The sequence below is a fragment of the Neoarius graeffei genome, chromosome 2, assembly GCF_027579695.1.
Source record: "Neoarius graeffei isolate fNeoGra1 chromosome 2, fNeoGra1.pri, whole genome shotgun sequence".
NCBI classification, from domain to species: domain Eukaryota; kingdom Metazoa; phylum Chordata; class Actinopteri; order Siluriformes; family Ariidae; genus Neoarius; species Neoarius graeffei.
In genome coordinates, this window is record NC_083570.1 from 19897278 (window position 1) to 19969366 (window position 72089).

The following is a 72089-nucleotide window of genomic DNA, read 5'->3' on the forward strand; positions in this document are numbered from 1 at the left end:
CAAGTCCAGGACTTGGACTCGAGCCTGACTCATGCCCTAATTTTAAGGACTAATGACTTGACTTGGACTTGAGCACTGATAACTTGGACTTGGACTCGTGCATTAACTGCATTAGGACTCGTAAACTGGAGACAAGGACTCAGATTTTTTTCTTTATTTTTTGTAACATGCTATAATAATTTGGCATAAGATATTTATATCTATATTAATTTTTATATTAATTTCATGCAAGAGTGTCACACCTGTGTGCCTTGGTGTGTGCACCAGATAGACTCTCGAGCGCGCTCTGGACAGCGCGCACGCCAAGCAGACTCTCGCGTGTGTGCTGTAAATGATTCACACCTGCACAGGATTAAGGCACAATCAGCGTACCTATATAAAAACTTTGAAAGCACATTTACATTGCGAACTATTGAGTTGCATTGCTGATGCATTACCAGGCCTTATTTCTTTGCTTGGTTTCCTGATCCCTGATTTCCTGTTTCTCGTCTTTGATTCTGCCGAGTCTACGATAACCTGTTTGTGCCTCGCTCGACCTATTGCCTGTTTCACCGTTTTCCGATTTTGCCTGCTGTTCTGGATTGTTTACTTGTCTTCACTTGCATTGATAAACACACCTTCTGCACTTACCATACATCTGTCTCCCAACTATCTCTGACAGAATACTTCGCACTCCCTGACAAAGAGAATGCACATTCACCTGTTCAGGAACAAACTAATGTTAATGGCGCTAAAACCGGCACCGTCAAATAGTGTGGTTGGAGTCTTGTTCTCGGACTCGACTCAATTTTTTTTTAATCACTTGAACTTGACTCAGACTTGAACACTGGGGACTCGAGACTGGACTCATCCAGGATGTGATTCTTCCGGATTTTTCCGGAATTCCAGATTTTCAGGCATAAAAATGCGACCCTCGTGAATCATGCAAATTGTTTTTTTTTTTTTTTTTTGGGGGGGGGGGGGGGGGGGGGGGGGTGTAGGACCACATTATCCATAGGCAACTCCAATGAGCCACGCGTGCGCATAATAACCTACCCTAGGTTAAGCGGTCCCAATAATAATAAAAACTAGAGACAATTCCCCTGTGGGAAATTGTGAGAGTGATGCAGTGCGCAGAGCAGTTACAGCTGCAGGAGCTGAGCTGTACTGTGTGAATGAGGCTTCAGGCATGTCTCTGTCTGAGAGGGAGCAGCCCCGCCCTCCTGTGTGTGTGTGTGTGAGAGAGAGCGAGCATCCCCTCCCCCACCCCCATGCTGCGCACACAGAAAGGGCAGTATTTGCTCAGAGTGCACCCTCCAAACAATGGGGATTTACACGAATACGGAAGGAGATATTCATAAAATTCTTTGACAATGAGCACCACAAGGGTCTCCTGAACACACTGATGTAATTTTTTTGTTTGTAGTGTAACAAATGAGGACACTAGAGCGAGTTAAAAACGAGTGACTTTTCTGATTTTGCAGTCAGAGCGCTGTCAGGATTTGAATGGGAGTCTATGGGGCAGCGCACCTGTCCTCTCCTTACTTTCAGGCTTCTCATTCAAAAACTGTAAATCCTATCGGTTAGGTAGACACATTATGTGAATCAGGACAAGTGTGGCTACTACTTTTGAGAAAATTATGTGTAGAGTGAAAATTGTGGCTGAAAACAGTTTAAAGGAGAAAGTTTGAGCCTTTTTTTCAGGCTGCCTACACTCCAAATTCCTGAGTCCCACTGGTGTGTAACGCAATAGACACCCATTATAAAGCCTGATTTTCTCCAGGTACCCACATGGTGTTTGAGCTGGGACTGATCCAAAAGTATAGAACCTAGCAAAAAAGTTGAATGGCAGATCCGCACAGGAGAAGTTTCTCTACGTTTTAAAGCTTGAATCATGTCTCTCGGTGAAAGCATGCCAGAGCAGCGGAGGTTTGAAAAAGTGCCATGTTTTTCAATTAATTCCATAGAAATGAATGGGAAATTTTGGACGATTTTTTTGCGACTACGTCGCGAAAAAATCGTAGAATAACGAACAAAGTAATAGCATAGCGAGTCAGATCAAGCCGCACGTTTTGATATATTGCTTGTCTGTGTGCGATGTACGGTTATTGGGTTATTCAATGACCAAAATGTGTACAGAAGATGAATAAGTATAAGAAGAAGAAGAAACGCACAGAAGAACAATAGTGATGCTGTGCCTAGGCACTGCATCACTAAAAAGCCCATTATGCATAATGCGAGAGTAACCTTTATGTGACCCGAGTCAAGTAATGTAAGATGCATGCGCGTTAGTAGTCAGTTTGTTGTTGGAATGGATGCAGCTGTCACCCTACTCTTGTGTGTGACGTAGCATACCAGTGTCTTCGATGTCTTCAGTTGTCAGTCTCTCTCTCTCTCTCTCTCTCTCTCTCACACTTACACACACATGCACACTGTTCTATTATCTGCACCTGGGTGTCTGATAGATTGTTTAGTGTTTTTTCACTTGTATGTCCATGTTACACTTCCTGACTTTGTACTACACTTACTGACATTGTTATTGTGCATATTTTGAAAAAAATGATGACACTGTGAGTGTATGCTCATCACCTGTTCTAATATCTGCACCTATTGTTTGATGTTTGAGGTTGTTTGCCCTCAAAATAATTGTTTTCCAATGATGAAAATTGGCACTAAATGTTTGCGTATTGCACTTTTCATTAAAAGTGTCAAAATGAGGTTACTGTGTGTAGTGGCTGCACTGTTGCCGCACCGCGTCGTTGCCGCGCCATACCACACCACACTGCTGCCGTGTCGCATTATGGGTCTATATACTGTATTTTCCTGCTTTTTTGTCCTTGGCCAATCACATCCCTGCTCATACTCGAGGTTTAGTGATTCGACTGCAACATTGACTACAACCAATTGTGTTATTATCCTGTCAGTTTACATGTAGATCATGACAGATAATGGCAAATGGATTTGGTTTTAAACTTTATTGTTTGAGCTTAGTGTTTGATATGTCACTTCATTAAATGGAGCAACATATATAGAGTGCATGTGCGAGGTTTTTTTTTGTTGTTGTTGTTGTTTTAAGAATATATACTGTTAACCATGCAGCTGGAACTACAGTGATAGAAAACCATTCAATAACTTCTGACCAATCAGATTTGAGAATTCAACAGCACCTGAATGAAAGTATGAAGTGTAATTCTTCAACTGTGTGGACTTGCAGTGAAGGTGTAGATAAGAGATCACGACAAAATAAATTACATAATAGTATCTATATTTAAGTTCTATCATAAAAATGTTCACATATACCCCACAGACTGACTATGCTGTAAATTGTTCAGAAAAAAAAACATTACATAAAGCATACACTCCTCAGTCCTCATCTCCAAAGTGAAGTTTCTCTGCAGCTAGTTGCTGCGAGCGGGTGGCACATGTTCCCACAGCGTCAGATGGCCAGTGAAGGGGATCTCGCAGCAGAAAGGCCTGTGCCTGTCAGTCACAAGCTGGGATATCGCCACGATGCCACCTTTACACCCACTCTGATGCGCACAAAACATGAAGGCAGCTCTTGTTCTTGATAAATTGCCTCTAAAAAGAAGAAAAAGAAGAAGAAGCTGATGAGACTTTTGAGCATCGGTGGAAACATACATGTATATATTGTGAAGAAAAAAACGTCATATGCACCTGCTCTTTGTTCCTGGCAGAAAAGCATGACAGATGTCTTCCAGGAGCAATTTATGGGGCTAAGTGCCTTGTTCCAGGCCACGATGGAAGAATCTGTCAGGCCGGAAACCTCCCTGACCAGTGATCAGCTGTCATGTTGGAAGGGCACAAACATCTGAGTCTACAACCAAGAAAGAAAAAAAAAGTGTTATTAATATTTTTTTTGCAAGAAATTAAATAATATTGCAAACACACACTCACTGGCCACTTTAATAGGAACTTGTTCTTGATTCTAAGATTCCGATTCTTGGCTGGCAGGAGTGGAACCCTGGTGTTGCATGCGGAGATGCTTTTCTGCTCACCACGGTTGTAAAGAGTGATTATATGAGTTACAGTATCCTTCCTGGCAGCTCGAACTGCTCAATCTGGCCATTTTCCTCTGACCTCTCTTATCAACAAGGCGTTTGTTTCCACCCACAGAAATGTCGCTCACTTGTTCAATGTTTTTTTTCCCACCATTCTGTGTAAACTCTAGAGACTGTTGTTTTGCGAAAACCCCAGGAGATCAGCAGTTTCTGAAATACTCAAACCAGCCCATCTGACTCAAACCAACACCCATGCCACAGTGAAAGAAAGTCACACTTTGAGATCACAATTTGAATAATGCACACAACCAAGAGTTCATTGGTTATCAAAAATAATTAATAATAATAATAATAATAATAATAAAATAACTGGTTCAAGCCATCAGGAAGACTGTAGTAACTCTTTACAACCGTGGTGAGCAGAAAAGCTTCCACACAACACGTCACACATTGATATTAATCAGCTACAACTGTGAAAGTCCACATTGGGTTCCACTCTTGTCAACCGAGAACAGAAACCTGAGGTTACAGTGGGCATCGAAACTGGACAGGATAATATTTTTTGAATATTAAAAAAAAAAACTTTCGCCTAATGAAATAAGCATGAAGGTTTAAATAAGATGGGTTCCACCTGCACCTCCACCTGCAGGAGGTTCTTTTATGGATTTGAAAGTGTGATAAATGCAAGGGTGTACTTACTTTTTCCAGGGTGTCCTTCCTTTTTTTATGAAAATGACTACAAAATGTCCATTTTATATGTCATTTTTTGGGAGTACATCACCTTTTATCTGTAGGCACTGTATCAAAAAGAGTGACATGTTTGCTTGTTTAAACACGTTGAGAAAAGTCTACAATTTCAATGAGACATATTTATTTTTTCACATGACTTTAAATCATCCATAATCTCAAAACAGTCCTATGCATCTCTTCAGCCAAAGAAAGACAGTGTTTCATTCCAGCACCAGTCATCAAGAACCAGGGACAGCGGGGTATCGTTGCCATGGCAACCACTTTTGAGCAAATATGTTATTTGCATAAGCACCATTAAAAGAAAACCTCAGACATAAACTAGACATCAACGCCCACGTTTTAGTTTAATTTGATTCTGGTTTGGCTCTTTAATCTGAATCCTGAAACATGTCACTTCTCTCTAAAACAGCAACACGAATGTGTGAGTGATATTATATCACAGCGCTGCTGAATTCTTCATTCTGATAGTCAGAAGGTGTCGAGGCAAGCACAAGCCAAATCACAGGTGTATATTAAATATTATTTTCATACAGGCCACTTTTTCCATGGAATAAAAACATGTATTCCATTCCCTTCTAGTGGGTTTATTGATGGCATGCAATATTGTTATCATATCGCTTATCCTTTATGCATTACGCCACTCTCTCCAATGGAGAATGAGCATGCAATATTGTTAAAATACTGCATGTTGTCAAGACAACACGTCAAACATCGGAGCTCATGTGAATATCCAATGAGAAAACTTTTCTGCTGCGGATGCACACAATCATTTCTTTGTCTGCCGGGAAAGAGGGAAGACGAGGCTAATCCAGTGCTAATGCAAGGATTAAGCTCTAAATAAATAAATGGAAACTGAAGACGTGCTGAACACCTGAAAGGCTACGAAAACTTCATTATATAGTCTTCACGCATATTTACAAGAGAAAAACATACCAACGAACATCGAAAAACTGGAAAAGAGACACGTCGGAGATGTAAAACTTCCGCACTAGTGAGGGTTGCGAGGTTTGCGTCATTAAAAGTGGAAGATTTTGAGAGAATTTTGGCTGCCAGGACACTCTTGTGTGTAGCTGTCGATGTTGATTTTAAAAGTAACAAAGTAAATTACACAGGGATAATAATAATAATAATAACAGTAATAATAATAATAATCAGCTTGACTGCACTAGCATTGGCCTTCACTAACACTACACCGGCTAGAAGGTAACTGGACTGCCGCGCTAACAGCACCGAGTCGTGGGTAAGTTCACATTGGCCTTCGCTAATGCTACTGCTGAATGCTACATTGACTAGAAGGTAACTGGACTGCTGCGCTAACAGCACCAAGTCATGAATAAGCTCACGTTGGCCTTCACTAATGCTACTGCTGAATGCTACACTGGCTAGAAGGTAACTGGACTGCTGCACTAACAGCATTGAGTCACGGGTAAGCACACATTGGCTTTCACTAATGCTACTGCTGAATGCCACACTGGCTAGAAGGTAACTAGACTGCTGCACTAACAGCACCCAGTTGCGGGTAAGCTCGCATTGGCCTTCGCTAATGCTACACTGGCTAGAAGGCAACTGGACTACCGCGCTATCCACACCGAGTCACGGGTAAGCTCGCGTTGGCCTTCGCTAACCTGACTGCTGAATGCTACACTGGCTAGAAGGTAACTGGGCTGCCGCACTAACAGCACTGAGTCACGGGGAAGCTCATGTTGGCCTTCGCTAATGCTACTGCTGAATGCTACACTGGCTAGAAGGTAACTGGACTTCCATGTTAACAGCACCGAGTCATGGGTAAGCTCGCGTTGGCCTTTGAGAATGCTGATATGAAGAGAGTGTATAATAATAATAATGATAATAATAATATTGGCTGGCTTTTTTCATGGTCTATCAGATATATTCCATTCAGCTAGAATGATATTGAACTCATCTTTAATTCAAAATATATATGCTGCTGTGGTGTAAGAGGAACAGACCATTTCAGAATGCAATCTTACATGAAAAGAATCAACTAAAGGATCAATAGTACCCTATGCCCTGTGTATTGGTTTTGATTATTTTCCTATAACAGAAGCACGCCCCAGAATGTCTTTTTTTTATGAACAAAAAGGATCAAGAAATGATAACATACTGGAGGAGAGTGTGGTGTACATGTGCACAAATGGCTCATTCTTCCCCAAGTGTCCTCTGCTGTAGCGAATGGACAGATAAGCAACATGCACATATGTGCAATTCCTGCTGTGGATTCGGTCTTCCCGACATGCTCACCACTGCATGTGTGAGTCTGAAAGAAAGAGATAGCAACCAAGAAAGGTGACGTGAAATGTATTTTAAAAAAGGCAGTATCTTTTCTGACCAGATACTATGTCGGTTCCCAGGAAGACAAGAGGCTTGGATTAAGTTGGGAATTGCAAGAAACTCTGGGAAAACAGCTCAACTCAGATACCTGAGTGTCTTCTGCATAGGGAATGTGAATTTTCCCAGAGCACAACGTTAATTGTTTGTTGCTATTTTCTTGGAAAATCACTGAGTAACTTACTCCAGATAAGCAGTGTTTTGGAAGTATTTGTTCTTTCATTTAGGCTTTATTTTTAGCTGTTCAATAATACTAAGATGCTGCTGAATTCTCTATTCTAATTGGTCAGAAGGAGTTGATTTCTTTTCATGGATTTCCCATTTGTGATGATGCAACCCATGAGCGCACCATCACGGCGTCTGCTATGGCAGTCGCCATTGAAAGTATGTACTGTTATTTCCCCCATTCAAACTTTCCTCGTATTGTTATGATGGTTCATGGACTTTATAAACTGCAGTACGTGAGTTTTAACCCTTTTATTGTGCATTGTGGTTTTGTTAGTTAACATGGGTCGACACATGTTTAGCGTAACAACCATTCACGCACATAGTATTAAAATGCATTACATTCCACACATCAATGCAAACACAAACAACTCAGAAACAACGCTTTGTCAACATGTTTTGTTTCTTTATTTATTGTGCCTAGTCATAACATGCAGCCTTAATGAGTACAAACGAGTGGTTTATAAGTGTTTAAGAACACCAATCAATGTTCATTTGGCATTTAAAAAGCTCCATGTCTTACCGGTGGCAGTGCTTCCTGGTTGTGACAAAGGGTTGCGTGATGGTGCTGAGGATGTTTTTATTATGGGGCACGTTCACGTGTGCGCATCCTCGCGCCCTTGCGGTGACGGTTAAACGTGTAATATATCTGAATAGTTGGTATTGGTATTGGTGTACCTATATGTATATGTATTTGTGTATTATTTTTTGTAAGGCCTGAGAATATGTATTTCTTTATAGCGCTATTTTAAAATGTTTAAATTGGTTATTATTGAGTTCCTAACTAAAAACTCTTTGCTTTTTGGTTTAGGCAAGTGTATTGGCCAACTATAGGGAGGAGACAGGTATCATTTATAATGGAGATGTGTTCAGTTGTTGGGAGAGCCAGGTAGAGACAAGACCTGTGTTTATATTGCTCTGTCCTACACTCAGCTGTGTGAGTACATTGATTTGAATTGTGCTTTCTTGAGCCTTAGGCTAGCTTATCTTTTGTTTGTTTATTTTGGCTCCACGTAGCCGGTTTATTTTCTGTATGTTTGTAAATATTGTATAGTTATATTTTTCTGTATTTTTGTTTTGGTTTATTTTAGTTAGTTATTGGCCTCTGGCTCATTATCTTATCTGTGGTGTGCAAAAATAAAAGGCAAAAACGTCATCTTTTGCCTCCTGCCGTATCTGTGTGTTAACTTCTAAGGCCCCCGACACCCTGCTCCATAACAATTTGGTGTCAGAAGTGGGACGCAGTGCCGGTAAGGGTCGGCATACAGTAGGCAGTGATGATGCAGCCACAGAAGAAGCAGGACCAGGTGACTAGAAGCAAGACCACCCTTGGCGTGTCTGTAGTGCCCCCTGCTGAGTCGGAGGGGGATGCCATCAAGAGCAGGCCACAGTCCGCGCCACCCGAAGACCGCATGAGCAGACTGGAGGCAACGCTTGCGTCCTTCATCCAGGCCCAGCAGACGAGGGAGGAGCAATGGGAAAAAGCAGCACAGCGACAGGACCTGAGGTGGACGGCAATGCAGCACCAGTTTCAGCAGCTCCAGGCACTGGTAGGCGCGGATGAACAGCACCGCTTGACCCCAGCGGACGACGCGGAACACCAGGACCCATCAGCTGAACTGGATGCCCAGCCAGACCACCAGGACAACCAGGAGTCGCCGAGGCCTGTGAGCCATGGTCTTGAGAGCAGACTAGTATCCCGCCCAGGCAGCCCTTTGACGGTGACGTCATGGCCGTTGCCCCTCTATCCAGCGCAGTACGGCTACCGGCCTCCCAAGATGGCGCCCTACAATGAAGAGGAAGACATCGAACATTATCTCACGATGTTTGAGAGGATTGCTACCGTGAATAGGTGGCCAGTGGACAGTTGGGCTGTTTTTCTTGTCCCCCTGTTGTCAGGGAAAGCCCGTGCTGCTTATGTAGCAATGGATATCGTTGACGCCCTGGACTATATCAAGGTGAAGCAAGCCATTCTGACCAAATACGAAATTGACCCTGAAGCATACAGACACAGATTCCGTGCCACGACTGTCCAGGACGGACAGACTGCGAAAGAACTCCAGTCAAGGCTCACCGACCTCTACGTGAAGTGGATGTGTCCTAGCACAATGACCAAGGAGCAGATTGGAGACACCGTTGTTCTTGAGCAGTTCATCCGCATGCTCAACCCAGAGCTGAAAGTGTGGGTCATGGAACGGAACCCACAGACTTCCAAAGAGGCGGCGGAGTTGGTGGAGGCCTTCGTCGCTGCACGACGTCATCGCCGAGGCTACCAGATTGGGAACCAGGACCAGTCCAACCGTCGGACCCATGGTGCCCAGCGACAGCCCGACCATCGACATCAAGCCAAGTCTGTTAGTGGTAGCCGTGAGTTCCATCATTACAATGCCCTTCACTCCAAGTCTAGCCCCCACACTACACATAGCGCCCACCACAAGCCTAATCAGCCCCTTATGTCCAAGCCCCATGTAGTTTGTCACGGCTGTGGACAGCCTGGCCATATCAAGCCTGAATGCCCTTTAGCCTCTGCTAGTGTTAGCAGGTTGTGTTACACCCCTACTAATGATCCTGTAGCACTCCCTAGCTGTATCGATGTTTTAGTACCTGTTAAAATTAATGGCAAGGTGTGGCAAGCCTTGGTGGACTCTGGTAGTAGTCAGTCCTTTATTCAGAGTGTTTGTCTCGATGCTGCTGCTATGTTGTTCACTGGCAGTGTTAAAGTGCATTGCATTCATGGTGACGAGAGTGAGCATAAAACTGCTGATGTTCTTGTTGAAATTGAAGGCCAGACTTACCTTTTGAATGTTGCTGTGATGGATAATTGTCCTTACCCTGTAGTCTTAGGACAAGACGTACCCGTCTTAGCTGAGTTATTGCAGCGTGCTACTCCTGTAGTTACAGGGATGGTTGTGACTAGGGCCCGAGCGAAGGCCAATCCTGCTGACATGTGGCAGGAGTTGCCCTTTGCTGATGGCCCTACAGAAGTCAAAGGCAGGAAATCAAGGTCAGTTAAAAGGAGAGATAAAGTTCTGGGCACTCTGGTACAGGAGTCTGTGTCTCTTCCACCTGTAGAGGGAGATGTTTTGGATGTGCCTGACTTTGGGTGTTTACAAAAAGATGATTCAACCTTGACTAAGTGTTTTGAGAAGGTGGTGTCAGATGATGAGGAGTTGGCTAGAGCTGCTGTTTGTGGGAAAGATTGCTTTGTGCTCAGAGATGGCAAGCTTATGCGTGTCAGTGAAGAAGGAGAGCAGCTAGTGGTCCCCAAATCTCTTAGGCTTAAGGTTTTGGAGGTTGCCCATAGCATTCCCTGGTCAGGTCATCTTGGCCAGCAGAAAACCCTTGATAGGATTGCTAGACGTTTTTATTGGCCTGGAGTGTACCAGGAAGTTGTTTCTTTTTGTAAATCCTGTCCGACCTGCCAATTCACTACACGCGCACATAAATGTTCTAAGGCTCCCCTAGTCAATCTGCCCATCATCGACACCCCCTTTTCACGCATTGCCATGGACATAGTAGGCCCCCTTGATAAGAGTAGGGCTGGCCATCGCTATATTCTTGTCATTAGTGATTACGCTACACGCTACCCCGAGGCTTTTCCCCTCAGAAATGTCAAGTCTAGGCAGGTAGCGAATTGCCTCATCCAACTGTTCTCCCGGGTGGGAGTGCCCAGAGAGATCCTCACCGACCAAGGTACCAACTTCAACTCACGCTTCATGAAGCAGGTGTACTCTCTCTTGGGGATCAAGGGTATACAAACTACTCCCTACCACCCGCAGACAGATGGTATGGTCGAAAGGTTCAACCAGACACTGAAGGCAATGCTCCGGAAGTTTGTGAGTGACACAGGAGCTGACTGGGACCAGTGGCTGCCTTTTCTCCTCTTCGCCTATAGGGAGGTCCCGCAAGCGTCCACAGGATACTCACCATTTGAACTTCTCTACGGTCGCCAGGTGAGGGGTCCCCTGGATGTCCTCCGAGAAGCATGGATGGGAGGGGGTCCTGCGGCGCCAGTCAACATTGTCAGTTATGTCCTTAAGATGCGGGATAAGCTGGAGGAGCTGAGCAGTCTTGCCCATGACAACAAAGAGCAAGCCCAGTCTAGCCAGAAGTCCTGGTATGACCAGACTGCCCGTAGTCGTACTTTCAACCCAGGGCAGAAAGTCCTTCTCCTGCTCCCATCATCAGAGAGCAGTCTTCTCGCCAAGTGGCAAGGCCCCTACGAGGTCTTTAGGAAAATGGGCCCCGTGACTTATGAGGTCGCCATGCCGGACCGCCGCAAGCCGAAGCAAGTGTTCCATGTGAACCTGCTGAAGGAGTGGGTGTCTCGGCCTCAACCAGTCAGCGACATTATGTGGGCTTGTGCTGTGCCTGAGGAGGAGGAGCTGCGGGAGCAGTATTTTCCCACCAGCGGAGGTGGAGCTACTCATCCACCGATCGACCACCTCTCCAGCTGTCATCAGGCGGAGCTTCAGGGCGTTATCCCAGAGGGTCTCTTCAGGGAGGAGCCAGGCCGGACGTCAGTCATCAGCCACGACATCCAGCTGACAGCCCCAGGTCCCATTCGCCAGACCTCCTTCCGGGTGCCTGCACGCCTGATCCCCGCCTTGAAGGACGAGGTCCAGTCCATGCTGGAGATGGGAGTCATCGTACCGTCCCGCAGCCAATGGTGCAGTCCCGTGGTTCTAGTCCCAAAGAAAGACGGAGGGCTGCGGTTCTGTGTGGACTTTGCAAAGCTTAACGCCATCTCCGCCTTCGACCCCTATCCGATGCCGCGTGTGGACGAGCTGGTGGAGCGGCTTGGGAAGGCCATTTATCTGAGCACCCTCGATCTGTGTAAGGGTTATTGGCAGGTACCCTTGACACCCCAAGCTCAGGAGTTGACTGCTTTCCGCGCACCCACTGGCTTGTTCCAATTCACCACCATGCCGTTCGGCCTGCATGGAGCTGCGGCCACCTTTCAGCGGCTGATGGATCAGGTGCTGAGGGGGGCGGAGTCCTATGCCGCCGCCTACATCGACGATGTCGTGATCTACAGCACGTCATGGGCAGAGCACCTGCAACATCTGGCCGACGTCTTCCAGTGCATCCAGGCTGCCGGGTTGGTGGTTAACGCCAGCAAGTGCCAGCTCGCCAAGCCTGAGGTGTGCTACTTGGGTTACATCCTAGGTGGTGGTACCATCAAACCCCAGGTCTCCAAGGTGGAGGCCGTACGCAGCTGTTTGCCACCCACAACAAAAAAGGGGGTGCGTTCCTTCTTGGGGTTAGTGGGGTGGTACAGGAGATTTATCCCGGATTTCTCCACCAGAGCCTCCCCACTAACCGATCTCACAAGAAAGTCCAGCCCTAACAAGCTTGTCTGGACGGAGGCGTGTGACAAGGCCTTTCAGGACCTAAAAGACAGTTTGTGTAACAGTCCCGTCCTGCAGAGCCCTGACTTTGACCTGCCCTTCACGGTCCAGACTGACGCCTCTGGATTGGGGCTGGGGGCCGTGTTGCTGCAGGGAGAGGGGGAAGATCGGCGGCCTGTCATTTACATTAGCCGTAAGCTTTTTCCACGGGAGACCAGGTATTCTACCGTGGAGAAAGAGTGTCTTGCCGTCAAGTGGGCACTGGACACTCTTAAGTATTATTTGATGGGCAAGGAATTTGTTCTGGAGACAGACCACCGGGCATTGCAACGGCTGGACAGGATGCGGGACAGTAATGCCCGCATAACCCGGTGGTACCTGTCTCTTCAACCCTACAAGTTCTCTGTGCTTTACAAACCTGGGAAATGTAACGTGACTGCAGACTTTTTGTCCCGCCTCTACGAGGAGGGCCAAACATAAGTTGGGGTGTGTGTGATGATGCAACCCATGAGCGCACCATCACGGCGTCTGCTATGGCAGTCGCCATTGAAAGTATGTACTGTTATTTCCCCCATTCAAACTTTCCTCGTATTGTTATGATGGTTCATGGACTTTATAAACTGCAGTACGTGAGTTTTAACCCTTTTATTGTGCATTGTGGTTTTGTTAGTTAACATGGGTCGACACATGTTTAGCGTAACAACCATTCACGCACATAGTATTAAAATGCATTACATTCCACACATCAATGCAAACACAAACAACTCAGAAACAACGCTTTGTCAACATGTTTTGTTTCTTTATTTATTGTGCCTAGTCATAACATGCAGCCTTAATGAGTACAAACGAGTGGTTTATAAGTGTTTAAGAACACCAATCAATGTTCATTTGGCATTTAAAAAGCTCCATGTCTTACCGGTGGCAGTGCTTTCCTGGTTGTGATGAAGGGTTGCGTGATGGTGCTGAGGATGTTTTTATTATGGGGCACGTTCACGTGTGCGCGTCCTCGCGCCCTTGCGGTGACGGTTAAACGTGTAAGATATCTGAATAGTTGGTATTGGTGTACCTATATGTATATGTATTTGTGTATTATTTTTTGTAAGGCCTGAGAATATGTATTTCTTTATAGCGCTATTTTAAAATGTTTAAATTGGTTATTATTGAGTTCCTAACTAAAAACTCTTTGCTTTTTGGTTTAGGCAAGTGTATTGGCCAACTATAGGGAGGAGACAGGTATCATTTATAATGGAGATGTGTTCAGTTGTTGGGAGAGCCAGGTAGAGACAAGACCTGTGTTTATATTGCTCTGTCCTACACTCAGCTGTGTGAGTACATTGATTTGAATTGTGCTTTCTTGAGCCTTAGGCTAGCTTATCTTTTGTTTGTTTATTTTGGCTCCACGTAGCCGGTTTATTTTCTGTATGTTTGTAAATATTGTATAGTTATATTTTTCTGTATTTTTGTTTTGGTTTATTTTAGTTAGTTATTGGCCTCTGGCTCATTATCTTATCTGTGGTGTGCAAAAATAAAAGGCAAAAACGTCATCTTTTGCCTCCTGCCGTATCTGTGTGTTAACTTCTAAGGCCCCCGACACCCTGCTCCATAACACCATTCCATGTAAACATTAAATGGATAAAGTAAAAGTACATCATTCTTGAATCAATTAAATTGTGGTGCAGTATCAGAGGAATAAAACACTTCCTTCCAGATGTGCTGTCATGGACAAATAATCAGCTTTGGGATAGCTTCACATTGGGCTGCATCACAACACATTGTCGTTGATTATTTTCCTATAACAGTATGGAAATGGGGGCGGCACGGTGGTGTAGTGGTTAGCGCTGTCGCCTCACAGCAAGAAGATCCGGGTTCGAGCCCCGTGGCCGGCGAGGGCCTTTCTGTGTGGAGTTTGCATGTTCTCCCCGTGTCCGCGTGGGTTTCCTCCAGGTGCTCCGGTTTCCCCCACAGTCCAAAGACATGCAGGTTAGGTTAACTGGTGACTCTAAGGCCCTGTCCACACAGCAACGGATTCAGGTGACTCTGATACAATTGCTTATCGTTTAGGCCTGGCGTCCACACGGCACCGGCGTTTTGGGTGCCCAAAACGCAATCTTTTTGAGAACGGGTTCCAGAGTGGAAAGATCTGGCAACGTTGCCGTTGTGAAGTCGTCTGGATGAGTAGAACGGATTTGTTTATGATGACGTCACAACCACATGACTGTGAGTGCTTCACGCCGGGTAGAAGCGTAACGAACTCGATGCGAGTTGTCAACAAATCCTATAACTTGGTTCATGAAACGCGCTTACAAAATATTTTCACTGTGAATATTTATTGTGTAATGGTGCAAAGTGAGAGAGAGAGAGAGAGAGAGAGAGAGAGAGAGAGAGAGAGACTCTGCCCTTAGGGCAGAGTCAATCCCGCCAGCAAAAATAGGGAAAAAAAGGAGCGATCTCACCTCTTCAGATGTTGGTTTAAGTCCTATACAATACATTCCTCAAAAAAGGCGTAGAAGAGCAAATTAATCCATCAACGTGTAGCATTCAATTTATTCTGGACCATTAAAGACGCCGCCTTCCGCGTAGAATCATACGTCATCCTCGCTGCCATATTGGATAGGTCAAAGCGGAGAATAAAGATTAGCTGCGTTTAACTGTACCAATAGGTTTACCGTCCAAACGAGATCACATGGGATTACCTTTCACAGGTGAGAAACAACAAATTAATCCATCAACGTGTAGCATTCAATTTATTCCGGACCATTAAAGACGCCGCCTTCCGCGTAGAATCATACGACATCCTCGCTGCCATATTGGATAGGTCAAAGCGGAGAATAAAGATTAGCTGTGTTTAACTGTACCAACAGGTTTACCATCCAAACGAGATCACATGGGATTACCTTTCACAGGTGAGAAACAACAAATTAATCCATCAATGTGTAGCATTCAATTTATTCCGGACCATTAAAGACGCCGCCTTCCGCGTAGAATCATACGTCATCCTCGCCGCCATATTGGATAGGTCAAAGCGGAGAATAAAGATTAGCTGCGTTTAACTGTACCAACAGGTTTACCATCCAAACGAGATCACATGGGATTACCTTTCACAGGTGAGAAACAACAAATTAATCCATCAACGTGTAGCATTCAATTTATTCCGGACCATTAAAGACGCCGCCTTCCACGTAGAATCATACGACATCCTCGCCGCCATATTGGATAGGTCAAAGCGGAGAATAAAGATTAGCTGCGTTTAACTGTACCAACAGGTTTACCGTCCAAACGAGATCACATGGGATTACCTTTCACAGGTGAGAAACAACAAATTAATCCATCAATGTGTAGCATTCAATTTATTCCGGACCATTAAAGACGCCGCCTTCCGCGTAGAATCATACGACATCCCCGCCGCCATATTGGATAGGTCAAAGCGGAGAATAAAGATTAGCTGCGTTTAACTGTACCAACAGGTTTGCTGTCCAAACGAGATCACATGGGATTACCTTTCACAGGTGAGACTGGAAAAATACTTTTCATTTTATTTGGTCATTATAATGTAATTTTACGAACAGATTTTCCTGACTTTGTGGCTAATATGAAGTCTCGCGCATAATAGTTTATGCGCATGCGTCCTTACTTCTTCTATTGTTCTGGTGTCTCCGAAGGGACCGTCTTACAGCGCCCCTAGAGGTGTGGCATGTGTATTGCATCGTTTTCAGCAAGCGTTGCGTTGCCATATGGACCTGATATTTTACTGATCGTTGCCCATTTGGACGCGATATATTTTTAAATAACATTTCGTTGCCGTTGTCGTGTGGATGTAGCCTAAATTGACCGTAGGTGTGAATGTGAGTGTGAATGGTTGTCTGTGTCTATGTGTCAGCCCTGTGATGACCTGGTGACTTGTTCAGGGTGTACCCCGCCTTTCGCCTGTAGTCAGCTGGGATAGGCTCCAGCTTGCCTGTGACCCTGTAGAACAGGATAAAGTGGCTAGAGATAATGAGATGAGTATGGAAATGGTTCAAATGGTAACTCTAATATTATAAACAAATAAGATCTGATATGACCTCATTTAACATAGTTCTTTTAAACTTAAATTGGCAAAGAATTATGTAATATTGTTTCAGGATTATTGGATGTTTTGACTCTGGACAGCGAGACAGGACGTGGAGGTGAATGCTCACTTTTTGCTCTTTGATGTTTCCCATCTAGTGTTTTCTTTGTTTCTGACTAGGCAGTTCATGGACCATTAAAATGAAGGTGTTGAGGCAACTCATCATAACAGCTAAAGGATAATTCAGTCAAAGTTCACATACAGTGACCCTAAGGCTTTATGTTGCATCATAACTTGCAAAGTGAATAGCTTTTTTTTTTTACATTTTAAATGCAAGCATCATGCTGATTTCCAGAGCAGGACTAATGAGAGACATTTGCGTTTACGAGGAAGGCATCTGGGAACGTTCAGAGTTGCTGTGACACTGACTGCATGTGTCTTGCACAGTAGGAATGCTCTAGTGCTCCTGACCCCAATTTCATCTCCTTGTCACCATTTTCTTTGTAGGCGGCCTGAATAACTTATCTGCCTCTTACATCTTCCTATGCAGCAGCCAAAGATAGAGTCAAAGACAGAGAGACAGAGGACAGCACTGTCTACAATGTTCAATTTTTCCATATTATAATTTAACCACCTGTCTCAAGATACTGTGCCAATGAAGGATAATGCATTCATCCATTCATTCATCTCCTGATCAGGGTTGAAATGGACCCAGAACCTATCCCAGGAAAAACTAAGCAGGAATACACCATGAGAATGGCCTCTAATTGAGAGTGGTCCTAGAATACAGACCTGAGGAACCTCTGCAGGGTCAAGTGTTTTCAATGCTTTCTCAGATACCTGCTTCAACTCTCCATCTAATTAGTGAGCCATGTAAGGTAAATCAGGTGGATAAGGACTTTTTATACTTAGCTTGAATAACTTGAGTATTTTTGAGCTCATCAGGGGCATAACGGAAAAGCTTTCGCTTGATCATCTAAAGATCATGAATTAGAATCCTGATGGTGCCTCAGCCATGCATGGTTTGGAGTCCGAGAGAGCAAAATTGGCCACGCTGTCTGGGTAGGAGTGATGGCATACTCTATCTAGGCATCTGTTCACCCATGTATGTGGAAGAGGGTAGATAGTTCTGGCACAAGCAACATTTGGAAAAGATGTAGTCGTCTGGTTTAACAAGTCTCGAAGGAAGCACGTGTTTACATTACATTACATGGTTTTTAGCAGATTATCTTATCCAGAGTGATGTACAATGAGTGCAAAAGTCAGGTACATGAAGTGCTGAAAATCTCGACAAGAAAGTTCTACTGCAAACTGCACAAGTGACAGTAATACTTGTAATACCGCCTTTTCCCCGTAGTCAGCTGGGGTAGGCTCCAGCTTGCCTGCGACCCTGTAGAATAGGATAAAGCGGCTAGAGATAATGAGATGAGATGAGATATTCTGTTGAAGTATCAATAGTCAAACAGCCAAGGAAACAAACCAACCATACAAAGTACAACTAAATAGAGAAATCAAATGGCTATCCCCAGGATAGACAGTACACAGTCTGGGTTGGTCTAGACTGAAACACAGTTACACAGTGGGCAGGGAAGCAGGGGAGAGGTGCAGCCTGAAGAGGTGAGTCTTCAATCTGCACTTGAAGATGATCAGAGAGTCAGCAGTTCTGACCTCAGTGGGAAGGTCATTCCACCAATGGGGAAACAGGACAGACAGCAGTCTTGAGTAGGCTGAGCAGGAGCAGAGAGGAGGAGGGGCCAGGCAACCAGTAGTAGCAGAGTTTAGGGATCAAGTTTACCCTTCAGCCTCCCTGGTTGGTAGTTGTTGGAGGACAGGGGAGAGCTGGCTAATGAGTGGGAGTTGGCAGGTAGCCAAATGAGTTGTGTCCATTTGTGGTTGAATGCCTTCTTTGCATCACATATCCTTAAGGCCTTCCCCTGTACTGACCACAACCCTTTCCCTGCCATCCCAGAACTAGAAACAGGAAGTAACATGATTGAACCAGTCTTGACACACAACCAGGGTTTGGTTGACGTGACCGCCTTCCACCACCAAGAGGACCAGGGATCAACTCAACAACAGCTTTCACGTTCCACCAAACATACCAGACTCTCTTGGGGGTGGAAGGTGCAAACAGCCCCAGGTTTGGAAATAACTAAGTGTGAAAACAACCTAAGAATAATCTCTAAATTCTATTAGGAATAAAAACACAAAAGGTTCCTAAGAGAGAGAGAGCGATACAGGCTGAACCCACATCTCTTACAAAGAAGGAAAGTGCTGGAGGTAAAGTCTCATGAGAAAAGAGAAGGTTCTTTATGTTACAGTACTATGTCTGGCTTGAGCATCATGATTTCACAAACAACATGAATACACTTCAGAATGTATATGTGTGATTGAGCGTGAAGAAGAGTTGCTGGCTGTAACGACTTCATCTTTATGTAGGCGCTCGAGTAATTTTCCCTCTCGCTGATGTCTCATGAGGAAGTGATCTGCTTTCACTTACGCTTCAGTTTGTGTTAATGAACACTTTGTTTTAGAGATCATATTCTGAAAGGCAAAAATAGACAAGCTTATGTGAGCAGGAAGTATGAGTGACCTCATACCGTACCGCATATCCCAAAGATTTTTTTTTTTCCGAAAAAGGCAAATCCATATTTTGGATTTAGATAAACGGATGGTGCTCTCTTGCAGATATACTGGGTTCTAATGATCAAGTATTTACCTTGGATGTTTTTCAGCTCCCTTAATGAGTTTGATAGCTGATTAAAAAAAAAGTCCTTGTTTCATGCCGTGTTATGATTAAAGAGGTCAATGCTGCAATTCAAGGACTGTATATAAAACCGCAGCTAGTTTGCAAGTGCAGGATTACGGAAGCGAGGCTGACCCCCTGTGTGTTGCACTTCACACAAGCACCGTTTGGCAAGTTTAGAAATAAGTCTTAGTTTGTTATTCAGGTTTGAAACCCAGCTCGGTCATGTTCCATCTGTCGCTGAGGGTCCTTGAGGATGCAATTGGCGGTATGTGTCGGGAAAAAAAGGGAAGCAAAATCCTGTATTTTGAGCAGGTGCAAAAATGGATTAATTAGAATTCTGTGCATGGCAAAAGTGGGCAGTTGTTGATCGTTTAATTCACTTCAGCACAAGTCACAAAGACTGTGAGGCAAGAGTACAGAATATGAGCTAAACATTGATACTTTTGGACCATTCTGCTATTTGGCTTGGTTTCACATGTGCAAACAAATCTTCATTCGAAACACAGTGACTATCCATAACCACTTATCCTGTGCAAGGTCATGGGCAAGCTGGAGCTTATCCCAGCTGACTATGGGCAAGAGGCAGGATACACCCTGGACAAGTCGCCAGATCATTGCAGGGCTGACACATAGAGACAAACAACCATTCACACCTACAATTTAGAGCCACCAATTAACCTAACCTGCAAGTCTTTGGACTGTGGGAGGAAACCCACACAGACACAGGGAGAACATGCAAACTCCACACAGAAAGGCCCCCGTCAGCCGCTGGGCTCGAACCCAGAACATTCTTGCTGTGAGGTGCCAGTGCTAACCACTACACCACCGTGCCACCCACACAGTGACTAATACAAGGTAAAATAAACCTCTACCAAGTGCATGTATTCACAATTACAGCAATCCAGGTCCCGACGTTCAGTAAATCGCAAGATAATTATATATAAAACACAGTTTTATGCATTAATCCAGTGTTTATTTTCTCTTTTTTCTGTAGTGCTCCAGCTCAGTTTTGCAGCTCTAAAAAAAAGTTTGACTCAACCCAAAATGCAAGGCATGTTGGCTTCACTTGCTGTTGGGGTCAAATCACTTTCTCATTGCAATCAAACCTTAGGAAAGTTTTGTTGAACTTTTCTGCTGCTGAATTTCTGACCAATGAATGAAAGAGCTTTAAATGTGTGTGTGTGTGTGTGTGTGTGTGTGTGTGTGTGTGTGTGTGTGTGTGTGTGTGTGTGTTTAGCCCTTGATGAGTGTGAGAAAACTAAGTCAAATAGCAAACGAACCAAAGTTATCACATTTCGCTCTGATTCAAACTTGGCAACAGGAGTAAAAAGTGTGAAAGCATTCATAGTTACAAATAAAATGCTTTGACTTTTACTTCAAACCTGTTACCCACCAGCATCACTAGATTCAAGCAGTGCTGTAATCAAGAGCACCTTTGTTCAGTCCAGGACAAGTCCAAGACCAGGACTAGTCAAGACCAAGTCAAGACCGAGTCCAAAGAGGTTCGAGTCCAAGTCAAGACCGACTCCAAGAAGGTTTGAGTCCACATCAAGACACAATCCAAAGAGGTTCCAGTCCAAGTCAAGACCAAGTCCAAAGAAGTTAGAGTCCATGTCAAGACTGAGTCCAAAGAGGTTCCAGTCCAAGTCAAGAGTGTATCCAAAGAGGTTCAAATCCACATCAAGACCAGGTCCAAAGAGGTTCCAGTCTACTTCCAGTCCAAGTCAAAACCGAGTCCAAATGAGAGAGACAATCAGTTTTGGCAGTTACCAGGTGGCAAATGTCAATACCTGTTTTAGATGTATATTGAATTTATTAAGCCAGTGTCTGTTTTTTGAACAAGCTTGCTTCATCCATAATTTTGTTTGAAGGAGTTACTTGAGAAAGAAAACAACCTATATTTTTAGAGGCACTTTAAACTCGGTTGAGACCAACTGAAGTATTTGGTGAGACCAACGGGCAACACTGAGATAATCCCAAGTGCAAAGACCAACAAGTCCAAGACAAGTCAAAGATGACAGAAAAAAATGTCTCAAGACTGGACTCGAGTACAACAGCCCTGGATTCAGGGTATCTTACCCAAACCATTTCCCTTCCTTGCTTGTTTCAGAAGCTTCTCACCTACTTCTTTGTCTTTCACTGAATGAAATCTGGGGTTCAGATCATGTGGTTGATGTGGTTAATCATAATATTTTCCAGTTTGGCCTGTGTGAACTATTGCAGTCACCTGTAATAGAAGGTTCTGGAACATCTACAGTGTTTTAAGGTACAGTGGTGCTTGAAAGTTTATGAACCCTTTAGAATTTTCTATATGTCTGCATAAATATGACCTAAAGCATCATCAGAGTTTCACACAAGTCCTAAAAGTAGATAAAGAGAGCCCAGTTAAACAAATGAGACAAAAATATTATACTTGGTCATTTATTTATTGAGGAAAAGGATCCAATATTACATATCGGTGAGTGGCAAAAATATGTGAACCTCTAGGACTAGCAGTTAATTTGAAGGTAAAAATAGAGTCAGGTGTTTTCAATCAATGGGATGACAATCAGGTGTGAGTGGGCACCCTGTTTTATTTCAAGAACAGGGATCTATCAAAGTCTGATCTTCACAACACATGTTTGTGGAAGTGTATCATGGCACGAACAAAGGACATTTCTGAGGACCTCAGAAGAAGCGTTGTTGATGCTTATCAGGCTGGAAAAGGTTACAAAACCATCTCTAAAGAGTTTAGACTCCACCAATCCACAGTCAGACAGATTGTGTACAAATGGAGGAAATTCAAGGCCATTATTACCCTCTCCAGGAGTGGTCAACCAACAAAGATCACTCCAAGAGCAATGCATGTAATGGTCAGCAAGGTCACAAAGGACCACAGGGTAACTTCTAAGCAACCGAAGGCCTCTCTCACATTGGCTAATGTTAATGTTCATGAGTCCACCATTAGGAGGACACTGAACAACAATGGTGTGCATGGCAGGGTTGCAAGGAGAAAGCCATTGCTCTCCAAAAAGAACATTGCTGTTCGTCTGCAGTTTGCTAAAGATCACATGGACCAGCCAGAGAGCTATTGTAAAAATGTTTTGTGGATGGATGATACCAAAATAGAACTTTTTGGTTTAAATGAGAAGCGTTATGTTTGGAGAAAGGAAAACACTGCATTCCAGAATAAGAACCTTATCCCATCTGTGAAACATAGTGGTGGTAGTGTCATGGTTTGGGCCTGTTTTGCTGCATCTGGGCCAGGACAGCTTGCTATCATTGATGGAACAATGAATTCTGAATTATACCAGCGAATTCTAAAGGAAAATGTCAGGACATCTGTCCATGAACTGAATCTCAAGAGAAGGTGGGTCATGCAGCAAGACAACGACCCTAAGCACACAAGTCATTCTACCAAAGAATGGTTAAAGAAGAATAAAGTTAATGTTTTGGAATGGCCAAGTCAAAGTCCTGACCTTAATCCAATTGAAATGTTGTGGAAGGACCTAAAGCGAGCAGTTCATGTGAGGAAACCCACCAACATTGCAAAGTTGAAGCTGTTCTGTACAGAGGAATGGACTAAAATTCCTCCAAGCTGGCGTGCAGAACTGATCAGCAGTTACCGGAAATGTTTACAGTAGTTGCAGTTATTGCTGCACAAGGGGGTCACACCAGATATTGAAAGCAAAGGTTCACATACTTTTGCCATTCACAGATATGTAATACTGGATCATTTTCCTCAATAAATAAAATGGCTAAGTCTAACATTTTTGTCTCATTTGTTTAACTGGATTCTCTTTATCTACTTTTAGGACTTGTGTGAAAATCTGATGAAGTTTTAGGTCATATTTATGCAGAAATATAGAAAATTCTAAAGGGTTCACAAACTTTCAAGCACCACTGTAGCTGTTTATAAGAGATGTAACTGAATACGAGTGTTTCGTTTAGATTGAGCATGTAGTTGTGTTCCAAATGCATACAAATACTGATACAAACAGGAGGTGGATGTTAGCTATTAGCTTTTTTTTTTTTTGCACTAATCAACTGTTTCAGATGCAAACCTGAGCAACAGGTTTCTTCCTGGGTTCGGCCTTGATTGTATTTATGATAATCAACTCCTTTTCTGTATCATCACTTTTTGATGCCAGATTCCAGATGCGAAAATCGCATTCACATCAATCCTAGTACTTACTGTATGTGCATCAACTTATAATGAAATTCCATTCAGCTAACCAAAATAAGAACCAACACCTGATTCGAAAATAAGACAAATATGTACAGTATATTAAAAGGTCAGCCATTCTTACATCCTCACCAAATATGGATAATCGGCTTTAAACTCATAGTGGTGTTTATTTATTTATTTATTTATTTATTTATTTCCTTCCTTCGGCTCCACACTTTCAATTTAAGCACACAATCCTATCTGGCTTTAAAACAAAGTACAGAAGCATTGCACTTGGAGACCCTTGGAGTAGACAGCAGGTATGTGAAACAGTATAATTATCTCCTGAGGCTTATACAGAAACATAGTATATTTATAGCAGCATAGCCAGGTCATAGTGAGACTTCACAGAGGTTGCATTCATATTCATACATATATATACACGGTATACACATACTGTATATGTGTACAAGCACGCATGGAAGCACACACAAACATGATTAAAAATAACTCTGAGAGTTAACAGTAATTAACTGTACTAGTGCATCTCAAAAAATTAGAATACCATGAAAAAGTTCCTTTTTTTCATAATTTAATTCAAAAAGTTAAACTTTATATATACATTCCATGTAAAGTGAAATATTTAAAGCCTTTTTTGTTTTAATTTTGATGATTATGGCTTATAGCTCATGAAAATCAGAAATCCAGTATCTCAAATTATTAGAATATTCCCTAAGATCAATCAAAAAAAGGATTTACAATACAGAAATTTCCAACTTCTGAAAAGTATATTCATTTATACACTCAATACTTGGTTGGGGCTCCTTTACCATGAATTACTGTATCAGTGCAGTGTTGCATGGTGGTGATCAGTCTGTGGCACTGCTGAGGTGTTACTGAAGCCCAGGTTGCTTTGATAGTGGCCTTCAGCGTATCTGTATTTTTGGGTCGGGTGTTTCTCATCTTCCTCTAGACAATACCCCATAGATTCTCTATGGGGTTCAGGTCAGGCAAGTTGGCTGGCCAATCAAACACAGTAATATCATGGTCAGCAAACCATTTGGTAGTAGTTTTGGCACTGTGGGTAGGTGCTAAGTCCTGCTGGAAAAGGAAATCAGCATCTCCAAAAAGCTCGTCAGCAGATGGAAGCATGAAATGCTCTAAAATCTCCTGGTAGATGGCTGTGTTGACTTTGGACTTGATAAAATACAGTGGACCAACACCAGCAGATGACATGGCACCCCACATCATCACAGACTGTGGAAACTTCACACTGGGCTTCAAACACCTTGGATTCTGTGCCTCTCCACTCTTCCTCCAGACTCTAGAACCGTGATTTCCAAATTAAATGCAAAATGTACTTTCATCTGAAAAGAGGACTTTGGACCACTGAGCAACAGTCCATTTCTTTCTCTCCTTAGCCCAGATAAGACACTTCTGACATTGTCTCTGGCTCAGGAGTAGCTTGATATTAGGAATGCGAAAGTTGTATCCCCTTTCTTGAAGATGTCTGTTTGTGATGGGTCTTGATACACTGACACCAGCCTCAGTCCACTCCTTGTGAAGCTCTCCCAAGTTCTTGAATCAACTTTTCTTGACAATCCTTTCAAGACTGCGGCCATCCCTGTTGCTTGTGCACCTTTTCCAGCCACCCTTTTCAGCAATGACCTTTTGTGGCTTACCCTCCTTGTGGAGGGCATCAGTGATCATCTTCTGGAGAACAGTCAAGTCAGCAGTCTTCCCCATGATTGTGGTTGTGTGTACTGAACTAGACCGAGAGATACACTGTGTTCATACTGTTTTACTCAAACTCGAAATGAAATATTCTAATATTTTGAGATTTTTTTGTACTGTATGCCATACTGATTAAAATAGAAAAATGCTTGAAACATTTTAGTTTATGTGTAATGAGTCTATAATATATAACATTTTCACTTTCTTAAATAACTGATGGAAAATATTGAACTTTTTCACAATATTCTAATTTTTTGAGATGCATTAGTATGTGAGAGATATGGATGGATAGCTTTTTTGAAAAATAGCAGAAAGATCATTGTTTGGCTGAACAGGTTTGGATGGATGGATGGATGGATGGATGGATGGATGGATGGATGGATATACAGTACAGTGTCCTGGCTTTATGTATTAATAGCTCACTGTGTATCTCAAAACTATCAATTCACAGTGCCACTCAAAAGTCTGTACACCCCTACTCATTCATAGGTTTTTCTATATTGTGACTAAAGTGTCTTGCAAAAGTATTCATCCCCCTTTGTCCTGTTTTGTTGCATTACAAGCTGGAATTAAAATGGATTTTTGGAGGATTAGCACCATTTGATTTACACAACATACCTACTACTTTAAAGGTGCAAGTTGTTGTTTTCTTGTGACACAAACAATAATTAAGATGAAAAAAAAGCAGAAATTTGGAGTGTGCATAGGTATTCATCCCCTTTCATATGAAACCCCAAAATAAGAGCTGGTCAAACCAGTTAATTTCATAAGTCACATACAGTAATTATTTGATTAAGATCCACTTGTGTGCAATCAAAGTGTCACATAATCTGTCACATGAGGTCTGTATAAATCAACCTGTTCTGGAAGGACCCTGACTCTGCAACACTACTAAGCAAGCAACATGAGAACCAAGGAGCACTCCAAACAGGTCAGAGACAAAGCTGTGAAGAAGTACCGTATAGATTAGAGCTGGGTTATATAAACCTTTGAATATCCCATGGAGCACCATTAAATCCATTATAGTAAAATGTAAAGAATATGTCACCACTACAAACCTGGACAAGAGAAGGCCACCCACCAAAACTCACAGACTGGGCAAGGAGAGCATTAATCAAATATGCAACCAAGACACCAAAGATAACACTGAAGGAAATGCAAAGATCCACAGTGGAGATGGGATCTGTCCATCGGACTGCTTTAAGCCATACACTCCACAGAGTAGGGTTTTATGGAAGAGTGGGCAGAAAGAAGCCATTGCTTTAGAAAACACATTTGGAGTTTGCCCAACAGCATGTGGCAGACTCCCCAAACACATGGAAAAAGATTCTCTGGTCAAATGAGACTAAAATTGATATTTTGGCCATCATGGGAAATGCCATGTGTGGCGCAAGCCCTGAGAACACCATTCCTACAGTGAAGCATGGTGGTGGCAGCATCATGCTGTGGGGATATTTTTCATCTGCAGGGACAGGAAAGCTGGTCATGACTGAAGGAAAAACAGATGGCACTAAATACAGGGCAATTCTGGGGGGGGATACCTATGCACACTCCAGATTTCTGTGTTTTTTTTTTCATCTTAATTATTGTTTGAATCACAATAAAACAACAATTTTCACCTTTAAAGTGGTAGGCATGTTGTGTAAATCAAATGGTGCTAACCCCCCAGAAATCATTTTTAATTTTATCTTGTAATGTGACAAAACAGGATAAACACAAAGGGGGAAGAATACTTTTGCAAGACACTGTATGTAACAAAAAAAAAAGTTATAAGGAAAATAATCAATGACATGGTGATATGATGAAGCCCAAAAAGAAAGTTATAGCTACCACCACAAAGTGGATTATTTTCCAATAACAGCACATCCTGATGTGTTTTATTCATCCTACTAATTGTATTTCCTGGAAGATAGTTCTGTGTTGCTTATGAGACTAAGGCTGGGTTCACATTGACCAGAGGCAGTACTGGTAGAAGTGACAGATTTTCTGTTGTTTGCTATGGTTCGGAAGTGGAACAGTTAACACCCCTAGTGCTCCAATGTCACTAGTGTTGGTTCAAATTTAACTTGATTCAACTGTCTGATCATAACACAGTGCTCATCAGTATCACTTGAATGTATCCTAAGAATGTTTTAATCATTTTGACCAATCAAAACGCTAAGATTCTACTAATGAAAGCAGTGTCTCCTGGACCTAAAATAAACAAGCTTTTACTTTCCTCACCCTACAGTACCAAAACTAAGACCAAAACTTTATTCCCGGTATCCATATTTCCAAGTTGTTTTTTCACTATTGCATGGAACAAACTATAACTTTCTTTGAGTCATAGAAATATTATGGTCTAAGCGTTACTGCTTTTTTTTTTGTATCTAATTTGCAAATGTGAACAATAGCCCAGCAGAGCAACAAAAAGGTTCCCCACTGGGCCAATCAAATGATTAAACATAAGAAACATAAGAAAAGAAAATAAGAAACTGATATGTTAAAATAAACAACATTGACTCAGGAGAAATCCATGTGCACGTCCTTTGAAGGAGTTAAGGCCAGATATAGATATGTTGCCAACAATATGATCAGGAAGACTGTTCCAGAGACGCACAGTTAAGTGGATGAAGCCTCTATCCAGTGAGTTGGTTCTGGCTTCCGGTATGGTGAGTGCATGATCTGGCATTGAAGTGCTCGACCTTGTCACATGTCTTCTCTTCAGTGGAGGAGGGCGTAGCATGTGAAGGTCTGTTGGACAGTGCCTGGTATGCATTTTGTAGAATGCTGATAATGCAGTAACTTGGCATCTGAGGGACAGGCTAGGAATGTAAAATTGGGTGCGGACAGTGGCTTCATCTATACCTATGATCTTGAGTGCCTTTCTCTGGATGTTGTCTAGTTGAGTTAGATTAGTTGAGGAAGCACTTATACAGCTCAAACATGCGTATTTCATTATACTGTGGACCTGTACTTTGTATACTGTTGCTCTGCCTTGTGTCAAGTTTGTTGGCAACTTTTCTCAGGGCACCAAGCTTCTGTCCAGCTCTGGTGGCAATGGATGATATGTGCTTTGATCACCATGAAAGTTTACTGTCAATAATAATGCCAAGGATTTCAAGTTCTTCTTGGACTGCTGAGTGGCAGTCATCAAAGTACAGTTTTATGGTAGATGGAGTTCTCCTTCTTGACACTGTCATTGACTTGCACTTTGCTGGCTCAAATGTGACCTTCCACTTGTCAGCCTGATCATGAGTTGGCCTAGTGGTTAGCGTGTCCTCCTCTCAACTGGGAGATCATACCAAAGACCATTATAAAAATGGTACCTACTACCATCTGGCAATGTATGCTGCAATGCAGATGTGAGTGGGGAAGTCAAACTCTCGTGGTTACCAGAGGACTAGCACCCCACTGTAATCCTAGCTGTATAAGCGAGAGGCCAAAGGCTATCAAATCAGAGATTGGTGCCGCACCCATATGCCTTAAGGAGTTGGTTAATACTGAGACAGGAGACTACCTGGGAAGACCAGATTCTGGTGTGAGAGGGACTTTGACTTTTTGACTTGTCAGCCCAGGCCTTCATCCTTTCAAGGTCTCTGTTGAGGCTGGCTGCTACATAGTTGCTGTCCTCAGGTGAAGGTATTGGAGCATACAAGAAGATGTTGTTCTCACAAACACCTACAAGGTCATCAATGAAGACAGAGAACAGAAGTGGCCCAAGAATGGACCCCTGGGGCACAGAAGCATTCATGAGAGATGCTTCAGATCTCTGGCCTGATAACACGACTGTCATTGACCTTTCACTCAGATAGCTCTTCAGCCATGTCAGCAGCATTCCTGATACTCCATTTGCTTCATATTTTCAATGTGATCCCCACCCAAGAATCACATAATTGATCCATCCTGACTGTCACATTTTCAGAAAACTGGAACATTAGTCCAAAGCATTGACACTGAAGACTCCTTTCAAAAACGTCTCCATTTTCCCTCACTGAAAACTTCACACACATGTATGTGGAGCTTCTACCAAATAACTTGGTCTATAAGATGATATTGTAACGAATGGATTAATATAAGTCTGTGATTTGCGTTCGAGACATAACGATGGTCTTGTTGGAGACGAATCAACACCTTCGGATGAACCAGAATGAAGAATTGAATAGTGCTGTGCTGTAGGAAAAAAAAGAAAGCAGGAAAGACAGAAATATACCTCAAGACAGCTCTCGAGTCTGTTCCGAATCCAGCCTGGACTTCGCAAGACTCCTACTCACACCTGTTCCTAATTACATTCATTACAAGTATGTCTAAAAATATATCGCCCCACTCACACTTCTATGTGTGCTTTTGTCAGAAAAGTATTGTTCATCTATTTTCAGTTTATTGCTTCTATGGTTTTCATTTTCGACTTTCCTGTTGACTTTCGCCTGTCTAACTATGTACTTTTCTCATTTGGATTGTTTCATGGCTGGAAGTGTATCCAACTGACTCTGCGTCATCAGGACAAGAGGAATGGATACACAAAAGTACAAAAAAGTGTGGATGAACATATGGGATGATGGATAGATGGATAGATGCAAGGAAAGAAAGCTAGTTCTTGTTCTCAATGAAGTCATAAACAGCTATAAACATACAGTACATCATCCCCTCACCAGCCTCTTGTTTTTTTTCTTTCTACTGAAGTTAATATGTTCATACAACATCTTGTCACGTTACAGAGAAACTAGAAGGCTGAATGTCTTCCATCAGTCTGCTATAGGAAATGAATCAACACCTTCTGACCAATCAGATGCAAAAGTTCAGTGGTGCTGTGGTTTAAGGACATATAGATGAAGCCATGAATAAATTGGGCATTTATAAAACCAATAGATGAACCTTGAATAGAAATAAAGAGGGATGGCTGAATGAACAGATAGATGGATAAATTAATTCATGGTTGGATGGATGGATGTTTTGATGCAGCATGTAATTTATGTTCATATTTGCTTTGTATCAGTTTACAGAGTAATGCTATATAATATTCCACCCACTCTAAATATAACCACTTTTTTTTTTAGAACGAAACAAAAGCCGATAAAATGAGACACTGAGCAGAAAAGGGGGGAGTTTCTCCATTCGGGAGCAACATCAGCTCAACAACAATACATAATTGTTACATAATTAGCTCTAAATGATGGAAGCTGAGAACTCCTTGTCACAGTTAAGAGATGGAGTGTTAATTTTCTGGCTGCCTCCAGCTGTTTCTCCACGGTGTTGATTTTTCGGTGAATAGCAGACACATGCCTGCAGAGGGAGACAGTGTACCTGCCCCTTTTATAGGCTCGAAACTCATTTAATTGACTCCTTGCTGAGTAAAAGAGAGAAAAGGTGTTTGTGTGTGTGTGTGTGTGTGTGTGTGTGTGTGTGTGTAAAGAAATCTCTATAATTCTGACTGCTGAAACCTACCAGTCCTCTTTGATTCACTTGATACCTTGACTCACATCCATCCATCCATTATCTGTAGCCACTTATCCTGTCCTACAGGGTCGCAGGCAAGCTGGAGCCTATCCCAGCTGACTATGGGCGAGAGGCGGGGTACACCCTGGACAAGTCGCCAGGTAATCACAGGGCTAACACATAGACACAGACAACCATTCACATTCATGGTCAATTTAGAGCCACCAATTAGCCTAACCTTTGGACTGTAGGGGAAACCAGAGCACCCGGAGGAAGCCCACGCGGACACGGGGAGAACATGCAAACTCCACACAGAAAGGCCCTCACCGGCCGCTGGGCTCAAACCCAGGACCTTCTTGCTGTGAGGCGACAGTGCTAACCACTACAACACCATGCCACCCCCTTGACTCACATGATTCAATTATTTTCACACATGAATAGATTCACTATGAATTTATTTTCCATATTTCCCCCCACACAACAATCCTTTAATTTCAATTCTGCTCTTTTTTTCCAAATAATTAATTTATTTTCAAATGTGTTTAACATAATTCTTATGTTTAACATAATTTGATATGCTTTTATTTTCACATGATTTATGACATGATTCATTTATTTCCATGTTAGCTTTGCATAACTTTTCTCCACATGATTTTTTACATGATTTATTTATTCTCATGCAGTGTTTACACAAGATCCATTTATTTTTCACATCATTTTACAGATCTCATCTCATCTCATTATCTCTAGCCGCTTTATCCTGTTCTACAGGGTCGCAGGCAAGCTGGAGCCTATCCCAGCTGACTACGGGCGAAAGGCGGGGTACACCCTGGACAAATCGCCAGGTCATCACAGGGCTGACACATAGACACAGACAACCATTCACACTCACATTCACACCTACGGTCAATTTAGAGTCACCAGTTAACCTAACCTGCATGTCTTTGGACTGTGGGGGAAACCGGAGCACCCGGAGGAAACCCACGCGGACACGGGGAGAACATGCAAACTCCACACAGAAAGGCCCTCGCCGGCCACGGGGCTCGAACCCAGACCCTCTTGCTGTGAAGCGACAGCGCTAACCACTACATCACCGTGCCGCCCTCATTTTACAGATGATTTGTTGTTTTTCTAATGTCATTTTAAAATAATTCGTTTTGCAGATGTGATTTTTTTTCACAATTGATTCATTCTCCTGTGATTTGCATATGATAAATTTATTTTCACATGATTTTTTTCTTTCAGTCTCATATGATTCTTGAAATGATTCATTAATCTCATGCGATTTTTTTTTCATTCACTCTCATATGATTCCTGAAACGATTAATTAATTTCATTTGATTCAGGGAATTATGTGAAACGAATCACATGTTATTCTTTTTACAGGATTAATTGATTTTAGCAGGTTACTTTTTTCATGTGATTCATTTAATCTCATGTAATTCATTTCATATAGCTCATTCAATCTTATGTAATTCTTTTCACATGATTAAATTTTTTGCATGTGATTCTTTTCACATGACTCATTTAATCTCATGTGATTCTTTTTATATGATTCATTTAATCTCTGTGATTCATTTCATATAACTCTTTCAGTATCAGGGGCGTGTTTAGCCTATTTTTGGGGGTGCTCAGCACCCCCTAGCTCAGCACCCTCAAAAACACTGCTTTTGGACGTAATTTTCAGAAATAAGTGCCCTTGCGCACTGCGCAATGAATGTGTGTGCGGGCGTGTGTGTGTTCTTGAATTCACCTGTTACGTGATAGTTCTATGAGCAGTAAAATCCCTCTCCTCCTTGCCTCCCCTCTGATTGGGTTGCCTGTCCGCGCAAGTGCTTACTACGACATGGTGTTTTTTTTAACTGGATTCCACGCCGATGAGGAACTCAAAGTAGCACCTGAGTATTACTGGCATAGCGAGATGTGAAGGTACGGACTGGAGTTACAATTGTTAAACACAACACAATAATATGCATAATGCAATACTGATGTTCCCTGGTCTATGAACAGAATGATAAAAACGACATTTATCATCCATATCGAGATACTTTTGTGCAGAGCTGTACAAGTGCTACGGTGCTAGACCACCGTGTGTTAGTCAATTTTATTTAATGTAACATAGCGTTTACGTTTGCTTATCATTCTTATCATGCTTATCAACAAAAAATATAAACTAATGTAAACTAATGTAAAATCATAATAATACACACTATTATTACACAATACACAATAACATTAATTAACAATTACCACTGTTCAAAATGAATAGCTCCAACATTACAAATGCAGTAGTAGGTCTTTAGTTAAAAATATAACGTAAATATTTGTGTCAGTGATTGTAAATGTGTAGATATCATAGTTTATTGGGTCAGCTTCTGTTAAAACATTGCATAAGTCTAGTCTTGTCTAGTCTAGTCTTCTTGTCTAGTTAAGTCTAGTCTAAATGCGGAATAAACGTGGAAACACTGTCGTTCAAGCCAGGTGCCTCTGTCAGCTCTGGGGGCTAAGCACCCCCAAAGATCAGATGCTAGAATCGCCCCTGTTCAGTATCATGTATTCTTTTACATGATTCAATTATTTTGCACGTGATTCTTTTCACATGATTTATTTAACCTCGTGTCATCCTATACACAATTCAATTAGTCTCATGTGATTGTTCTGAAATAATTGATTTAGTCATGATTATTTTTTTTTTCTAAGTGACTCTTTTCATATGATTAATTTAATCTCATGTGATTCTTTTCACATGACTCATTTAATCTCTGTGATTCATTTCATATAACTCTTTCAGTATCATGTATCCTTTTACATGATTCAATTATTTTGCATGTGATTCTTTTCACGATTCATTTAATTTCATGTGATTCTTTTCACATGATTTATTTTTGCTTGTGATTCTTTGATTCATTTAATTTCATGTGATTTTTTTCACATGATTTGTTTATTTTTGCTTGTGATTCTTTTCACATGATTCATTTATTTTTGCATGTGATTCTTTTCACATGATTAATTTAGTCTCGTGATTTTTATACACGATTCATTTTGTCTCATATGATTCTTTTCACATGATTCCTTTATTTTTGCATGTCATTAACACGTGATTCATTTGGTCTTGTGATTTTTACCCATGATTCATTTTGTCTCATGATTTTTACAGATGATTTGTTTAATCTCATGTGATTCTTTACATATAACTCAATCTCGTGATTCTTTTCATATAACTCATTCAATCTCATGTGATTCTTTTCACATAATTCAGTTTTTGCATGTGATTCTTTTCATATAACTCAATCTCATGTGATTCTTTTCACATAATTCAGTTTTTGCATGTGATTCTTTTCACGCGATTAATTTATTTTTGCATGCAATTCTTTTTATATGATTCTTTCATCTCATTCTTTTCATATAACTCTTTCAGTATCATGTATCCTTTTACATGATTCAATTATTTTGCTTGTGATTCTTTTCACATGATTCATTTAATTTCATGTAATTCTTTTCACGATTCATTTATTTTTGCATGTGATTCTTTTCACATGATTCATTTAATTTCATGTGATTTTTTTCACGATTCACTTATTTTTGCTTATGATTCTTTTCACATGATTCATTTAATTTCATGTGATTTTTTCATGATTCATTTATTTTTGCATGTGATTCTCTTTATATGATTCGTTTCATCTTGTGTGATTCTTTTCATATAACTCTTTCAGTATCGTATTCTTTTATGTACATGATTCAATTATTTTGCATGTGATTATTTTCACATGATTCAATTAGTCTCATGTGACTCTTGAAATGATTGATTTAGTCATGATTAATTTTTTTCCAGGTGACTCTTTTCATATGATTCATTTCATCTCATGTGATTCTTTTCACATGATTCCTTTATTTTTGCATGTCGTTCTTTGACACATGATTCATTTCGTCTCGTGTGATTTTTGCACATGATTCATTCAGCTGATTCGTTTAGTCTCATGTAATTTTCTTCACATTTTATTCACAATTTAAACTCATGCAATTCTTTTCACATGATTCATTTCTTCTCCTGTGATGGTTACAGATGATTCATTTTATCTCATATGATTCTTTTCACATGATTCATTTATTTTTGCATGTACTTCTTTAACACGTGATTCATTTTTGTCTCATGATTTTTACAGATGATTTGTTTAATCTCGTGTAATTTTTTTCACGATTCATTTATTTTTGCACCTGATTCTTTAACACATGATTCATTTAGTCTCGTGATTTTTACACACGATTGTTCAGATGATTCATTTAATCTCATGTAATTATTTTCACACAATTCATTTCTTCTCATGTGATTCTTTTCACATGATTCATTTATATTTGCATGTCATTCGTGAACACGGGCGGCATGGTGGTTAGCACTGTTGCCTCACAGCAAGAAGGTCCTGGGTTCAAGCCCAGCGGTCGGCGAGGGCCTTTCTGTGTGGAGTTTGCATGCTGTCCACGTGGGCTTCCTCCGGGTGCTCCGGTTTCTCCCACAGTCCAAAGGCATGCAGGTTAGGTTAATTGGTGGCTCTAAATTGACCATAGGTGTGAATGTGAGTGTGAATGGTTGTCTGTGTCTATGTGTCTGCGATGACCTGGCAACTTGTCCAGGGTGTACCCTGCCTCTCGCCCATAGTTAGCTGGGATAGGCTCCAGCTTGCCTGTGACCCTGTAGAACAGGATAAGTGGCTATGGATCTATGGATTCTTGTACACATGATTCATTTAATCTCATGTGATTTTTACCCACAGTTCATTTTGTCTCATGATTTTTATAGATGATTTGTTTAATCTCATGTGATTCTTTTCATATGATTTGTTTATTTTGCACATGTTTCAGATAGAACCTTATGGGCAGTGGGAATCAAAGTGACCTAATGGGCATCAGCATCTCTCCAACACTGCTTTACTCACACTGTAGTGCTCAGTGTTAGAGCCTGTACAAAAAAACTAGTGCACACTTAGTTTCAAACGTGTTGTGTAAAAAAGTAGATCATCTGAATCTGAATCAGATTATTCATTTCCCCTCATGAGATTTTGCACATGATTCATTATCTCTCATGTCTTTTTTTTTCGGGGGGGGGGCACATGGTTTTGTTTTTTTTTTCCCTCAGATGTGATTTTTTTTTTCCCATGATGTAGCTTCACCTGACTTGAATTCAGTTGTCATGAATGCAATGAAGAAAAAGGAAAAATAGGAATTTTGCCTTCTTTTATGTCATATTTTACCAACAGTCCTACAGCATCTGAAAAGCCGTCTAGCATTTGATCCACCGCCGAGATGGTGGGGGAAGCAGCCTGGAGGAGAGTAATGAAAAAGGATGCAAGTGAAAATTAAATGGCTGTGTCTGACCATCAGCTCTGCAGGGGCCTGGGGTTAATCAGAGAGAGGGGGGACTGTGTAAAGCATTTGGGTTGCTCTGAGTTGTGTGTGTGTGTGTGTGTGTGTGTGTGTGTGTGTGTGTGTGAGTGAGGCCGGACTCAATACCATTCTCCACTGAAGCGGAATCACTATTGTGATTGTAGTCTCAATGAACCAACAGCATTTCACTAAATCAAATTAGTGCCTCACTGCTTGCCAAATCAACAAGGGAAGGGAAGTCTATTACGCTGAGAGAGAGCACTATTAAAACTTTATCAAAATAAATAAACCTTTAAAGGCTTTAACAGTGTGTCTTAGTTAAAATGACTTAATGAATCATTATTTTCAAGAAGTTGGCTTGAAGCACAGTAACAGCTTCCAGTTTGTGAAAAGTATGTGTTCATATTTTGTACTTTGCTACCCTCTAGTGCTGGAAGAACAAGCTGCAAACTGTATTTCACTTGTAGTGTGGCGTACCATTATCACGTCCTGGGATTTCAACAAAGGACATGTTGTTGAAAGTTGAAATACTTTCTTTCCATTCATGGTTGCATTTAATGTTGTCTCTGAGAAAGCTAGATATCAACACTGAGCTCTATGTAAAAATCTGGAGAGCTCATAGGCTCGTCAGAGTGAAGCCATCTGGTCAACATCTTACCACTCACATCGCGGAGCAGAACGGTCATTTCGGCTACTGGAAGCTACACAAAACTGGACATTTTATGATGGTTTGCAAGAGCAAAAGAAAAAAAAAGAAAATCTGTCTTATCATCTTTTCTTTTCTTGTTTTGTTGAAAATCTGACATTGATATCTGGGATGAACACTGTGACTGTCAGATTTTCGATGGAAATGTCCCAGACGAGATCAAAGCCAAAGTTGAAACCCATTTGATATTGAATGTGAGAGCTCAAGCTCAACGGGTCAAATTCAAAAAGAAAAACGAAAAGAGTAAATTAGCTTCAGGAGCCTAAATGAAAGAAGGACCATAGCCTGAGATATAGCAGAAATAGCAGTGAGGGATGTAAATAAAAACAGATGTGTGTTATTGTTCTATTTTGGTCAGTAGTTATTTTCATTTACCTAAAACTAATCACAATTGACAATGTAGATCATCTATACACTTCACACCCACTTGTACAAATTGACGAAATGGCCATGATTGTCTGTTTCAACGACATGATTTTAGTTTAAATTGAGTGCAAGTATATTGATAAGTATTCTTAAATCAGGGTTGGTCATATTTCCCGGTCAACGGCTTATTTCCCGGATAGCGTCCAATATATGATTTCCTGTACAAAGAAAAAATGAAATAATCTCCGTAAAAATAATTATCATAAAGAAAGAGCTGTTAAAAAATGATTAGAGACTGAACTGGAAAAGGAAAAAACAATAACAATGAAGTGGAGCGCTATGAAGATATGTAAGGAATGTGGGTAAAGTGGAGAAAATAAAAGGAAGGAAAATAATGAAAGGAAAAAAGTCAGGAGATACTTTTCTTGCGGCAAATTTGATCGTATATGATGGTTTAACACGCGATGTGAGTGCTAAGATGGCGGCAAGATGGCTTCACTCGTCTCTACAGCATGGAATAGGCTATGAGCTCTCCAGATTTTTACGTAGAGCTCAGTGGCTCTCACTTGCATTATAGCAATCGCTTCCTTGTTGGCCCTTTTCCGTTTCCGGTTGAGAGTATGCTGTGCGCATTTTGGCTGCCGCTTCTCACCGGAGCCTTTTCTTTTTCTCCCCCCTTTGTTTTTCTTTTTGCAATTGTATGATTTGATGTTTGCTCTTTGTTTCAATGTTCTTTATTTGAATGTTTTGTCCACTGGTTGTGGTGTAGCTCCAGACCCAGTTTTGGGTGTTACTTCCCTTCAGGCCTTCATCCACTGTGGGTGATGCCTGTGCTCCTCACTATGGACTGCAGTGAGCTTGTTGCTCTTTATAACCACAATCGCTACATGCCCCATTACACAATCCTCTTCGGTCTTCTTTTCCTACAAGTTCTGACACAGAAAAATCCTCAAAGCTGTAATTCATCAACGGTCCACTCCACATACAATCTCCATTTGATCACAAAACAATAAAGGTTTCCTGAATCAACATGTCAGCAACTTCAAGTCAATATTAGTGTCCCCTGCTGCCAAGTTTCTGAATCGAGCCGAAAAGTTTGTCTACTCTGCCGGCGCTGCCATGATTGAAAATCATATGATTGCACTGATTGGCCAAAGTTTGAACGGTGTTTGTGAACCTTACACACCGTGCTGTTTTAGCTATCAGTATCCCCCAATTAGTGCGTCCAAATAAGTTTGAGAATAATAATTTGAAGCCACATAGTGTATCATAAATTTTGACTTTGTGTACTATTTGTTTAATTTCCAACCCTTCCATACCATGACGCAGTGTGTTCTGAGCCCATTTTTATTCCTCATTTTGACAGTTCACATTCAAAACCTGGGTGTGTAGTGGTTTCTTGCAGACGAATTCAATATCACTCACCTTTCAACCAATCAGCACACAGCAATGCATCATGTGATTTCCAAAATGGCCACACCAGTGGAGTAGACTGGAAGTTTTCTTCTTAGTTGAAAAAAACTGACCGTTTGGATCAATATTATCGACTTAACGTGTTGGGCCGAGTAATCTTTACTGATTCATGATCAAAATAAGGTTGGTAGACTGGCCATGGAGCGAGCAGTTTACGAAATACATGACTTCTAACCAGGGCTTTGAACCGGAATTTTTTTCCTATTGGTTCGTTCCGAACAGAAACGGAATTTTAACGTTTCCGGTTTTGGGTTCCACCATTAAATAGATGTTCCCGAACCGGTTAGAACAAAAAAAATTTCATTCCCGGAATGGTTAATTACGTTCCCTGTCAGCTGTTTAACAAATGGCTATAAAATTATGTCTCTGTCTCATCCAGCTTAAGCCAAATGTAGGCTAATTCTATTACAACTTTCATTAAATAAGACAAGAAATAATTCAAAACAATTATTATTTCAAATGTTGGCGATTTGGATTCTCAGTATGTCTTCCCATCTACACAAACAGAAAAAGTGCCAAAAATGAAAGAGAATTCGTTTAGTGTGTTACCAAAGGCTAGTCAGGCCCTATAGAGGGCTACCGCATGACGTCACCGCGCCGCGAGATTTTGTTAGGCGCCATATTGGAAGACCAAGTACACATCTATGCAAGTACATACATACATAAAACAAACTACACCTGAAATGTAGCCAGGGCCGGTTCTGCCCTAATCTGGACCCGGGTGCAACATCGCGCAACCCCCCCCCCCCCCAAAAAAATACACCAGTCTAAATCAGGACAACCATCACATAACTATAACTATAAACATTTTATATAAACTATTTTAACTAAATGGGCTATAATCAATAAGCCTGCAGGCAGCCACGGCGGGCTGCCTCAGAAAAGTAACCATTCAATGACACAACTGAAAGCCTGCAGCCACGGCGGGCTGCCTTAAAAAGTAACCATTTGTCCTACTTTAAAACTCGTTTTGCATTTTCTGCCTCCTTTTTTGTATTTTCGACCCTCCGTTTATTTTCTTTCCTTTTCTGAAAACCCGATTTGTGTCCAGACATTTTGTTCTGCTACCAACGAACTAACTCGTCAGGTCTCGTCTCTCGAGCCCGCGATGATTCCCGTGGGAAGGGCAACAATTGATACATTTTTACAAACAGCCAATAGGGAGGTTGCATCGTTCAGGCTCTTCTTTGCTCACAGACACTCAGTAATGCAATTACTCACTAGTAGTCCACCTTCCCGCTCTCTCCATTCAATCAGCGAACGTCACACAGGAAGTGAACCCCAGCGGGTCATAGAAACTTGCACAGGAGAAGAATGACTATTTGTAGGCTACAGAAACTTTGAGGAACGAAATAAAAACCGGTATTAACCGGTTACCATTATTTTTAATAAGCGTTTCTGTTCCGGAACATAAAAAATAATAAAGTTTCTGGTTTCGTTTCTGTTCCATGTGAAATAGAAAAAGTTCCCGGTTTTCGTTTTCGTTCCTTGAACCGGTTCAAAGCCCTGCTTCTAACACACATGGGAACCCCGAGCTTTGGGATTTTTCCGTGTCATAACTTGTAGGAAAAGAAGACTGAGGAGGATTGTGTATTGGGTCAAGTAGCGACTATGGTTTTAACATCAGGGTTATCCAGTGCTCTGTGTGGTGGTGCTTCTGTGCTTGGTGCAGGGATCTGAGTGATGTTGCCCTGTGGCTGTTCAGGTGGTTTGGGATATACCTTCTACGCCACTAGAATTACATCCTGACCCTCTTTTGGTGGATTTTTTTTTCTTATTGTAAAGCGACCTTGGGTGTGAGAAAGGTGTTTTATTATTATTATTATTATTATTATTATTATTATTAGCCTTACATTATGTTTTCGACATGAAATGAAGATTGGTACAAACAAGGTAATACATAATTAACCAAGTTCTCTGACTTCCCTCCCCTTTAAAATTCCCTCAGCTAGCATTGTTTGTTGCATTCGTTAAAGCAATTAACCAGGAAATGTTGAAATTACAGGGTTATGAAACATCATCATTATGCATTAATACAAGATGTTCTAGACGAAAAAAATTAAGCTGACTTTAGCTTATAAAACATGTTAAAGTTGTAACATCAGTACGTTGGGCCATTTCCCCGGGCAGGGCCATACTGGATTAGCCAGATACATTGGATGGATGTATTGGGAGACGAAAACGAGGGTGGCGCTGCGTGATGTAGGATTCCACATGACAGCATACCATGTCACACATCAGACAGATGGAAGATAAGCAGGTACATATATTTTTTTAAATAAACAGGCAATAAACTAGCCACTACTTAATTTTGATTCCCTTTCTAATACTGTATTGCTGTAATTTTTGTAAAGAAATATAAACAAACTGACAGAGAAGTCACACTAGACCATAATATTATACTATAGTCTAGTTGTCACAACAGAAGGACTCTCAGGTACGCTCCAAACTGACTCACGCGCGTCTTGAATGACACACACCTGCACAGGATTAAGGTGCAATCAGCACACCTAGAAAAGGACTCAGAATGCAGGCTTACTTTGCGAAGTATTACGTTGTTGTGACACATTACCGAGCCTTGTTTCCTGACTGATTTCTTGGTTTCTATTTCCTGTTCCATGTTTTTGACCCTGCTTCTGTCTACGATATTCTGTTTGTGCCTTGCTCGACCTTTTGCCTGTTTTACAATTCGCGATATCTGCCTGCTGATTTAGACTGTTTGCTTGTTTGCACTTTTCTTTATAATAAAGATATTCTGCACTTACATCCATCTCCAACCATCCCTGACAGAATACTTTGCCCTGCTGACACTAGTATAGCATGCACTTGTACACCTCCACTGTGCTCGCGGAAAATGACATCACGCATGATGGAGTTATGGTAGCCTCCATGACAAAAAATAGTCCCGTCTTTTTTCCTCACTTTAGTGGTTATATTATTAAGAACAAATTCAACATGCAGCTTTTTTTTATAAAGGACAGACATAAAGACTGACTTTTAGTTCAATTTGTTTATTTGTGAGATATTTCCTTTAACAATAAGTAAGTAAGTAAGTAAAATAAAACAAATACTCCTAGCTTGTGCTGTTATAGGAAACTAGTCAGTAACGTGGCATGACCATTACCATCCCAAAATTGATTAGACAATGATTAAAATAGTTTAAAGAACATGTGCTTTTTATCCATTTGTAGATACATTTGTTAGTACAGTTTGAGACAAGAGAAGATGTCACAGCTACCAGCAGCTAACCCTAGATTGTGAAACACACCAAGTGTCAGGATTTGATGGTAGTACAGTATTTAAAGAGAAAGTTCCCCTCCGTTGCACCCTAGAGAAATAAAACCTGGAACACTTTGGCTCCACTGTGTTCTTGGTGGGAAGCGTGACAGTCACTGCTGCCTGTTTGGGTCAGTCACTTGCTGAGGTATAATGATATATTTTGTGTTCACAATGCATTTTTGTCTTGATTTTTCTCACCGCCATGATGCAGTGATGATGTAAACTGAGGCCACGTAAAGACCAAGCAAAGACCGCGAGCCTTCCTTGACATATTTTTCTCATGAACCATTTTTTTTCTGTAGTAAGAAAGAAAGATATATATAATTTTTTTTTCAAAAGGGTAAAATAGGAGTAGGAGTGTAGGAGTTTAGTCAAGACCAGAACTGTCAAATCCAATGGAGATCAAGTCAAGGCCGAGTCTTGTGTGGTTTCAGGTCAAAAGTGAGGTAGAGTATAAAAACTAAAAACCATCAAATCCTTTTCGAGGCCAAGCCTTAACTTTAAGTTAAGTATCCAGCTTCAATCGTGCCTTGAGTCAACAATTAGGCTGTTTTCAAGAAGAAGGACTTACAGCTTTTGAAACTGTGCATGCTAAAAAAAAATAAGACAGCACAAACATTTTTACAAACTTATGGTCAAGATCAAGACCATATTTTGTACAACCAATGCCCAAGACTGACAAATTCCAGTTTATCCAGGAAACATCTTAAAACTGGACTCCAAGACAAAAAGAGGGAATAAGCAACTGGCAGGCTTGTAGTACTCGAGTCCGACTCGTGCCCTAATTTTAAGGACTCATGACTTGACTTGGACTTAAGCACTGATGACTCGGACTTGGACTCATGTATTAACTGCATTTAGACTCATAAATTGGATACAAGGACTTGGATTTTTTCTTTATTTTTTTGTAACATGCCATAATAATTTGGTATAAGATATTTATATTTATATCTATATTAATTTTTGTATTAATCCCGTGCAAGAGTGTCACACCTTGCCGCCTTGGCGCATGCATCAGATAGACTCTGGAGTGTGCTCTGGACAGCGGACTCACATGTATGCCGTAAACGGCTCGCACCTGCACAGGATTAAGGTGCAATCAGCACGCCGATATAAAAACTGTGAAAACACACTTACTTTGCGAAGTATTGAGTCGCACTGCTGTCATGTTACTGAGCCTTATTTCCTTGTTTGGTTTCCTGATCCCTGATTTCCTGTTTCTCGTCTTAGTCTCCAAGAGCCTGTTTGTGCCTTGCTCGACCTATTGCCTGTTTTACTGTTTTACGATTTTGCTTGCCGTTCTGGATTGTTTACCTGCCTTCACTTGTATTGATAAACACACCTTCTGCACTTGCATCCATCTCCCAACCATTTCTGACAGAATACTTCGCACTCTCTGACAAAGAGAATGCACATTCACCTGTTCATACGTCATGTTCAGGAACAAACTAATGTTAATGACACTAAAACAGCCACCGTCAAATGGTGCGGTTGGAGTCTTGTTCTCGGACTTGACTCAGATCAATAGTGGACTTGACTCGGACTCTACTCGAAATTTTTTTTAATGACTTGGACTTGACTCGGACTTGAACACTTGGAACTCGAGGTTTAGTGATGCCAGTACAACACTGGCAACTGGTCAGATTTAGGAGAACATATTATGTATAATTTGGATAAAAACAGGGGCTGTCCTGGGGGCGGTCTGACCGGGCAGCCGCCCGGGGCGGCATCAAGGGGGGGTGGCACGAGCGCGGGCGCGAAAAAAAAAAAACGGTCCCAAAAAAAAAAAGAGCTCGTGCAGGAGATCAGGAACTTTCCTGACTTGCCGTCAGCAACTGTGACCCCCCTTGAGCTGATCACATTCATGCACGAGAAGGAGCTATCAGAGATCTACCCCAATTTCTGGACTGGACTCAGAATTGCTGCCACTCTGCCTGTCACTGTGGCTCAGGCAGAGAGGAGCTTCTCGAAGCTAAAACTGATCAAGACTTACCTAAGGTCAACAATGTCACAGGAATGGTTCAGTGGCCTTGCTGTGATCAGCATAAACCACGTCCTAGGGGAACAAATCTCATATGAAGACATTGTGGAAGAATTTGCATCCAGGAAGGCCAGAAAAGCCAACTTTTAGGTTGTGCTTTCACTTTTGCATCCTGAATATAATTGCCACTTAAATGTATATAGACTGTTTTCCTCTTACTTCTTTTGCACATCTTATTTATGACAAATTATAGTGGTTTGCCATTTTTGCCACTTTAAAGAGTGTTAACTTCTTCATTTGTTACTTCTTGTTATTTATGATACACAATAGTGTTTGTTATTTCTTCTTATGTGTACAGTAATATGTATAGCAGGGCTTTTCAAAGTGTGGGGCACCAGAGTTCTTCAGGGGGGGCGCAACGTGAGAGACAAAATGGATCGATTTTTAGTACCTAAAGCTACAGTGAGTGAGGAGACAGAGTCTGGGCCAAGCAAAAAAACGGAGCCTCCAGGATGTTTAGATTTGCAACTTCAGCGCAAATTCAACCAATCCCCGCGAATTCAGGGCGGTGTTGCAATTATATCCAATCACCGCAACTTTCCCGCAAATTTGACCAATCATTGGCGTCGTCTTGAGGTGACGTCGATAAACTACCTTCCGCCTTACTTCCGTGTATTCAAGAGAAGCAGCATGCGCGCAGTGTTGCCAGATTGGGAAGTTTCAAGTGCATTTTGGCGGGTTTTGAACATATTTTGGACTGGAAAACGTCAGCAGTATCTGGCAACACTGAAAGTGTGTTATGTTTACAGTGAAGCACCATGTGCACTTTATTTTTTTTTTAACTTAATACAAGAAATTAATGGATGCCAACATTTTTGCCAAAATGGTATTTTATTTTCCATTGTTTAGGCAGCTTCAGCATCATACTGTGAGATTCTGTTCAAATTGCTTTTTTCTTCTATGAAGCCTGAGCCATTTATTTTATTAGTTTATAATTATTGTTTAATTTAGTCTTCAGGAGAGACTGACTGTACACAGTATTAGTATTAATAGTTTTTTTCTTATATGAAAGCTGAGGCATTTATATTATATTTTAAGGTAACTTCATGTTGTGCTGTGAGGTTCTCTGCACTTTAACTTTAGAACCAACAGGTGCATTTGGATAAGTAAAGCCTATTTTTCTGCATTTTTGTAGTCCTGGTAATCTTTTATATTGGTAAAGTTGTTTATAGGACCATTTCTCAGTGTCTTTGTTTTTTTAATCAATAGTTTTTCAGTAATAACTTAATATTTAACATATCACTCAATTTTAATCACAAAAAGAGAAAATCGCAACAATTTCTCGCAACTTTCACTTCCTCCCGCAATGTAATCACAACAAAAACCTAAAAAACACCGCAACTTTCATCGCAATTTTTTTTGGAAACCCCCCCCGCAACATCAGACATTTTAGCCGCAACAATCACAAAAAAGGCCCGCGGAATCCTGGGGGACTGGAAAAAGAAGGAAGTATGACCACGATTATTTAAAGTTTGGATTTTCATGGACTGGATCTGAAGATGCTCCACTGCCACAGTGTGTTGTCTGCCAAGAGGTGCTAGCTAACGATGCTAGGAGATGTTTAAAATGTGTAAAACAAGATGTTTTAAAAAGCACAGATGTTTAAAATGTGAAAAAGAAAAAAATAATGTGTACAACAACCAATTTTTAAAAATACGAATGGAACATTAAGTATAGCAACAACAAAAATTGTAAGGGGGGGCACGGTTGTTTATTTGCTCTCCGAGGGGGGGCTCACTCTCCCACACTTTGAAAACCCCTGATGTATAGGATTTACCTCTTCTCTGTCGTTAATTCATTTATTTATGATACATGATTGCGTTTTACCATTTTTGCCACTTTAATGTATAGTATTTTTAGATCTTTTGTCACTTCATGTTATTCTGTAATTGTGATTGTTTAACTGTTGAGCTTCTTTTGTTATTTATATGGTGCGACTTTAATGGAGGTTTAAGTCTTCTTGTTAATAATAATGGTGAATGGTACTCTATGATAATTCATTGTGCACTCTGTTGGTAAAACTGACTGACTTGTGCAATATTTTGACCATCGGGTGGTGCTGTAGTGCAGTTGTGCTTTCTTAAATAGCTGTGGATAGCTGTAATGCGAAGTCATTGAGTCTTTTTGTTTATTGTTTATCTTTTATTGTTTATCTTTGTATTTTTTTATTGCACTAGTCATTAAAACTGGAAATTTGTTCTTGAAAATAGCTGTTGTGAGTTTGTGTATGGGGTCGTGTGTGTTCTGGACGAAGTTAGTGTTTTCTTAGGTGGTGGGTGGGAGGTGGTTGTCGGGTTGAACCGGGGGGGGGGGGGGGGGGGGGGGGCGCCAGCAGGGGGTTTCGCCCGGGGAGTAAATCACTCTAGGACCGCCACTGGATAAAAATATCATCATGAGTTTCTTATTCTGAGACAAAATGCATCGAGTGAGTGTGAGCAATTCATATATTATTAATGTAATCCAAGTACGCTCTAAAAAGAAATCACTATAGTATTAAATTAACCTGATTAAAGCATGTGCTGGAGCTGATACACTGTTGCAGGAAAATAATCAACAACAGGTTGATGGGATGTAGCCTGACATGCGTCTGACCTTAAGTAATTCATTTCTAATGATGACAGTCACATCCCAAAGTGTTTTATTTCTCTTCTAAAACACAGCACTACGTCACTGGTTACAAGCTATGAATTATAGCAATGCTAAATAGTTATAAACCATTAGGAATGTAATGATTTGCGAAATTCACAGGTTGATTTGATAAAATTTTCCCATGATATGTTTGAAAAAAAATTTAAATGAAGAAAATTATCAGAGAAATATGCAGCATTTATTTTCCGATCCTTTATCAACTTAAATATTCCTTTTGTTTAATTACAGGAAAACGTTTCATTTTCTTAATATCCAACAATCATTATTTACCCACATTTGTAAAGGATGGAGTAAAATACATTAGCCTATTAACTAAAATATTCCTTTTATTAAACATTTCTACTCCCTACATTTGCTTCCTTTTCTTTATTTTTCAGCAGTCTGTAAAAAGAGAACTCTGATTTCTTGTTAAAACTTTTTACAACAGCTCTTTCCCATTTTAGACCTGTTTTTGTGTATCTTTGCAGCATTTGGAGCTGTATTACTTCCACCTACAGTGAAGTCATGTGCATTCCCGCTATTGTATGTTATTGCGCCCTCTGCTGTTTAAACAACGTGATTACAGCTAGGAAAAACTAAGAGATGACACAGCATGATAATAATCGCAATTCATTTTTTTGTTTCATCAATCCAAATCGTCATAAATTTGTATCGCCATTTATCATCACATGATATATCGTTACATGCCTGTAAACAATTCTCTTTATGTCAATAATAGAGAAAAAAAAACATCATGTTATTAAGAAACCCACAAAGCTTAAACTGCTCTGTCCTGAGCACTTTCCTGTGGCGGAAAACTTACTGCCTGTTAAAATTTAAAGTCCTGATGCTAGAGACTCCTTCTGTAATTGATAAATAAACATCTCCTTACAGGATGAATAAGTGTGTTGTTTTGTTAAATCATGTTTTTTTTGTTACCTCCACCAACTTTGTTGGAGGACATTGTGTTTTCGCCTCCATTTGTTTGTTTTTTCCCAATGTAACTCAAAAAGTAGTGAACGGATTTTGATGAAATTTGGTGGAAAGGTGGGCCAAGGAATAATTGATTAGATTTTGACCAAAATATGGGTATGTATGTGAATCCAGGATCCAGATATGTATGCAGATCCAGGAATTTATTTGTCTGTTCCCAACGTAACTCAAAAAGTAGTGAACGGTATTTGATTAAATTTGGAGGAAAGGTGGACCATCGGCCAAGGAACAATTGATTAGATTTTGATGCAAATCCAAATATGTGGCTTGGCGGAGGTATGTGCTCTACCAAGTGCCCTTCTAGTTGACTATTGTACTTGGAGAGTGTTCTGTCATATGTCAAGTCAAGTTTATTTGTATAGTGCTTTTAACAACAGACATTGTCGCAAAGCAGCTTTACAGAAAGTTAAAGACTTTAAACATGAGCTAATTTTATCCCTAATTTATCCCCAATGAGCAAGCCTGTGGTGACGGTGGCAAGGAAAAAGTCCCTCAGACAACATGAGGAAGAAACCTTGAAAGGAACCAGACTCAAAAAGGAACCCATCCTCATTTGGGTGATAACAGATAACAGATGATTATAAATAACTCACTTCTATAACAGTGTCCTATATAGTCACAAAGTATAACTGTGAAACCAGGAAAATCATTATAGTTTTCACATGATGTCTGTTTTGTTGAAGTTATAAACTGTTCACTGATGGAAACTTGAGTGCAAAACTGTTCATGACAACTGCAGTCCAAAAGTTAGCAAATCAACTGTAGTCCTCAGGCATAAATGCATTACTGTAAGTGTCCAGAACCATCTTCCAAGTGTGACTTTTGACTGTCCATATAGGGATGTCCTCCACAGGAGTGATGAGGTGAGACTCCAGCCAGACGTAGGGCATCAGGATGGATGTGTGTCCCTGTGAATTAACTGTTACTATCAAAACAGTAAGATATTAGGATGTGTGCAGAAGAAGAAGAAGGAAAAGAAGAAGAAGAAGCCTTGTAGTCCAAGCTCTTGTTATAGAAAATGTATCAACACCTTCTGACCAATCCGATTTGAGAATTTCAAAAGTAGCTGTATGGTAATTTAATTTGCAACATGGGCGTCACCAGACCCATTTTACTGGGGCACATGCCCCAGTAAAATTTCCTGATCACATTTCAGAAACAGTAATGTATTTGGCAGAGCGGAATAACTGAATACGACCGATGCGTCCAAATCGCACCCATTCGTCTCTATTAAATTGTTGGCGGAATACTCATCACACAATTAACATACCTATATCATGTGAAACCACACGACTTGAGCTTCCCAACAGTGCTAGCCACTAGTTGCCTTTTGCCTTTCTCAAGTAATCTGGTTTTGAAATTACAGTAACAGCAAATTACAGCAACTTCGGACCGATATTCTAATGTAGCTTACATTACGTAGTTATGTCGGTACATGATCTATTTTTACAAATTATTGCTAAGACACACAGTAGGCTATCCCACTATCATGATATTTATGTTGCCAGATTCCAGACAATAAACACATGTATGAAAAGGTATTTCGGTTGCCATGCTTCCTATAGTGGCATACATTCAAGAACATGGAACATTTATAAACGCAAAATGTTTTTCCTTGATAGAAAAGCCTGATGTAAATATGCAAAAATGATCGGAACCTAGACTGTCCTGAAAAAAAACATAGATGACATCATTATAGCATGTAGATGGATGGCCCTTATAGATGATTTGCAACCACGTGATCAAAATGTGCCACGTCATGAGCATCCGCCATGACGGGTGGATATACAAAGCAACTAGGATGGCAGCCGCTGAAAGTGTGTCTGTAAACAATGCTGAATTTTCTCAGTATTACCATGATTTGAATGATCAAGCGAAGACTCGATACAAAGAGAAGATAGATGTGTGTGGTTTTGACCCATATTATTTAAAAAAAAGTCTGACTTTTCTGAAGATAAGACGCTTCTACCGACCATCGAGTACGAATACAAATCATTTCATCCAATAGTTAAGACATTTGGGGCGGCACGGTGGTGTAGTGGTTAGCGCTGTCGCCTCACAGCAAGAAGGTCCGGGTTCGAGCCCCGTGGCCGGCGAGGGCCTTTCTGTGCGGAGTTTGCATGTTCTCCCCGTGTCCGCATGGGTTTCCTCCGGTGCTCCAGTTTCCCCCACAGTCCAAAGACATGCAGGTTAGGTTAACTGGTGGCTCTAAATTGACCGTAGGTGTGAATGTGAGTGTGAATGGTTGTCTGTGTCTATGTGTCAGCCCTGTGATGACCTGGCGACTTGTCCAGGGTGTACCGTGCCTTTCGCCTGTAGTCAGCTGGGATAGGATCCAGCTTGCCTGCGACCCTGTAGAACAGGATAAAGCGGCTAGAGATAATGAGATGAGAATAAGGTATTTGTTTGTTTGAAAAAAGGAGGGATTCTCAATGGAATTTGACTGAAGCAGCTTCAACACTAAAGAGCATACTTAGGTGGGTAACCACGTAGGCCCATGCCACTTGCTGACCCTGGGATGACTTAACTCTCTTGTCATTGCAGGCTGCTCGCTTGCATGTCTATGTTTCTGGCTGGATCATATTAAATCTTTAGGCGCGGAGCAGCATTCTCACGGGGGCTTCATTCACAAATCCTGAGCCGAGGTGCAGTCCTACCAACCCAAGACCATCCTCTTTTGAAGGGGGAGGCTTAGAAGGAGGTGCCTGTAAAATTTGGCTTTGCTGAGATCTCCGTTGGCCGAGTTATTAATTTTTAAACCCGGCTAGATCATATTAAATCTTTACAGTAGGTGCCGAGCAGCACTCTCGCGGGACTTTCGTTCGTGAATCCCAGAAAACCTGAAATATAAAATAATTGATAGTGAGTATGAAAAAGGCTTTGGATGAAATGTCTTAACTATTGGACAAAATGGTCATTGGACAAAGTGTCCTGGTCCCCTCGTCTCCTCTCTGTACTAAGCCTCAGAGCTTCCTTGCCCTCTTTCCGAATCACGGACAGAATTCTAAAAAATCGGAACATGCCACGGTCATGAGTACTGTTATGACCACAACCATATACAGCGCAAAGATATGGCACAGCAAAAAGAACGCTTAAAGCAGTGGAAAAACAAAGAGTTGCACATATGTGACTATGTTTTGTTGCTTAACCCCGCATTTGTATATCCACCAACATGGCCGACATCCGGGTTTCTATTTTGCTTTGACATCACTTGCAAGTCAAGGATAATGACCATGAGCTTAAAAGTAAAGATAGTATACCCTGAACATAGCCTATGGTTAATTTAGATCGATAATATTAGGAATAGAGTGGATGTTTTTCTACTTCAAGGTGCATCAAAGTAGGCAACTTTCTATCCCTAAATATAAGACACACATTCTGTGCATCTGTGCACGTCCATGTGAATGTCGGGAATGCATATGCAGCCAAGTGTGTGAAATCGGTGAAGGAAGGTACAGTGAGGACACACAAGTTCACGCAGCAAAAGTATATATTTTTAAGGGAAGCTGTATGTCCTATACCACTAAACATTACTAAATTACTTCTGCCAATGGGCATCAGGAAATTCTTCATCCAAAACAGAGACAGGAAGTTCTCATCTCATTATCTCTAACCGCTTTATCCTGTTCTACAGGGTCGCATTCAAGCTGGAGCCTATCCCAGCTGACTACGGGCGAAAGGCGAGGTACACCCTGGACAAGTCGCTAGGTCATCACAGGGCTGGCAGGCAGGAAGTTCTATCTAATCTAATCTAATCTAATCTAATCTAGGAACAGGGAAGCAGTAAGGAGAGATACTGTAGGTAAGATGATCTAGCTGTACGTTAACATGATCATCATTTAGATAAGCTCTGTCAGCTGGCAAAAGTGATGCTAGTTGCACAGTTGTGGTCAGAAGTTTACAAACAGTGACATGAATGTCATCTTGGATATGAATATCATGGCAATATTTGGGCTTTCAGTAATTTCTTTGAACTGTTCTTTTTCTGTGGCAGAATGATTGTATAGCATACATCTTTAATTAAAAAAAGACCACAATTTGGTGCACAAGTTTGAATTTTCTTTGGGTTTTCTGAAATCAACACAGGGTCAAAAGTATACATACAGGGTCAACAATTTACATAGACTCAGATTATTAATTCAGAGGTGCTGAAACTTCCAAAATATTTCTTATTTTGCCAAGGCCGAGGTCTCTTAACTTCCTGTTAGTGATCATGATTGACTACAGCTGGTAGATTCTCTGTACCTTCATAAAAAGGGTTTGTTTACAGCACTCATTGGATTGGCCAACACACAGTAAAATGGGAAAGTCCAAGGAGCTCAGTGCAGATCTGAGAAAAAGGATTGCAGATATACACAACTCCAGAATCTCTTACAGCCATTTCTAAACAACTGCAAATTCCAAGATCAGTTCAAGCAATTATATCCAAGTTCTTATGAGGTGCAGTCACTTTGCCAAGCCACTTTGCTTCAAGAAAACCCAAACTGTCACCTTCAGCTGAAAGGAAATTGGTTTGGATGATCAGGAACAACCTGGGAACCACCATGGCACAGCCCTGCCATGAACTGGAAGCTGATGGATCACTGTCTACAGTTCAGATCACCATGGACTAAGAGGCTGCTATCCAAGAAATAAACCCCTGCTCCAAAACTGACACTTTCAAGCTTAACTAAAGTTTGAAGCTGACCATAAAGACAAAGAAAAGCGTTCTGGAGGATAGCTGTAAGGTCAGGTGAGACAAAGATTGAGTTGCTTGGCCACAATGACCACCCTGTACAGAGGGACACTGTACCAGCTGGTGGTGGTGGTGGTAGGATCATCATGCTCTGGGGCTGTTTTGCTGCCAGTGGAACTGGTTCATTGCACAAAGTGGATAGAATAATGAAGAAGGAGGACTACCTCAGAATTCTTCAGCATAACCTCAAACTATTAGAAACTTGAACATGATTGTGAGTCACAACAGGACAATGAACCCAAACATGCATCAGAGCTGGTTGTGGAGGATAAAGCAGGCTAACATCAAGCTTAAAACAAGTCCTGACTTCAACCCTATTGAAAATATATGGACAGTGCTTATAAATCGAGTCCATGCCAAGAAAAAAAGAAAAACACATTTAATTGAACTCTACCAATTCTACCATGAAGAGTCATGAACTATCCAACCAGAATTCTGCCAGAAGCTTATTCATGGTAAGCAAAAATGTTTGGTCAAGGTGAATCTTGCAAAGAGACATTTTACCCAAATATTAGGTGTACTGTATGTATATTTTTGACCCTGTACGTATACTTTTGACCCTGTGTTGATTTCAGAAAACCGAAAGAAAATTGTGCACTGAATTCTGTATTTTAAGGTGTATGCTGTGCAATCATTCTGCCACAGAAAAAGATCAATTCAGAGGAATCACTGAAAGCCCAAATATTGCCATGACATTCATATCCAAGATGACATTCATGTCACTGTATGTAAACTTCTGATCACAACTGTATGTCTAGCAACGCCCCTGATTTGCAAATGAGTAATGTTCATGCAGGTTTGTGTCAGATGTCAGTAAAGGCTTACATAGACATCCTGCCCAATAAACCACAAAAGTTCCAGGATTCACCAGGTCTAGACTTGTAATAAATACCTTTCCTCTTAGTTTCACAAGAGTTATAGAATTATAAGATGTATTAATATGTTTTTAAGTGATTTCTGGAATAATACGCTGAGATTTATAGAATTATAAGTTATATCGGTGATGTAAAGCCTTACCATTTTACCAGTCATTTCAAATACATAATTTTTTTTATGCAAATCTATTAAATATAGACTTTAAGCTGTTGTTGTTGTATGTGGTTAAACCATTTCATTGTATCCCTTTATTGACTCACACACGAGCATGTGAGCAGTCTGAACTTGCTCCTGAAAGTGAACATGAAACTAGAAACTCTGGCACACTGCTATTTAGATTAGATTAGATTAGATTAGATTAGATTCACTTTATTCATCCCACATCGGGGAAATTCACGTGTTACAGTAGCAAGAAAATGTCAAACAGATAACAAATAAAACTGAAATAAAAATTAGACAAACGAAGGATTAAATACAGAAGGCTATTTGCATTATCTACTATGTAAAAAGTATAGAAAAACTGCCTTATTGAGAGGCTCAGAAAAATTGCACATTACATTTATCATGTAAGTATACAAAAAAAGTTGAATGAATAAGCACAGTATGGTAAACAATGGGCTAACAGGATCAAGGCAAGGCATGCCAAACTCATCTAAAATGAAGGCACACAGGGTTTGAATTAAGTCCAGCTGGACGCAGATGAACACTGTATGTGTTAATTCAGCACTGGGAATTTTGCTGTGTGCCTCACCACATAAAAGGGATCTTGCACAAGCTGCATCAGTGTATCAGGAGGAACAGCTTTTGGTCGCAGCCAGTACTTGAAGGCTATGGAAGGCAAAAAAGGTCCATATAAAGTGGTGCTTGAAAGTTTATGAACCCTTTAGAATTTTCAACATTTCTGCATAAATATGACCTAAAACATCATCAGATTTTCACACAAGTCCTAAAAGTAGATAAAGAGAACTCAGTTACTGTAAACAAATGAGACAAAAATATTACACTTGGTCATTTATTTATTGAGGAAAAGGATCCAATATTACTGTAACCGGTTCAAACGTGTGGGTGGAGCACAGAGGACTGCAGGACAGAGATCAGGTGTAACAAAAGGCTTTATTGCCACACTTTTCAGTCTAACAATATTTTGGAACATACAGAGACACACACACTAGCGTCTCGTCCAGGGAAGCTCTCCTCTGCTCTCGCTCTCCCTCCTTAAATAGGGTGCGATCACTGGGAAGACACACAAACACAGGTTAATTGCCGTCAGGTGTAGTTATTCTGCCACTTACCTTCCCCGACTCCGCCCTCCTGTCACAGACCGGCGCTTGATCACGCCCCCGCTGCCACATACCCCCACCGCCCGACTCAGGCCGGGAGGCCGTCCGGCCTGCAGCCGACTCCCCCCCCACCCCCCCTTGACGGGAGAGGAAGTCCGCCACGACCATCTGCACCCCCGGCCTGTGGACCACCTTGAAATTGAAGGGTTGGAGTGCCAGATACCAACGGGTGATCCGCGCGTTGGCATCTTTCATGCGGTGGAGCCACTGGAGGGGCGCGTGGTCCGAACAGAGGGTGAAAGGGCGCCCCAGCAGGTAGTAACGGAGGGCGAGGACTGCCCACTTGATCGCCAGACACTCTTTCTCGATCGTGCTGTAGCGCCCTTCACGCACTGACAGCTTCCTGCTAATGTACAGGACGGAGCGGTCCTCCCCCTCCACCTCCTGGGACAAAACCGCCCCCAGCCCTCTGTCCGACGCATCGGTCTGCAACACAAAGGGGAGAGAAAAGTCAGGGGAGTGTAAAAGTAGCCCCCCACACAGTGCAGCCTTCACTTCAGAAAAAGCCCGCTGGCATTGCTCCGTCCACTGGACCGGATCTGGTGCCCCCTTTTTAGTGAGGTCAGTCAGCGGGCTGGTGATGTCCGAATAATTAGGTATAAACCTACGGTAATAGCCAGCCAGCCCCAGGAACTGCCTCACCCCCTTTTTGGTCTTGGGCCTCGGGCAGGCCGCAATCGTTGCCATCTTATTAATTTGGGGACGCACCTGCCCGTTGCCCAAGTGGAAGCCCAGATACCGTACTTCCACCCACCCAATCGCACACTTCTTTGGGTTGGCTGTGAGCCCCGCTCTTCTCAGCGACCTAAGGACGGCCCTCAGATGTTCGAGGTGTCTCTGCCAGTCATTACTATAGATGATAATATCATCCAGATAGGCGGCCGCATACGTGGTGTGAGGGCAGAGGACTCTGTCCATCAGCCGCTGAAACATAGCGGGTGCCCCAAACAGCCCAAACGGAAGGGTGACGAATTGGTGTAAACCAAACGGTGTGGAAAAGGCCGTTTTCTCTCGGGATAGTGGAGTCAAGGGGATCTGCCAATATCCCTTCGTCAAATCCAGTGTCGAATAAAAGCGAGCAGTGCCGAGTCGATCGAGCAACTCATCAATACGAGGCATCGGGTACGCATCGAATTTAGACACCACGTTGACTTTTCTGTAGTCCACACAGAACCGGACCGACCCGTCGGCCTTGGATACCAAGACCACCGGGCTGCTCTAGTCACTGTGGGACTCCTTGACGATGCCCATTTCGAGCATGGTCTCGAGTTCTTCCCGAACCACCTTTTTTTTTGTGTTCGGGTAATCTGTAAGGGCGGCTACGCACTACTACCCTCTGGGGCGTCTCTATGTGGTGCTCTATGAGGTTGGTGTGACCAGGCAGGGGCGAGAACACATCCGAAAACTCGGTCTGCAACTGGGCGACCTCCGTGAATTGGGTCGGGGAGAGGTGGTCTCCACAGGGGACCGGAGAGGTGCGTGATGCCAATGCCCTCTTTTGAACCTCCGGTCCCAGCTCCGCCTTCTCCGGAACCACCGACACCAACGCCACGGGGACCTCCTCGTTCCAGAGTTTAAGCAGGTTGAGGTGGTAAATTTGTAGTGCCCCGCCCCTGTCCGTTCGCCTCACCTCATAGTCGACATCCCCGACTCGCCGTGTGACCTCAAAGGGCCCTTGCCACTTGGCGATCAATTTGGAGCTCGAAGTGGGCAACAGTATGAGTACTTTATCTCCCTGGGTGAACTCTCTAAGGCGCGTACCCTTGTTGTACAGGCGGGCTTGCCATTCCTGGGCCTGCCGCAAATTCTCCTGGGTTAGGTGGGTGAGCGTGTGGAGTTTTGCGCGCAGGTCCATAATGTATTGAATTTCGTTCTTGCTTTGTGAAGGTCCCTCCTCCCAATTTTCCCGCAGCACGTCTAGGATGCCGCGCGGCTTACGCCTATATAATAATTCAAACGGGGAGAACCCTGTGGAGGCTTGGGGAACCTCTCGCACTGAGAACAACAAGGGCTCGAGCCACTTATCCCAATTACGTGCATCCTCACTTACGAATTTTTTAATGATATTTTTGAGGGTGCAATTGAACCGTTCTACTAAACCGTCCGTTTGTGGGTGATACACACTGGTGCGGATCGGCTTAATCCCCAATAACCCATACAGTTCACGCAGTGTCCGTGACATAAATGTAGTGCCTTGATCGGTCAGAATCTCTTTTGGGATTCCGACTCGGGAGATGACGCAGAAGAGTGCCTCTGCAATACTGCATGCTGAGATATTGCGCAGAGGCACTGCTTCCGGGTATCGCATTGCATAGTCCACCAGAACTAATATAAAGCGGTACCCTCGTGCTGACCGATCTAATGGCCTGATGAGATCCATCCCAATTCTCTCAAACGGGGTCTCGATCAATGGAAGAGGGTGCAAAGGCGCTTTTGGAATGGCCGCTGGATTTACTAATTGGCATTCGCGGCATGCCGTACACCACCTACGAACATCGCCGCGAATCCCTGGCCAATAGAATCGGGCCATTATTCGGGCTAGTGTTTTATCCTGCCCTAAGTGTCCAGCCATGGGATTAAAGTGAGCCACCTGGAATACCAATTCCCGGCGGCTCTTTGGAATTAAAAGTTGCGTGACTCGCTCTTTAGTTTGAGTGTCCTGCGTCACTCGGTATAACCTATCCTTCATAATTGCGAAGTAGGGGAAGGACGGGGTGGCGTTCGGCTGGAGCGTTTGACCATCGATTACTCTCACTTGGTCAAACGCATGTCGTACAGTCTCGTCTCGCAATTGTTTTAATGGAAATTCCGCAAGGGATTCCCCAATAGAGAGAGGAGGAGCCGGCGGCTCCTCACTCTGATGCGGAGATGACGTAGACGGCTCTGTGACAGCTGCTCCCGACAAAGCGACACCGGGACCTCCCCCTGTCAAATGGCAGGACCCACTCTTTACTAGGCGTGTCATTAACCCCCGAAATCCCGGCCAATCAGTCCCCAAAATTAAAGAGTGGGTAAGGCGAGGATTAACCGCCACCTTCACTATAGATTTTTCCCCTCTGAAAAAAATGTGGACCAACACCAAAGGGTAGCTGTGAACATCCCCATGCACACACAACACCTTCACCCCCTGTGCTCCCCCCAATGCCTCATTTTGCACCAGGCTTTGGCGAATTGAGGTCTGATTACAACCCGAATCCACCAACGCCTGATATGTAGCCCCTTGGATACTCACCGGTATGCGATACGCTCCGGCCCGATCGAGGGCGGCCTCTGGTGCATTGGGGATCTGAACCACCGCGCCCACTTCCATTGCCGTGCACTGTTGTTGAAGGTGGCCCGGCTCCCCGCAGCGCCAGCAAACCGGCCCGGGCTTTCCCTCTGCACCGGTGTTCTGGGGCTCACTCACCGGGTGGGAGACAGACACAGAAGGGAGTATCGGGAGGGCACCGCGGGTGCGGCGGGCCGGCTGGGGTGGTGCCGGCCCCCGTCTCCGCGGTGGGGGAATGGGGTGAGGACGGGACACAGAAGGAGGGGGAGAGAGAGAGAGAGAAGAGGAGAGAAGAGTAGATGTCGTCTGCTGTCCTGCCGCCGGAACAGCCGCCAGATGATCCTCCGCCAGCTTGACTGCCTGATCCAGCGACGCCGGGCGGTGGCACTGGACCCACTCTGCGGTTCCTGCTGGTAAGCGGGCGATGAACTGTTCCAGCACCACCTGGTCGATGATCCCCTCGGCGTCGCGATCGTCAGCCCTCAGCCACCGCCAGCAGGCGTCCCGGAGCTGCTGGCCAAACGCGAACGGCTGGCCGACCTCCTCCAAGCGCAGAGCGCGGAAGCGCTGGCGCTGCTGCTCTGGCATGCGCCCCACGGGCTGGAGGACGGCCCGGCAGAGGTCCGCGTAGGCCAGCCGGAGGTCGGCAGGGAGCTGTAGCGCGGCCAGCTGTGCCTCTCCCATTAGCAGGGGGAGGAGGCACGCCGCGCACTGCTCCATCGGCCACCCCGAGGCTTCTGCGACCTGTTCAAATAGCGTGATGAATGCCTCGGGGTCGTCCTGCGGGCCCATCTTGGTGATGGTGAGGGAAGACGGGCCCACGGCCGGAGAGCTGGTGGACCCCGCCGACGCAAGGAGGTGCCGGAACGCCTCGCGGCCTTCCTGCAGGGCCAGCACCAGGGCTTCGAAGCGGCGCTCTTGTTCCTTCCGGAGTGTGACGAGCGCCTGGTGCTGGTTTTGCTGGGCCGTGGCGAGGGCGTGGACCAGGTCGGCGAACAGGGAGGACTCCATGGGGCTGATCGGTTGGTGCTCCACTCTCGTCGCGGGTTTCGGCACCACTGTAACCGGTTCGAACGTGTGGGTGGAGCACAGAGGACGGCAGGACAGAGATCAGGTGTAACAAAAGGCTTTATTGCCACACTTTTCAGTCTAACAATATTTTGGAACATACAGAGACACACACACTAGCGTCTCGTCCAGGGAAGCTCTCCTCTGCTCTCGCTCTCCCTCCTTAAATAGGGCGCGGTCACTGGGAAGACACACAAACACAGGTTAATTGCCATCAGGTGTAGTGATTCTGCCACTTACCTTCCCTAACTCCGCCCTCCTGTCACAGACCGGCACTTGACCATGCCCCCGCTGCCACAATTACATATCTGTGAGTGGCAAAAGTATGTGAACCTCTAAGATCAGTAGTTAATTTGAAGGTGAAATTAGAGTCAGGTGTTTTCAATCAATGGGACGACAATCAGGTGTGAGTGGGCACCCTAATTTATTTCAAGAACAGGGATCTATCAAAGTCTGATCTTCACAACACATGTTTGTGGAAGTATATCATGGCACGAACAAAGGAGATTTCTGAGGACCTCAGAAAAAGCATTGTTGATGCTCATCAGGCTGGAACAGGTTACAAAACCATCTCTAAAGAGGTTGGACTCCACCAATCCACAGTCAGACAGATAGTGTACAAATGGAGGAAATTCAAGACCATTGTTACCCTCCCCAGGAGTGGTCGACCAACAAAGATCACTCCAAGAGCAAGGTGTGTAAAAGTCGGTGAGGTCAGAAAGTACCCCAGGGTAACTTCTAAGCAATTGAAGGCCTCTCTCACATTGGCTAAATGTTAATGTTCATGAGTCCACCATCAGGAGAGCACTGAACAACAGTGGTGTGCATGGCAGGGTTGCAAGGAGAAAGTCACTGGTCTCCAAAAAGAACATTGCTGCTCATCTGCAGTTTGCTAAAAATCACGTGGACAGGCCAGAAGGCTGTTGGAAAAATGTTTTGTGGACAGATGAGACTAAAATAGCACTTTTTGGTTGAATTGAGAAGCATTATGTTTGGAGAAAGGAAAACACTGCATTCCAGCATAAAAAACCTTATCCCATCTGTGAAACATGGTGGTGGTAGTATCATGGTTTGGGCCTGTTTTGCTGCATCTGGGCCAGGATGGCTTGCCATCATTGATGGAACAATGAATTCTGAATTATAACAGTGAATTCTAAAGGAAAATGTCAGGACATCTGTCCGTGAACTGAATCTCAAGAGAAGGTGGGTCATGCAGGAAGACAACAACCCTAAGCACACAAGTCGTTCTACCAAAGAATGGTTAAAGAAGAATAAAGTTAGTGTTTTGGAATGGCCAAGTCAAAGTCCTGACCTTAATCCAATTGAAATGTTTAGTTGCAGTTATTGCTGCACAAGGGGGTCACACCAGATACTGAAATCAAAGGTTCACATACTTTTGCCACTCACAGATATGTAATATTGGATCATTTTCCTTAATAAATAAATGGCCAAGTATAATATTTTTGTCTCGTTTGTTTAACTGGGTTCTCTTTATCTACTTTTAGGACTTATGTGAAAATCTGATGATGTTTTAGGTAATATTTATGCAGAAATATAGAAAATTAGGGCAGCATGGTGGTGTAGTGGTTAGTGCTGTCGCCTCACAGCAAGAAGGTCCGGGTTTGAGCCCCGTGGCCAGCGAGGGCCTTTCTGTGTGGAGTTTGCATGTTTTCCCCATGTCCGCGTGGGTTTCCTCCGGGTGCTCCGGTTTCCCCCATAGTCCAAAGACATGCAGGTTAGGTTAACTGGTGACTCTAAATTGACCGTAGGTGTGAATGGTTGTCTGTGTCTGCATGCTCTTGCGACAAGGCTTTCGCAGATAGCTTTTCGCAGACAGTTGTAATTTATCGTTGAGCGGGGAGTAATAGGCGTGCACGATGTTATTCACTGCCACAACGCAAGGGGGCGCGAAGTCGCAAAATCGCTAGGAGTAGTTGGTGGGTGTGGTTAGTGGAGTGTTTATCCTCCGGTTACTTATAATGACTAGAACTGGAGTCGTATAGATGTACGTACTTCCTCACTTCCTCGATCAACCGCTCTTCGTGCTGCTCCATCTTCGCTCGTGTTTTTAAAAATGGCGGTAGTGAAAACAAAATAAACCAGGAAAGTAGGGAAGCGGAAGTGCGTGTACAGCGGATGTAGAGTGGACCAATCAGAGCCCTCTTGTCTGCGACGCTGTCTGCGAGGCTTCTGCGGTGGTCACAATTTTTGGGAGGTGCGCGCAGAGCATCTGCGAAGGGGGGGGCTACGCAGACGCCATCTGCGAGGACTGGGTTGTCAGCATGAAATGTGCCTTAAATTGACCGTAGGTGTGTATGTGAGTGTGAATGGTTGTCTGTGTCTATGTGTCGGCCCTGTGATGACCTGGCGACTTGTCCAGGGTGTACCCCGCCTCTTGCCCATAGTCAGCTGGGATAGGCTCTAGCTAGCCTGCAACCCTGTAGAACAGGATAAAGCGGCTAGAGATAATGAGATGAAATGAGATATAGAAAATTCTAAAGGGTTCACAAACTTTCAAGCACCACTGTACATATGAGTCACTTTTTCCATGGAATATACATGGAATATTCCATGTATTCCATTCTGTTCTGGTGGGTTTATTGATAGCATGCAATATTGTTATATCGCTTCTCGTTCATGCATTATGCCACTCTCCCCAATGGAGAATGAGCATGTAATATTGTTATAATTGTTATATTGTTGTCAAGACAACACGATGTCACACGTCCGAGCTCATGCGAACATCCAATGACAAAACTTTTCTGCTGTGCATGTGCACAGTCATTTCTTCGTCCACCAGGAAAGAGAGAAGACGAGGCTAATCCAGTGCTTCGTTTAAGCACTAAATAAATAAACTGAAAACTGAAACTATAGATGCGCTGAACAGCTGAAAGGCTACCAAAACTTCATTATATATTCTTCATGCATATTTTCAAGAGAAAAAAACATGCCAACAGACATTGAAAAACTGGAAAAGAGACACATCGGAGATGGAATACTTCTGTGCTCACAAGTGACTGTGACAGTTTGTAAACAAACATGGCCACGAAGTTTGCTTCATTGAAAGCGGAAAATTTTGAGAGCATTTTGACTGCCAGGTTGCTCCGTTGTGTGTAGTTGTCGATATTGATTTTAAAAGTAACTAAGTAAATTACCCCTCCTAGAACTGCCACCTTATTGTGGTGGAGGGGTTTGTGTGCTTGAATGATCCTAGGAGCTATGTTGTTGGGGGCATTATGCCCCTGTCAGGGTTTCCCAAGGCAGACAGGTCCTAGGTGACAGGCCAGACCAAGAGCAGTTCACCAAAACACCTATGGAGAAAAAAATCAAGGACCGTGACATCGCCCGGTATGACGCAGCCGGGGCCCCACCCTGGAGCCAGGCCCGGGGTTGGGGCTCGTATGCAAGCGCTTGGTGGCCGGGCCTTTGCCCATGGGGCCCGGCCGGGCTCAGCCCGAAGAGGTGACGTGGGCCCGACCTCCTGTGGGTTCACCACCCACAGAGGTAGCAGTAGGGGATTGGTGCAGTGTGGATTGGGTGGCAGTCGAAGGCAGGGGCCTCGACGATCTGATCCCCGGACACAGTGGCTGGCTGTTGGGACATGGAATGTCACTTCACTGGGGGGGAAAGAGCCTGAGCTTGTGCGGGAGGTTGAGCGGTACTGGCTAGAGATAGTCGGGCTCACCTCCACACACAGCTTGGGCTCTGGAACCCAGCTCCTCGAGAGGGGCTGGACTCTCCACTTCTCTGGAGTTGCCCGTGGTGAGCGGCAGCGGGCTGGTGTGGGCCTGCTTATAGCCCCCCAGCTCAGCCGCCATGTGTTGGAGTTTACCCCAGTGAACGAAAGGGTCGCCTCTCTGCGCCTTCAGATTGGGGACAGGGCTCTTGCTGTTGTTTGTGTCTACGGGCCAAATAGCAGTATAGAGTATCCGGCCTTCTTGGAGTCCCTGAGAGAGGTACTGAGGGGTGCTCAGACTGGGGACTCCATTGTGCTACTGGGGGACTTCAATGCTCATGTGGGCAACGACAGTGACACCTGAAGGGGCGTGGTTGGGAGGAACGGCCTCCCCGATCTGAACCCGAGTGGTGTTTTGTTATTGGACTTCTGTGCTAGTCATGGTTTGTCCATAATGAACACCATGTTCGAGCATATGGGTGTCCATAAGTGCACGTGGCACTAGGACACTTTAGGTCGGAGGTCGATGATCGACTTTGTAATCGTTTCATCTGATCTCCGGCCCTATGTCTTGGACACTCGGGTGAAGAGAGGGGCTGAGCTGTCAACTGATCACCACCTGGTGGTGAGTTGGATCCGCTGGCAGAGGAGGAAGCTGGACAGACCTGGCAGGCCCAAACGTATGGTGAGGGTCTGCTGGGAACGTCTGGCCGAGCACTCTGTTGGGGAGGTCTTTAACTTCCACCTCCGGGAGAGCTTTTCCCAGCTTCCGAGGGAGGCGGGGGACATTGAGTCTGAGTGGACCATGTTCTCTACCTCCATTGTGGACGCAGCTGTTCGGAGCTGTGGACACAAGGTCTCCGGTGCCTGTCGTGGCGGCAATCCCTGAACCCGGTGGTGGACACCGGAAGTAAGGGATGCCATCAAGCTGAAGAAGGAGTCCTATCGGGCCATGTTGACCTCCGGGACTCCTGAGGCAGCTGATGGGTATCGGCAGGCCAGGTGTGCTGCAGCTTGGGCAGTTGCGGAGGCAAAAACTCGGAACTGGGAGGAGTTCAGGGAGGCCATGGAGAAGGACTATCGGTCGGCCTCGAAGAAATTCTGGCAAACCGTCCAGCACCTCAGGAGGGGGAAGCAGTACTCTGCCAACACTGTTTACAGTGTGGTTGGGGAGCTGTTGACCTCGACTGGGGACATTGTCAGGCGGTGGAAGGAATACTTTGAGGATCTCCTCAATCCCACCATCATGTCTTCCACTGAGGAGACTGAGGCTGATGACTCAGAGGTGGACTCGTCCATTACCCAAGCCGAAATCACTGAGGTGGTTTGCAAGCTCCTCGGTAGCAAGGCACTGGGGGTGGATGAGATCCACCCTGAGTATCTCAAGTCTCTGGATGTTGTGGGGCTGTCTTGGTTGACATGCCTCTGCAACATCGCGTGGCGGTCGGGGACAGTGCCTCTGGAGTGGCAGACTGGGGTGGTGGTCCCTCTTTTTAAGAAAGGGGACCGGAGAGTGTGCTCCAATTATAGGGGAATCACACTTCTCAGCCTCCCAGGGAAGGTTTACTCCAGGGTACTGGAGAGGAGAATTCGACCAACAGTCGAACATTCGGATCCAGGAGGAACAATGCGGTTTTCGTCCTGGTCGTGGAACACTAGACCAGCTCTATACCCTTCATAGGGTGCTTGAGGGTTCATGGGAGTTTGCCCAACCAGTCCACATGTGCTTTGTGGATCTGGAGAAGGCATTCGACCGTGTCCCCCGTGGTATTCTGTGGGGGGTGCTTCGGGAGTATGGGGTTCGGGGCTGTTTGCTAAGGGCTGTCCAGTCCCTGTACGAACGGAGCAGGAGTCTGGTTCGCATTGCCGGCAGTAAATCAGACCTGTTCCCAGTGCATGTTGGACTCCGGCAGGGCTGCCCTTTGTCACCGGTTCTGTTCATAATTTTTATGGACAGAATTTCTAGGCGCAGCCAGGGGCCGGCAGGAATCCTGTTTGGGAACCACAGGATTTCATCTCTGCTTTTTGCGGATGATGTTTTCCTGTTGGCTTCTTCAAACCAGGACCTTCAGCATGCACTGGGGCGGTTTGCAGTTGAGTGTGAAGTGGCTGGGATGAGAATCAGCACCTCCAAGTCTGAGGCCATGGTTCTCGACCGGAAAAGGGTGGCTTGCCCTCTCCAGGTTGGTGGAGAAATCCTGCCTCAAGTAGAGGAGTTTAAGTATCTCGGGATCTTGTTCACGAGTGAGGGAAGGATGGAGCATGAGATCGACAGGCGGATCGGTGCAGCCTCCGCAGTGATGCGGTCACTTTACCGGTCCGTCGTGGTGAAGAAGGAGCTGAGCCAAAAGGTGAAGCTCTCAATTTACCGGTCGATCTACGTTCCGACTCTCACCTATAGTCATGAGCTTTGGGTAATGACCGAAAGAACAAGATCGCGGATACAAGCGGCCGAAATGAGTTTCCTTCGCGGTGGCTGGGCGCTCCCTTAGAGATAGGGTGAGAAGCACAGTCACTCGGGAGGAGCTCGGAGTAGAGCCACTGCTCCTCCACATCGAGAGGAATCAGCTGAGGTGGCTCGGGCATCTTTTTCGGATGCCTCCTGAACACCTCCCTGGGGAGGTGTTCCAGGCATGTCCCCCCGGGAGGAGGCCCCGGGGAAGACCCAGGACATACTGGAGGGACTATGTCTCTCGGCTGGCCTGGGAACACCTCGGTGTTCTTCCCAAGGAGCTGGCCGAGGTGTCTGGGGAAAGGGAAGTTTGGGCTTCCATGCTTAGACTGCTGCCTCCGCGAACTGGTCCCGGATAAGCGGAAGAAGACGAGAGACTAAGTAAATTACACAGGGAAAATAATAATAATATTCGGCTTGACTGTGCTAGCATTGGCCTCGCTAACACTACACCAGTTAGAAATTAACTGGACTGCCGTGCTAACAACACCGAGTCACAGGTAAGCTAGCGCTGGCCTTCAAGAATGCTGATATGAACAGAGTGTGTATGTACAATAATAATAATAATAATAATAATATTGGCTGGCCTTTTTTCATGGTCTATCAGATATATTCCATTCAGCTACTCGTCTTCGACTTGTTCAATATCATGCTAGCTGAATGGAATATATATGATAGACCATGAAAAAAGCCAGCCAATATTATTTAATTATTTTATGACTTGTACATTATCAAGTCAGTACAAAAACATTTTACAGTTCCAAATGTTCGTTTTCCATCACAAATTTAAATGTTACAGAAAATAAAAGTTTGTATCTGAGCAGCGTATTCATGGTAAAAAAAAAAAAAAAGCTTGGTCAAGATGAATCTTGCGAAGAGACATTTTGCCCAAATTTTAGGTGTGCTGTATGTATATTTTTGACCCTGTATGTTTAATTTTGACCCTGTGTTGATTTCAGAAAACCCAAAGAAAATTAAAACTTGTGCACCAAATTCTAGTGTTTTTTTTTTAATATATTAAAGATGTATGCTGTACATTCTGCCACAGAAAAAGAACAGTTCAAAGAAATTACTGAAAGCCCAAATATTGCCATGGCATTCATATCCAAGAGGACATTCATGTCACTGTATGTAAACTTCTGACCACAACTGTATATTATTGGAATCAGTACACGTTGTTTGCTTTAAGAAATATGATTTATGTTTTGTGAAAATTGATGTTTGAGCATGCTGATTAAAATCGAAAAATCATCTACATTTAAACATCTTCAGGAATTTGAGAGTCGAAGTAAATATGTTTAACTGATTAAAAATTGGCAATCCAGACATATCTATCTATCTATCTATCTATCTATCTATCTATCTATCTATCTATCTATCTATCTATCTATCTATCTCCTTTTTCATTAAGTGTTAAACACTTCTGGACAAATCTTCACAGTTTATTCTCAGTATTGTTGATGATAATAGATGCCATCTGTTTCTCTAGTAAAGACTTCGCAGAAATCAATCGAACCAGTCTGTGAAAATGGTCCATTAAAAACAATTGTTCAAAGTTTCATATGACATCGATGTCAATCTGATTATCTTCGAAAAAAAAAAGCAAATGCAACAGATGGGCATAACAGCTGGGTGGGAGTAAAAATAGGGGGAAAATCCTTTGAAGGTTAAAACTAAAGAAATACAGTCATGAAGAACAATTACTCAAGTATTTTACACCCGTAAATGTTACGATTTCTGCATATTTGTGTCTGTGTCTTAGGGTAACACCAGATATGTCGTGCAATGACATGGACCATCAATGTACTCAATCCATTCATTCATTATCCATAACCGTTTATCCTGTGTAGGGCCACAGGCAAGCTGGAGCCTATCCCAGCTGACTACGGGCGAAAGGCAGGGTACACCCTGGACAAGTCGCCAGGTCATCACAGGGCTGACACAGAGACACAGACAACCATTCACACTCACATTCACACCTACGGTCAATTTAAGGCCAATTTATGCTGACAACCCAGTCCTCGCAGATGGCGTCTGCGTAGCCCCCCCCCTTCGCGGAATTCACACCTACGGTCAATTTAGAGCCACCAATTAACCTAACCTGCATGTCTTTGGACTGTGGGGGAAACCGGAGCACCCGGAGGAAACCCACACGGACATGGGGAGAACATGCAAACTCTACACAGAAAGGCCCCCGTCGGCCACTGGACTCAAACCGAGGACCTTCTTGCTGTGAGGTGACAGTGTAAACCACTACACCACTGTGCCACCCCCATCAATGTACTGCGGATTACAATTACAGTCAGATTATAATTTACTCCTCGACCTGCCTCTAGCTCGTAACACATACTTTATATCTGTTTCTCAACTTTCAATCACCTGACTGCAGGAAGTGAATCAAACATGTTATTTATTTTGAAATGCGGCACTGTTGAAATGTAAACTGAGCCAAAGGACAGAGCTGTAGTACTGCAATGGCATCTATTCTGGAGATTTGGACTTGATGAACAAAAAGATAAATTAATTGCTGGATAATATAAATAAAATATTTTATATTAGTTAACTATGCCTCACAGCAAGAAGGTCCGGGTTCGAGCCCCGTGGCCGGCGAGGGCCTTTCTGTGCGGAGTTTGCATGCTCTCCCCGTGTCCGCGTGGGTTTCCTCCGGGTGCTCCGGTTTCCCCCACAGTCCAAAGACATGCAGGTTAGGTTAACTGGTGACTCTAAATTGACCGTAGGTGTGAATGTGAGTGTGAATGGTTGTCTGTGTCTCTGTGTCAGCCCTGTGATGACCTGGCGACTTGTCCAGGGTGAACCCCGCCTTTTGCCTGTAGTCAGCTGGGATAGGCTCCAGCTTGCCTGCGACCCTGTAGAACAGGATAAAGTGGCTAGAGATAATGAGATGAGATATTAGTTAACTATGTATTAATAATAAAACTATTTAACCAGGTGCCTGTTTCATGTTTAATTAATGTTTTTCTATACAGTATGCATCACTGCTTTGTTTGTATGAAATATAATAATTGAAAAAACAATCTAATGTAAGTAAGTATATAAGTTGGTAAAAAGCACCACTTATTCTCTTTGTCTTCAATTGATAAAGATTACCTACAGCACAGTGTTGTAGTCAAGTCACTAAACCTTGAGTCCAAGTCCAGTCTCAAGTCCCTAGTGGTCAAGTCCAAGTCAAGTCCAAGCCATTAAAGAAAATTTTGAATCGAGTCCGAGAACAAGACTCCAACCGCACCATTTAACGGTGGCTCTTGCTGCCTTTATGTGAAACCGTCTCTGCTACTGTGTTGGACTGACGTTACTGCTCAACCATCCCATTTTAGTTAATATGCTACAGATAAAAAGCTTGTTCATCGCTCAGCAAGCCCTGCCCACTATCAACAGGCCAAATAACATGAGAGAGGGTTAACACTAGCTAGTTCATCACTCAGCAAGCAAGTCCTGCTATCAACAGGGCAATGAACATAGTGTGTCACTTCCTTCTCTGGGTGGAGTCTTCCCAAATGATGATTGAAGTTCGAGGTTGTCTCCGTCGTCTCCTCGATAGTTCTTCTACATATGGAACACACAGCAGTGCATTTTTTTTCCCACTGCATGAGAAGTCTGTATAAGCAAAGTGTTAGGACTGGGACTGTTTTGGCCTCTAGAGGCTGCTGTTATGTTTATCTTGTCATGTTTGTTTCGGCCTCTAGAGGCCACCACTGTGTTTTGTGTTTGTCTTTATTGCCTGTTTCCTGACCTGCCCTGTTCCTTAATTAGTTTGTGTATAAATACCCCTCTGTTTGTTCCCCTCGTCATGGAGTCTTTATGCTATGCTATGCTGTTAGTGCTAGTTCCCTCTGTCCCATGTTCCTTGCCTGTGTCTTTGTGGTTTTTGTACTTTGCTTTCTTTTGGACCTTTTTGGACTTTGTGTTTACCATTTTTGAGATCTTCTGAGCGTTTGTATTTTTGCCTTTTCTTTTCTCATTTTTGGACTTTGAACTTTTGGATATTTTTTATTTTTCCCTTATATCTTCTGAGCTTTTGGATTATACTTTTGTTTTTTGCCGTGGATTGTTATATTGTAAATAAATTGTTTTTGATACTCTACTTTCGCCTCACGCCTCTGTACTTGAGTCATCCCCCTGGTGGCCTAGTGGGTGTTTGCTGGATTATCACACCAGCAACCAGAGGTGGAAAAACTGGATTGACAAAGTAAAAGTCCTGCTTAGGTTTTCCTTCTGCCTGTGCTCTCAACACAGGTGATTTCACCAATTAGCTCATCAACCTGGCTTAGGGGATGTGGTAATTAGGATCAGCTGGTTCATTGAATTGGCTGGAGCAAAAATGTGGCAGGGTTTTTACTTTCTGCACCCGGGTTTTTCCACCTCTGCCAGCAACCCAGGTTCGAATCCCAGCAAAACCCTAACAGAAAGACTCCATCATTCACATGCTTCAACTGTCTACCCGGCCAACCTTCAGGGAATTATGGCAGCTCCGACACGCTTCGGAGCGACCATGGACAAACGCTCACAAGCCAACGTGAGGCCCTTGCTCACCACGAGGTACTGCTTCAGCAAATTGGGAAAACCCTGGCACAGCTGACTGTGACTCTGCCTGCATCTCCTGATCCGGCTCCTGCTCCAGTGCCTCCTGCCATGCTGTCTCCTTCACCTCACGAACCCAGCCTTCCTGCACCACAGAGGTATGACGGCAAGCACGGTGAGTGCTGGGAGTTCCTTACCCAGTGCCAACTCACCTTTGAGTTCCAGCCTACCACTTACACTACGGATCGCTGCAAGATTGCCTTTGTGATAACCTTGTTAGCTGGTAAGGCATGGGCAACAGCCATCTGGCAGAGACAGGGACCTGAGTGCTCTGATTTCCAGCTATTTACGGAAGAGATGCTTTGTGTCTTCGATCAAGCAGACATCAGCAAAGACGCAGCCAGAAAGCTCATGTCCATCCGGCAAGGAGGCAGCATCGCAGACTACGCCATCTTGTTCCAGACGCTCACAGCAGTAAGTGGATGGAACGAGACTGCCCTGGTTTCAGCCTTTCACCATGGTCTGTCTGACCTCATCAAAGACGGTCTGGCCTCTATCGGATGCCCAAGTGACCTCTAAACTCTGATCTCACATTCTACTCGTCTTGACAACAGAATTAGAGAACGCCGCCAAGTCCTGAGTCTCCCTGGCCTCACTGCCTCAACATGGAGCCCGTCTACCTCCTCCAGTGACTGTCCAGAACCCTCGCCTCTCCGTATCTGAGAGGGAGCGCAGAAGGAGGGACAAGTGCTGCATCTACTGTGGCAAGCCTGGTCACTCCCAAGCTCTCGGGAAAAGGACCGCCCAGTCCAGCCGAGGGAGGGTTGTGACAGGGCCTACCCTCTCTCCTGAACTCCCTAGCCAAGGAGTCTACATTCCGGTCTCCATCTCCTGGGGTGAGTCCGTCCACTCGTCAGGCCTTGTTAGACTCCGGGGCGGCTGGAAACTTTATGGATGTTCACTTTGCCCAAAGTATCAATGTCCCGACTGCACCTCAAGAAGCCCCACTGTCTGTGTCTGCCCTCGATGCCCAAGCCTTAGGTGACGGAAGAGTCACCCAAGTAACTTCTCCAGTCGTCCTCCAGTCTCAAGGTCACAAGGAAGAAATATCCCTGCACCTGATTCCTTCACCAGAGTTCCCAGTTATTCTAGGTCTTCCTTGGCTTACCCGCCACAACCCTCATATAGACTGGGTCACTAGCCAGGTTGTGGAGTGGGTTCCTGCTTGCTATGCCTCTTGTCTGCTCTCTAGCTCTCCTGTGTCTCCTGCCGAGCCTCCTGATCTCACCGAGTTATCTCAAGTTCCCACAGAGTACTGGGATCTCAAGGAAGTTTTCAGTAAGAGCAGGGCCACCGTTCTCCGTCCGCACCGTGCCTACAACTGTGCCATCGACTTGCTCCCTGGGACTACCCCTCCTCGTGGCAGACTGTTTTCCCTCTCTCAGCCAGAATGCAAGGCCATGGAGGAGTACATCAAGGAAGCCTTGGCCTCTGGGTTCATTCGACCCTCCACCTCACCCGCTGGTGCCGGCTTCTTCTTTGTCGGCAAGAAGGATGGGGGGGCTCCGGCCATGTATTGATTACAGGGGTCTGAACAAGATCACTGTACACAACCGCTATCCCCTTCCGCTGATGTCTACAGTGTTCGATCTGCTCCAAGGTGCCACTGTCTTCACCAAATTGGACTTATGGAACGCATACCACCTCGTCCGTATCTGACAGGGAGACAAGTGGAAGACTGCCTTTAACACCCCGTCTGGGCACTACGAATACCAGGTGATGCCCTTCGGACTCACCAATGCACCAGCTGTTTATCAGGCCCTAATCAACGACATCTTGAGGGACATGATTAACCTGTACGTTTTTGTCTACCTTGATGACATCCTTATCTTTTCCAAGACCGTGCAGGAGCACCGCCACCATGTCCGCCAGGTTCTCCAGAGGCTGCTACAGAACAATCTGTTCGCCAAGGCCCAGAAATGCGAATTTCATGTTCCTGAGGTCTCCTTTCTTGGTTTTATTGTACGGACAGGCCAACTCCAAATGGATCCAGCCAAGACCCTGGCCGTCCGGGACTGGCCCACCCCCAAGTCCGTCAAAGAGGTTCAGCGGTTCTTAGGATTTGCTAACTTCTACCGCAAGTTTATCAGGAACTTTAGTTCTGTAGCAGCACCCATATCGGGCCTCACCAAAGGGACAGGTGGATCATATGTCTGGTCTCCTCAGGTGGAAAAGGCGTTCAAAGACCTCAAGCACCGCTTCTGCATGGCACCCATTCTGGTCCTCCCAGACCCTTCGCAACCCTTCATCGTCGAGGTGGACACCTCGGACAGCGGCGTCGGCGCGGTCCTCTCTCAATGCTCGGAAGGAAGGTTGCACCCCTGCGCATACTTCTCCCACCGCCTGAGTTCTGCAGAGTCCTGGTATGACCTGGGGGATCGAGAACTGCTAGCAGTTAAACTGGCCCTTGTGGAGTGGAGGCACTGGCTGGAGGGAGCGCAACATCC